This window comes from Planococcus citri, chromosome 1 (genome assembly GCF_950023065.1).
Source record: "Planococcus citri chromosome 1, ihPlaCitr1.1, whole genome shotgun sequence".
Taxonomy (NCBI): domain Eukaryota; kingdom Metazoa; phylum Arthropoda; class Insecta; order Hemiptera; family Pseudococcidae; genus Planococcus; species Planococcus citri.
Window position 1 is genome coordinate 20,618,973 of NC_088677.1, and position 72,089 is coordinate 20,691,061.

The 72,089-nt window shown below is 32.9% G+C and overlaps 1 protein-coding gene across 1 annotated transcript; it reads right to left on the reverse strand.

Moving 5' to 3' along the window:
• Positions 1-1,888: 1,888 nt before the first annotated feature.
• Positions 1,889-37,367, reverse strand: LOC135849793 (X-linked interleukin-1 receptor accessory protein-like 2). Its single transcript, XM_065370381.1, has 9 exons — positions 36,635-37,367; positions 16,120-16,304; positions 9,324-9,425; positions 9,030-9,144; positions 8,757-8,890; positions 8,491-8,628; positions 7,873-8,007; positions 7,599-7,753; positions 1,889-2,568 (listed from the first exon to the last, which is right to left on the reverse strand). Exons 1-9 carry the CDS (start codon positions 36,856-36,858, stop codon positions 2,350-2,352), a joined length of 1,407 nt encoding a protein of 468 aa, XP_065226453.1. The 5' UTR covers positions 36,859-37,367; the 3' UTR covers positions 1,889-2,349.
• Between the last annotated feature and the right edge of the window lie 34,722 nt (positions 37,368-72,089).

Consider the following 72,089-nt stretch of genomic DNA (forward strand, 5'->3'; position numbering starts at 1 on the left):
TACGAACAAATAATGAAATATTTGAATAAAATTACTTTCATCGCATTCCAATTTTTTTCGTTTTTAGTAGGGATCTATCTTTTTTTTTTTTTTTTGACGAATTACCTAATTCATCTGATATTTGATTACCTACGAGTTGTTCCTATAATAGCAAAAGTAAACGTAGCATTTTCAAAAATTATGCCATTCATCGTTAGTAGGTACAATAAAATTGGATTTTTCAACACCTTTTGCAGGTTTACCTATAGGTATTGTTGAAGAATACCAAAATATAACCCTTTCTTTCCTCCTCTTGAAAAACTTTCAAATTGAAAAAAAAATACATAGGTAAGGTAGTTTGAAAAAGGCCGCCATTCAATATAATTTTCATACACGAGTATTCGTCTCAGCGTTTTTCTCAACGTTCCTAGCTTGTTGGACAAACATTCCGATCATTTTTTCTAAATTAACATCTCTTTTGGAATTCAAAAACAACATTTTCCCATAAATCATCACCGCTTGGCCCATAAAATCGTCGATTACAGGTTTGTACGACTCGTGTAAGGCTGGTATCACGACTGATAAATTTTCGCTGATCACGTTGCTGGCTTCCGAGTCCTCCATGAGATTATCTATTTTAACATTGACGCTGCCTAAGGTTTGATTCCAAGCTATTTTACTAGGTACGGTGTATCCTTGATTGGTTTTCTCCAACGTGACGTTGAGACGAACTTTAAAATCGTTCAACTGAACGGCGAAGCTGCCATTGCCGTAGACGCTGAAGGAGTGACGATCGAAATGTAAAGTCATATTGTATAATCCTGCGATGGATAAAGAAGGAAATGTTATGCCCAGTTCGACGTACGAATCGTCATTCGAAGTAAAAACGTGATTCAAGGTGGCGTTTTTCAAATTCGATACGCTCAGTGTTTCGATAAATCCTTCGGTTCTGCAAATAACAATAATTTCATCGGTGATTCGATTCCAAAATATGAAAGAGTTTCGTTCATTAAATCGTAGGCTTACTCGTACCTTACGATATCTGGTATGTTGTAGTTCATGGTTGATCGTTTGATCAGCATAGGATCGTCGACGATTTGTACAAAACCATTGAAAGCCGAAACGATCGCATCTTTGCTCAATTTACGATACGTTTCGGTTTCTTCGTTCGCGACATTATTCGTCGAATTGTGAATGAATTCTGTATTTAAAATGAGCGAAATTAGCGTCTAAAAAAGAACATTTTTCAAATGGAATTTAGTAGGTACTTACTTCCTAAATTTGTGTCCAAAACAAAAGCTTCGCAAATAAAATTCGTTTGAAATATTACGCTAATAAACGCGAACAAATAGGTATTTAAGATGTTCATTGTAACTTGCATAACTTATAGCTAGAATAAATAATACGAGCGAAACGTTTCAACTTTCGAACCGGAACTTTGGAACACACAAGCAATAGCCAGCAGTAAAATCACCAACTGATAGATTGTACGAATGAAAAAATGACTAATTAACTTACGAGAAAAAACAATATTTTTGTAGCGACGACGTTTGAACAGCTATATCGTCACGTTGCATCGTTTGCGTACCTAATTACGATATGATAATTTACTCGCGTAAAAATTCAACACTTTATAGGTACGATAAGCAAAATGTTTATACCAGATGTCTTAATCTGGTAAATGCAACACATTTTTCCGAGCATTTAGATTATTGAAAGATTATCAGAGCTTAACAGTTGATGAAAAATACCCCGAAGAAAATAAACTCGCCACAGATTTTTGCAACTCTTAAAATTCCATAATGTTTTACTCGTTGTTAGAAAGATATTTCAACTTGTGATGAAATTTTTAAACCGGAACAATCAATCCTAATAGGTAAATAATACCACAAAATACAACATTAGAAAGTAGTATTGACAAATTTTAATGTAGGCACATGAACAGAACAAAAAATATCACAATTTTAATCGCGTAGAAAGAATAATTTTAAAATAATAGGTAATTACTTACGTAAGTACACATATAGAAGAAAAAAAAATCAGTCTCAATGTGAAATATTTAAGTATGCTTTTTAAAATACTCACACAAATAAAAAATAATATACAATAGACTGGCTAAAATAACAGCCTTTGTACTTACATGTAGGTATAACAAACATATACAACACAGGTAATAAGTCTAGGTATGTAGGTACAAAGGAGACTACAAAAGTTTTGTACCAGACTCACTATGACCAATCGAATACATATTATAATAAATGCATCACAAGTAACATTGTAAGGACGAATAAGTAAATAAAAATAAGATACATATTAAGGTAAGTATAAGTAACTCAGTAAGTATACAACACTACAGAGGAGTACAAAATTTCACAGCATGTATACGCTCGCTGCGTTTTTATCATTTACGGTAGAGTAACGTTTAGAATTAATGGTACTGAAAATTTTCTTATTCGTAGACAAATGCAGCCTTAAGAAATGCCACAGTCTGCTCCAGTCTTCTTTTTTGGCCGAAACTTGTACAAAAGTCAGTCGTTTCGCGAATTTGGTCAATTCCGCTTGGTATAATTTTTCATCGGTATCGTTTTCCTGTAAATTACGATACAAAGTTGGTGAACAACAGTTTGAAAAAGCAAGAAATGAAAACAACTTTAACACATCGCATAAAATTTACAAAGGGTATTCCCATGTAAGATAGGTGAAATGGTCCTGTTCCCAGAGACATTGAGTTGGAAAATTATGATAGATTATTGTTGAGTATCTCCAAAAAAAAAAAAAAAAAAAAAAAACATTCAAGCGGAATTAAACCTTTGGGCAGAATAGCCAAAAAACATGTTTTTTGCCATTGTAATCATGAGTTCTGCGAATAAAAAAATTCCAAAAAAATTCTAATCGAGATCAGAGCAATTCAGTTACAATTCTCACATTCTTTTCAATTTTAACAAGTTTCCACACTGCTCGGTGAAAAAAAATCCTTCAAAATTAAAATATCGCAAGTCAAACCTACAAAAAGTTACCAAGAATGGGCAAATTACCCAAAAATTGGTTCAAAAGCCCAACTCAAAATCAGTAACTGCAGAAAGTACAGATTCTATTTCAATTAATTTCAATTTTCAAAAACTTTAACAAAATCTTTCTCAAATGCAAAAAGTACCATAAACACGTGCCCTACAAACCTTATCACAATTCAAAAACTTTGAAAAAAATCCCAAAAATGTACTAACAAATCATCTAAAATTCGTTCTAGATCATCACATTATTGTCCCAAAATCGAGATGTAATTTACGCGATTATAAAAAATCAGCTCAACATCTCATGAAAGTGAATGAAAAAAAGTGATTCCAAAAACTGCCGAATGATAAATTATACAATTTATATTTTTCAATGGAAATTAATAATCATAAAAAATGTCGACCAAAATTAACCCATCAAGAGGGACAAATCGTTTGAAAAATTAATTTTTTAGCATTTTTGAAGGTCTTTTACCCATACTAAATACTTATTCTTTAAGAAAAATGTACGTTGTATATTTTATCTATAGTTGTGATAAACATAGGTATCATTTTTTATTTACAAGTATAATAGCACATTTTTTTCAAGTCAGAATTTTTCTATTTTTAAAGAGAACTAGAAAAAATGATAAAACAGGAAATCGAGAGGAAAAAATGTACAAAATTACAAAGATTGATTTTAAAAAAAAAATAGATTTTTTAGACAAATTCTGACAAATGTTAGGACTTTTTGACAATTTTTGCAAAAGCTGTACTTTCAGAGTATTTTGGCTAAAAACAAGATTTTTTTGACCAATTCGACATAAAACAGAATTCCTTGGATAACTTGTCAAAAAATGGTCTTCATTGCCAACAATATTTCGTCAAAAAAGTAGAATTTGTTGACAATTTTGACAAAAAGCAGGAGTTTTGAAATTTTGGCTAAAAGCAGCAAATTAAATTTTTTACAATAATTTATTCATTTTGACCAAAAAAGGTTTTTTTTTTAATAACTACGAAAAAAAATTGACAATGATTTGGCAAAAAACAGGACTTTGTAGGATAATTTTGGCAACAGGATTGTTTGAACATATTGGAAAAAAGCAGGAGTTTTTTTTGACAATTTTTACAAAAATTTGGAATTTTTTATAATTTTTACAAAAAAAGGACCTTCTTTACAATTTTGACATAAACGAGATTTTTTTTGACAATTTAGGCAAAAACAGAATTTTGTCAAAAAAGTAGAACTTGCTGACAATTTTGACAAAAAGCAGGAGATTTGAAAATTTTGGTCAAAAAACATAAGTTTTTTTTACAGCAATTTATTTTTTTTGAAAAAAAATAATTTTTTTTTGATAATTACGAAATGACTAAATTATCAATTATGACAATGATTTGGCAAAAAAAAGGACTTTTTAGCATAATTTCGGCAAAAGCAAGAATTTTTTTGCTAATTTTGGCAACAGGATTTTTTGAATATTTTGGCAAAAAGCAAGAGTTTTTTTTGGCAATTTTTACAAAAGTTTGAAATTTCTTATATGTAATATTTTTACAAAAGTTCAGAAATTTTCACAATTTTATTGACCCAAATGGGGTTTTTTCACAATTTAGGCAAAAACAGAACTTTGCACACAATTCTGGCAAAAAACATGACAAGGACTTTTAAGGGATAATTTTGGCAAAATCAGGAATTTTCAAAATTTTGGCAACTAACAAAGTTTTTTGGTCATTTCTACACAAAATATTCGGACTTTTTTGATAAAGTCAAAAACAAAAAAAAAGGTAAGTATTTTTTGACAATTTTGGCAAAAAACAGGACTTTTTTGACAATTTTTACAAAAGTTGGGAAATTTTCATAATTTTGACATAAAAGAGAATTTTTTAAAAAAATTTAGGCAAAAACAGTACTTTGCAGATAATTCTGGCAAAAAACATAACAAGGACGTCCAAGGATAATTTTGGCAAAATCAGGAATTTTCAAAATTTTGGCAACTAAAAAAGTTTTTTGGTCATTTTTGCACAAAATATTCGGATTTTTTTGATAAAGTCAAAAACAAAAAAAGGTATTATTTGATAATTTTGGCAAAAAACGGGGCTTTTTTTGACAATTTTTACAAAAGTTGGGAAATTTTCATCATTTTGACATAAACGAGTTTTTTTTAACAATTCAGGCAAAAACAGAAATTAGCAGACAATTCTGGAAAAAAACAACAAGGACTTCTAAGGATAATTTTGGAAAAATCAGGAATTTTCGAAATTTTGATACCTAAAAAAGTTTTTTGGGTAATTTTTGGAAAAAATATTCGAACTTTTTTAATAAAGTCAAAAACAAAAAAAAAGGTATTTGTTGGGTCATTCCACGTCAATCGGACCAAGAAGTGGTAGGTGGGTTCGCCGATTTTCTTGAAATTTTTCCTGTGGAAAGACCTTCCAAAGGGATGACCAATGGCGCAAATCGCAGCCCTCTAGCCCATTTTTAACGGCAGCCAGGGGGTGTCAAAGTTTTCAGTGATCCTAAAATACCATCCATTTCAGCAGCGGATTACTCGATAACCGCGATACCTATCAAAATGGAACTTTTTCCGATAGTTAGGGGTTTTGAAAGGCTTTTTGGTGATATCATAAAAATCAGTGTTGCCACTTTTTTTCGTACAAAAAATTAGCTGAAAAAGTTTCAAAACGTAGTTTTTATATCGTTCCGACTCTCAAAAATTCTGAAAAAAATATATTATGGACAAGTGTTCATGCTGAACAACATATTAAAAAATTGGGATGGTAACTTGGCACAAAGTCGATTTAATAAAATTTAAAGTTTGCGAAAAAATGCGATTTTTTTATTTAAAACATGAAAACAAGTTTTGATAGGTAAAGTTGACCCATTTGACCCCTATTTTTACGTATCTGTTGAAAAAGTTGAAAAAACCCTTTCACTCGATGAAATAAACTCCTCACAAGAAAATCAAAATTCGAAAAAATTCAATTTTCAATTTAAAACATCAAAAAAAGTTTAAATTTATTCAGTTGTCTTATTTTGACCTCTTTCTGACGTATTTCATGAAAAAGTTGATAAAAATTACACTCACAACAAAAAAATAAAAATTCGTTCATTTTTTGAATCATTTCGAATTTTGATTTTTTTGTGAGGAGTTCATTTCATCGAGTGAAAGGGTTTTTTCAACTTTTTCAACAGATACGTAAAAATAGGGGTCAAATGGGTCAACTTCACCTATCAAAACTTGTTTTCATGTTTTAAATACAAAAATCGCATTTTTTCGCAAACTTTAAATTTTATTAAATCGACTTTGTGCCAAGTTACCATCCCAATTTTTTAATATGTTGTTCAGCATGAACACTTGTCCATAATATATTTTTTTCAAAATTTTTGAGAGTCGGAACGATATGAAAACTACGTTTTGAAACTTTTTTAGCTGATTTTTTGTACGAAAAAAAGTGGCAACACTGATTTTTATGATATCACCAAAAAGCCTTTCAAAACCCCTAACTATCGGAAAAAGTTCCATTTTGATAGGTATCGCGGTTATCGAGTAATCCACTGCTGAAATGGATGGTATTTTAGGATCACTGAAAACTTTGACACCCCCTGGCTGCCGTTAAAAATGGGCTAGAGAGCTGAGATTTGCGCCATTGGTCATCCCTTTGGAAGGTCTTTCCACAGGAAAACTTTCAAAAAAATCGGCGAACCCACCTACCACTTCTTGGTCCGATTGACGTGGAATGACCCTGTTGACAATTTTGGCAAGAAAAAAGACTTTTTTTGACAATTTTTACAAAAGTTGGGATTCTTTTAGGTATAATTTTTTCAAAAAAGAAACTTCTGTATAATTTTGGTAAAAATGAGACTTTTTTTTGACAATTATTCTGGCGATAAGATTTTTTGAACATTTTGTCAAAAACACATGTGTTTTTTGGCCATTTTTATAAAAAATTGGAATTTTTCAATATTTTTGGCAAACATGGGAATTTTTGAAATTTTGGCCAACAACAGTGCTTTTTTGACTATTTCGACCAAAAGTTGAGATTTTTCAATAATATTGACAAAAACGAGACTTTTGTGATAATTTTGGCAATAGCAGGTTTTTTTTTTGGCAAGATGAGCGTTTTGACATCCTTTCGAAAACGTTTTATAGGATACGCGTATTTTTTAGGATTTTTGCAAATATGAGCCTTTTGCAGACAAAATTTTAATTTTATGGATTGGTAGGAACTTCGGAAGAAAGTACCTTACTTATAAAAAGACATATTTCGGCGAAAATAGTTTTAGTGCCCAATCCTTCAATCCAGAGCTGTGGCGGTTCAAAGTTTTCTTTTGTTAATTTTACCCCCACCACTATGATAAAATTTTTTGAAAAAAAAATCGTGTTGAAAGGCCCAGGCTTTCCTTACACATTCCGCGTGATACCAGAATTTTCTCCCCACTACTCATGGATACAGAATTTTTATAAAAAACACGTTGTGGCTTCACTGTTCGAGGAGGGATGGGGGGGGGGTCGAGGGTCGGAAATTCCGCTCGAAAATTTTTTTTGGAGGTACCCATACCCAACAATAATACATCATAATTTTCATATAAGTTTGGATTTTTGAGGAATTTAAAAACACCCAATTTCGTACCTGCACAATTAGACAAATCACTTTGTTATGCAAATTGGAAGCTGTAAGCAAGTTCTGAGAAAATTGTTCTCTATCTTGGTTGTGACGCGGACTGGGTAGCACCAGTAGAAGACATCTGCTCGCTGCGATCCTCGTTCGGCATTCCATATCTATAGCTAAATGCAGTGAAAAATATTTTTTTAAAAATGCTCGAGTTCTTAGAATCTAAACCACCAATATAGTTACTATACATATAGTAGTTATTATTTTAATTATTATCAAAGTAGGAACTCACCGACATCATTTCGCAAAAGTTGCGAACTCAACGCGTAGTCGTGCACATTATTTAGAGCAGGTATCAAAACATCGCTCACGAACTGTACTTCTTGCATTTCGTATAAAATAAAAACATCGTAATCTTTGTTGTCGTCTGCAAAAAAAAAAGAAAAAAAGAACCCGATTAAAATAAAAATCAAAAAATCATATCAATTGATATACTGTATAGTAGAGTTAGAGTAGGTCAACCTATAACTCAGATGTACCCTGTACTTATGTTAAACCTCATACAGAAAATATAAATAAGCAAGCTCCAGAAGTCCTGTAGAATGTGCACAAATTTTAGACCATTGACCGCACGAACCAGTTGTTCTTGAAAGCCGTATGTAGGCGTAGTTACTTATTTTGAGAAAGATATTGAGTAATCTAATCTCACCTTTTTGATAGAGGTACGACGTACGATGACTGGGCGCATTCTTATGTAAGTACAGAGTTCTTAGGCGCACTCGAGACTAATCGATAGGTACTCTACAGGACGTCTGGATAAGTGCCCATACGCACACGTACATTTTATTGCATTAATTCTCAACATATCACATGCGAAAAATATATAGTTGCACGCTAAAGTCGTACTTACCGTATTTCTCAAAAGTCGTGTACTGTCGCATACACGCTCGAATATCGTAGACATATTTGCGACAAAATAAATAAATAACAGCGCCCAATACCACGAATGATACGCAAATCGCCAAATACACAACTAATCTGCCTGAGTCTGCAAAAAAAAAAAAAGAATAGAAGATAATTGATGGACGGGTGACCGTTAAGTACTTACAGCACCATAATGTACTCGTATTATAAATTAGCAATCACAAAGGTATTTGAAATTGAATGACTACTCACCAGTGTCAATAAGTTTGGTGCGTACTTGAGTAATTTGATCGGCAGCATTACTAACTGAGCACACATACTCGCCCAAATCAGTATCTTTCACGTTGTCAGTAACCAAATACAATCCCAAAGTTAGGCCATCGTCTCTGCAAAGTGCAAAGTAAATAATATAGGTAAGTGTAATACGTAAACCACCGTTAGTTTTTTTTATTTGAAATTCTTAGGTATTTCAAGCCTCTCCTCTCTCATTCAGTATTTCGTTTTGATAAATACTCGACAACTTACTTCACGATTTTATCGAGCTGCCATTGAGAATTATTCGACATAGATGAGAACGTGTCATTCACTCCTACTTTGAACCAATTAATCTTGTTCTGGGCATCGGGTAAATCAATTTTTCCTAATACAGGACATAACGCATCGTGATTATTGATGAAAAATAAAATCGTCTATTCTCTAAAGTAGATAGATAGGTGTAAGCTCATAGACATGAAAATGCTGACAGAGAATAGCTACTATTTTTGTCATTACTCAGCAATTAACGTAGGTATTTTATCCAAACAGGAGAATGATACTTACCAACGAAAGCTTCGCAGTACAATCGGAGGCCAGAACCAGTATGAACGGCCAAATTGCGAGGTTCGATAAACGTATGCATTGGCATTCCAGAGTATCCGCTATCTACATAAACGCAAAAAATAAGGGAAAAAAACATGAGATATCGATCAAATTTTTAATAGCAACGAGTAGAAATATTTAGCTAGTCGAGAGAAACAATTTTAGGCCAAAAGCGAAACTTCAACAATTGTAGTAAAACGAAGAGCCTTTTGGAATTTCTGACAAAAAAGCAAAACTTTTGACAATTTTTAGAAAAAATTTAGATTTTTCGGTTTTTTACGAAAAAAATCACAATTTATAGCCATTTTAATGAAACTCAAAAAATGTTGTCAATTTTCAAAGTGCGAGAATTTTTGACAGGTAATGGATAAGTAAGGGAAAAAAAAGAAAAAACCACACAAACGTGATTTTTCGGGAATTATTGGAATGTTTGTAAAATACACTCAATGAAAATTCAAGTCAAAAAGCAAGACTTTGAAAACTGATGCAAAAATCAGCCCATCTAATAAAAAGTAACTATATGTGCCAAAAAAACATTTTCCCCCAATTTTTGAAGTTGTGCCAGACATTACAATGCCTCTTTTTTTTTTTAGAAAAAGTAACTTTAGTGACTTTCAGCAGTGAAAAAAGTGACCAATTTTTTTATTCCAGCGAATGAGGAGGACAAAAAATCGAAATTTTTTTACTTTTGAAATTTTATAATTTGAATGATGTTTTTTTGAAGGAAGTTGATTTTGAAAATGAACACAGAAAAGGCCAAAGCGAGGGCGAAATCTCTTGAAAATTTATATCTTGAGAGGCATAAAAACAATGTTATTTGTGAGGAGTTGATTTTTTGGATTTAAAGCTTGATTTAAAAAAAAATTTCCATTTTGATTTCGAAAAAGTAAAGAAAACAAGCCCGAGCGAAGCGAGGGCAAAAGCTTTCGAAAATTGGTGTTTCGTTGAAAAGTACTTTGTGTTTTTAAAATTTATAAATTGTTTAGTGAAAAAAATTCGCATAAAATCCTTTGGAAATGAGCAAAAAAATAATAATTTGGATAAAAAATGATTTGTCTCATTAAAAAAAAAAATCAAAAAAGTGACTTATTTGGAAGAAAAGTAACCAAAAGTGACATTTTGTGAAAAAAGTTACAGAGTTACATTAAAAGTGACCCGCTACAATGTCTGAGTTATGCGAGACTTTTTGGAATTTTATACAAACTTTGAGAAGTTTTTGGCGAAGGAAGGCTTTTTAACCCAATTTATGATGAAACAGTGAAATTTTTTTTTAATTTTTGAAAAAAGTTACACTTTTGAAAGTTGTGAAATTTTCAACAAATTGAGCTAAAATAGCGAGAGTTTTTGACAATTTCAGCAAAAAACTGGAAATAATAGTAAGTAGATACAATGTATTGTCAAAAAAATATTATTTTTCGTAATTTTTGTGAAAAAAGTGAAACTTTTGAACAATTTGTGGAAAAAAATGAGAATTTTTGGAATTTTCTGCAAGAAACGGCAATCTTTGGCCATTTTTTTACAAAAGCGAATATTTTTGTCAATTTTTGAAAAAGGTGGAGTTTTTGAAAATTGTTGTCAAAAAACAAGATATTGACAATTTTAGCAAAACGCAAGACTTTTTAGTACCTAATTATACTTGGAGGAAGAACCCGATATGTTTTTTGCAATTATCTGAAAAAAATGATTTTTGAAATCATGTACTCATCACCTGAATTAATGCAATGAGTACTGTACAATGCGGTATATTGCGCTGTCATGTAATGGTCCAAGTTACTTGCAGAAGAAGTGCATTGTTTCATGTAGTGAGTACTTGATGGTAATGTATAGATTCCCCCCTTAGAAATTCATGCAGTCATTACTGCAAATGACTGCAGTGGTTGTTGGTTAAAAGAAATGGCATGTATTAGATACATGATTTCTCATTAATGCAGTCAACATTACATATGAGAATGGAAAATATACTGGGTGCTATTGCTAGTCAGGCATTGGGTACATTATCATTTTAGATACAGGGCTTAGTACATTAAAAAAATGTACAAAATGCATTATCTGGGACTCAGTACATTTCGTAATGTACTGAGTCCCAGATAATGTGCATTTCCAGCTTCCAACAACATAGTCTACAAGTTAATCTTGGGTGCTCTTTGGTGCAAAGTTAACGTTTTCAACATTACATATGGTGTTACTTATTGAAAATACATAGTACTTTCCTCTGTTTTCGTTGATTTTCAATCAAATTAGTGATTTTTAATGCATATTCGAGTATATTTTTTGTTGATTTTCATCATAATGTAAATTTTTCAAGTGTCTTGGTCAATTTTCTGTGAATTTTTCAAATGTATTGGTCAATTTTCTATGAGCTTTTCAAGTGTTGTGGTCAATTTTCAAAATGTAGAATGTAGTGTGAATTTTTCAAGTGTTGTAGACAATTTTCAAAATGTGGTACGGCAAAGTGAATTTTTCAAGTGTCTTGGTCAATTTACTGTGAATTTTTCAAGAGTGTTGTGGTCAATTTTCAACTTAACGCGAATGTTTCAAGTGTTTAGGTCAATTTTCTGTGAATTTTTCAAGAGTGTTGGTCAATTTTCTGTGAATTCTTCAAGAGTCTTGGTCAATTTTCTTTGTATTTTTCAAGTGTTGTGGTCAATTTTCAAAGTGTGGTACCTCGCTATGCTCGAGCTTGTTTGCTTGTCTTTCATTTAAAAATTGAAATTTTCATTTTTTTAATTACCTACCGACCAAGAATTCAAATTATAAAATTGTGAAGTCAAAAAAACATGGCTCATCACAATTTACTTCTCAAAATACAAATTTTTGAAAGCTTTTCTCAAGCTTGGCTTGGATTTCTGTATTTTTTTTTTCAAAATTAAACTTTGAGAAAAACATATCATTCCCTCACTTAAAAAATAATCGGGTACTAAGTACCTATAAAAAACGGTAGTGAATATCAGGAATCCGGGAAAATTGGGATATAACGCCATATCCGATAACTATTACCATCTCATCTGGTAACTGGACAATTTCTGATGGAATGTAACCATTGCTGCATCTGTAATGCATTCATTACATGCTTCAGGTATCCGTTGTAATGTAATAGACACCTGAAGCATGCAATGAATGCATTACCGGTTGGAAGTACTCTACTGATATTTCAATGTAATGAGTACATGATAAAGTGTGACTACGTCATCGTATACAGCAATGGTTACATTCCATCAGAAATTGCCCAGTTACCAGACAAGAAGGTAATAGTTATCGGATATGGCGTTATATCCCGATTTTCCCGGATTCCTGGTATTCACTACCGTTTTTTACACGTACTGGGTACCCGATATTTTTTTCAGTGATACATATTGTAGATTTTGCAAACTTTTTTGTTTAGGTAAAAAACAGAGACTTTTGGGTAATTTTTTGAAAAAAGTACACTTTTTTTCAGCAATGTTTTCAAAAAAGCGAGAATTTTTATGAATTTTCTGGCAAAAAGCAAGAATTTGACTATTTAACCTAAAAGCAGGACTTCCTGGTAAATTATTGGAAAAAAATTATATTTGTTCCCAATTTCTGTCGAACAAGCGAGAATTTTGGAGAAATTTGGGAAAAAATGGGGCCTGTTTGGAATTTTCTGCAAAAAAGGGCAATCTTCTGCCATTATTCTAAAAATCGTAAATTTTCCACAATTTTTGAGAAAGCGAAAATGTTTGACAATTTTTGGTCAAAAAAGCGAGACATTGAGACGATTTTTGGAAAAAAGTAAAATTTTTTTAAAGCTTTTTGCAAACGAAAAATTTTAAGCATTTTTCTAAAAAGCAAAAATTTTTGACAATTTTGGCACAAGGCCACACTTGAGAATTTAACAAAACGCGTGACTTCTTAGTTCTTGGGCACTATTCGCAAAATAGTGATACTTTTGACAATTTTAGTCAAAAAAGAGAAACATTTCAGTTATTTTTCGAAAACAAAAGAGAGCCGCTTTTTAGTAGCAAAACAGCAAAAATTTTAATTAAAAAACAAGGTTTTGAAAATTTTAACAAAAAAAAAGACTTTTTGATAATTATTGATTTAAAGAAATGACACTTTGTCGCTTCTGTATTTGCCACCCTCGTTAATATGTCTAGAAGAGCTGTTGTATAATCAGAAAATTCTGTGAGACTTGAGACTGTATCCAAAATAAGGCGATTAATCGTTTTTCACAATTCGGACAAGGTGGTCCTTAAATATGTAAATGAACAAGAAAATCGCGATTTCTTCTACTCCCAACCCTCAAAATAGTGGCCGCTGGTTAGAGATGTGCAGTCTGAAAAGTGAAAAGTACTTTTCTTTCAATGAAAAGTTGAAAAGAAAAGTTCCTACTTTTCATTTCACTTTTCAGTTTTCACTAAAAAAAGTGAGTGGCCAATCAATTTACCCATCAGAGAACAGTGACCTCATTGATGAAGTCAAATATCAAGTTTCACTCTCTCCACTCCTCCACCTTCGCAATTAAGCACCCATATATAGACACTGAATTGCATTTTGATAGATATTTTTTACAACATTTTTTTCAAAACAGAAAAACCCAAAAATGTTAGAGGCTCTAGACAGGCTAAAAACTACCACTTTTCGATCAAGTAGGTGAAAAAATATGATTTTGTTTTTTTGTGTGTTTTAGATAGGCAAAAAATCAATGTGAAGCTTTTACAGAGAGCTTTAAAATAAGACTCACGCGATTTACTTTTCACAACTTTTCACACTTTTCAATGAACTTTTCACTTTTCATTTCACTAAAATTACTTTTCTGAAAAGTGCACATCTCTACCTCTGGTGAGGAAATAATTCCCTATTTCTTATTTTGTCCATTTTTGAAAAACTCAGACTGCGCTGGGCGTCCCAATTTTTAAATTCAAATTCAATGCAAAATTCTCAAAATTCAAAAATTTCAAGTTTCAACACTTCGAAAAAGTCTTATTTTGAGTAAAATGAACTCTCATGAGGATATTAACCCCATCCTTAGAATAGCTGAAATTTGTATTTTTCATTAAATTTTAGCTATTTTAGGGGGTCTGCTTGGTTTTCAATGGAGGGGAGGGGGGGCTAAAATCGTCATGAGAGTTTATTTCACTCAAAAGAGACTTTTTAGAAAGTTTTTCGAAAATGAAAAAAATAAAAAATTAGAAATCATTTTCTCACCAGAAGTCATCACGGAGGGGGGAAGGGGGTTAGGGAGGGAGGAAAATTTCAACATCAAAAATAAGGACCACCCTAATTTGGACTCCATCAGACAAGTAGCTTTTGACCCAATCTGATAGTACTCCTCTAACACCACATCCCTCCAATTTTTCTAGCAGAATTTTGTGGTCAACCCTGTCAAAAGACTTGGACAAATCACAAAGAATTTTCAATGGACTTTTCTTATGCTGGAGACCATTCAATATCTCGTGAACAAATTTATAGATTGCACCAAATTCAAAGTATATAGGAGTCGGGGGATGTTAATTAGGTATTTCATACATATTATGTAAAAAACGAATGCCCAATGAAAATTGTAGATAGACCAAATAGTACCTACGCAGGTACATGCATAATAATGTTTGAAAACAAAAATCACATTTACGTCAATATTTTATTCTATTCAATGAAAGAAAATAAAAACCAAAGAGATGAAAGCAACGCAATCGTTCACGACAGTAGGTCTCGTAGTTGAATAGTTTGAGGTACTCGTACCTAGTGGCAGACCGTGATAGCTAATTACTTCACTGAGCCAGTAAACGACTATAAGCGGTACATCAAATACTTTACCAATACCACGCCTTAGGCTTTCGCTTATACTTCTTCGCAATCGCAATTAAACTTTGATTAGGGAAAACGACAAAACGTTCGACAGTTTGAGATTTTTGACTTTTGAACGATGACTGTGTAGCTTTAGAATTGGTATTTAAATATCTACCCAAAAGAATACGAGTACAATACAGATAAGTTTTGTGAATACAGGCTGCGTGAGCGGAGACCGCAGCGTGCAGCATCGTCATCAATCATCTTCAACTGACAGGGAATGCCTACACCTAGAAATATGGCATGGCATCACGATGTGGTATGGCTTGATGTGACGCAGCATCACGCTCTTTTTATCTAACCTAAGCGGATGAATCGCTTAATCTGGACTTGGACGTTGAGTAATGGCAGGTGGGCTTCGATATTCACACAGGTACCTAACTAAAATATGTGCATGTACAGTAGGTGAGCTAGGTAGTACATTGCACTTGTATATATTCGTTCAACGTGGGTACTATGTAATACCCACCTGCATAAGGCACTCAATTTACTCATAAAAAATGAAATCGGAAACAGGCCAAAGGTCTTGTTGAAATGTAGGTACCTACTACCTATCACGAAGGAAAGTCACCTAAAACTAGGAAGGTATCGGTAGCTTCCACGTAGCCTTGGTAAATCATTATCAAAATATCACTCGATCGTTTTAATCGTTCAAAAGGACAAAAAACTGCTACGAAAAACTTGTTCGAAATGAAGCAAAATAATTGGCTAAAAAATAGGAATGAAATTGCGTAAAATGCTTTTGATGAGTTCAATTAGGTTTAAAATCAATAACTTAGTTAGGTTTTGGAATTTCAAACAATAGGGCACAAATTGTCGAAGCTAAGCGTCTAATCTTTTGACAAGATGAGACCATTATTGGCAGTAACTGTACTAATCAATCATCATTATTCGATTTACCGAGTACTGATCAGTTAATTTATTGTAAGGGGTACGTAGAGGTACTAACCAAAAACCTTCAACGAGATTTGGTGAGTGACGCGTTGAGAATCAGCTGAAATGATAACGCAGGAATATATTCCACCATCTTCTCTGGATAAGCTTTGTACTTTGATACTTTGGTTATTGCTTTTCGCGTCGATAATAAAGTTTGAGGTTTCTTCTTTCCACGGATATGGTTTGCCTTCCTTGAACCTGATAAAAATTAGAAAAATTCGGTTACTATAATTCTTCTCAGGTCTTATTACCTACATAAGAAGTTCTATGTACTACCGTAAGCTAGGTATATTATATGCAATACACCAACACACATAAAAAATTATCCCTATTCTATTACTCAACAAGTAAAAGTTATATCATTGCATCTCTGATTAACTTATTTCTTAAAGCTGGCCAAATTCTTCTATTCAATCCTGAAGAGATTGTCGGATTTAATTAGTTGGTTCAGGAGATTAAACCCCCTTCTCAGGAAACAAAAAATGCTTACAAACTATTCTGCTCTACCAGATACAGATTTGGAACCAGCATTGCCACATTGTGCTGCTCCTCCACTTTCTCCAGAATTACAATTTAATACATTAGATTCTGCAGATTCTGAGACAAATGATAATGCTGGTAGGTAAGTAAGTATAAAATGTACTAATGTATTGTCTAGTTACAGTATACAATTTCAATGTGTGATTGTGATGAGTGATGATATAGCTTCACAGAAGCAACACAGCAACAAATTGAAAAAAGAAGATGTACCCTTTTTAATTCGCTGTACAAGGAGCACAAAAGTTTATTTGACAGCACAGTCATGAAAAACGATGCTATTTGGGGAAAAAAATAGCTGCTCATTTTCCAACACGTACTATCAACTAAGTAAAGGATCAATTCAATTTTGGCAACACTTCGTTTAATTTTTTGACACGGGTAACACTGCGTTTCTTTTTTTTCCTCAATCTAACACTTCTTACATCATGATGTAGTTTTTTTTAATAAGTATTTTATAAATTAGGTATAGTTTTTTCAAATTAAAAATTGTTTAAAAAATGAACTTTTTATTTTATTGAAATAACATGTTATGGGTCTAGCCCTAACAGCCAAATGCGCGAATTCGTTAAATGTTGATCTTTGAACTCGTTTTTTGTTTTAGAACTTTGAACTAGTGAAACACGCGGTGACTGTTAATTTTAAACTTGAACTATGGAATCCAACCTGAACTCAAATAAGCATATCATGCTGAAGCTGCAGGGTACATCAAACTATCCAGAGTGGAGATTTCAAATTAAAATCGCAGAAAGACGAATAACATCTGGTCAGAACAAGAGAAAATTGTCTGATGATATTGAGCCAAAGTTACAGACACTCGTCATTGACTCGTTATCTGATAAAACTGTCGACCATACCTATTATCCATTGTCAAACAAGCTCAACAATGTTGGAATAGCTCAAATCTATGTATGGTCCTAAAGAAGAAGATTTAGACAAGTTGCAAGCAGATTCCATGTACTTTAAAATATGATAACAGTTAAAGTATGCAAGATAATGTGAGTCGTTTCGAGTCTTTACACCAAAAAATTATCAATTTTGGTGACCACATCTCCAATGCAGCTATTTAAACCAGGTTGCAGTCAGTTTTGCTGAAACTGTTTAGCCCTATTGTGTCTGCAACATGAGTGAGCGTTCCTTTTATTGCAGGTATTCAGTGGTCAACAAGAATGGTATAGATAGTAAAGCACTTGAAGTTGGCCCATCCTTAGAATTTTCCAAGGAGCGTGTGAAGTGCAAAAAGTTTGATGATGAGGAAAAGAAAGACAAAAGAAAACTAGCTGCGGAGTGTGAAAAACCTGGCCACAGAGCAGTCAATTGTATGTCCTCATGCTCAACTGTACAAAAGGTAAAGAACTAAAGACAGTCAGAAATCAGAATTTGTTGTTGTCCTATTAGGAAATTTGATTTATGTATTATTTGCGTTAGGTAATATAAAATTAATTGTGTAATGAATCACTTTTGGTCTGTCATTCACATAGCTGAAGAAGCAGAAAAACATGGCATCACTATTTACTGCCTGCCAAGTAATACGATGCATGAGCTTCAACCCTTAGATAAACCTGTTTATCATCCTTTAGACCAGGCCCGGGATGATGAAAATGGGTAGCCATAGCCAAATACTTTCAGATAAACAGTTAAGTACAACAACTGTTTGACGACAATGACGGGGATGTCGACAAAGTAATCAATGCGTTAGGGATCGCATCTGGTAGTGAAGACGAAAATTGTGATTCTAGTGATAATGAAGGTGAAGGTAAGTAAGTGATGAAAAAAAAGTGAAAGTGTTACAAGTGTTTCTCTTTGTGCTAACAAATTTTTAAATTTTATCATTTGCAATCTACCATGCAGATGATGAGTACCTGCGGTATTATGGTATAGATTACAATTTTGACGACGATAGAATGGAAGAATTGGAGCTGATTTTTGACCAAGTTGTTGACCTTCTACTGGTTCTACCAGAGTAAGCTTTATTCCAACCGGTTTCACCAGTGCCTGAGCCTGGTATTTTGCCAGTGTGTGCTCAACGTAATGCTCAAATATCATCAGAAACTCCACCGCCAAAAATGACACAAATTTCGCCAAAAACACCACAAATTTCACCTCTTGCTCGAACCGCTACTCAAGTACACACTGTAACTACACCCCCCCTTGAACTAACTCGAAAAAGGCTGCCGATTTCCAAAGAAAATAATCTAGAAACACAACCAAAATTACCAAAGGTGGCAGCAAAGAAGGTAGAAATGAATTGGCGAAAAGATACCTATGCACAAAATGAGGAGACAACGAGTTTTAGTGGTCAATCAGCAGAGCCACCTGAAGATATTGCGAGGTTACAAACCCCATTGCAAATTTTTACGTATTTCTTTTCTAAAGAACTTATGGATCACATTGTTTTTGAAACAAACCTGTACAGCTGTCAATCTACAGGTAAACTTATATCGGCAGTGCTCCTATTGCTACAGTTCAACGATACAATAAAAAAGGGGAAAAAAAGAAGATGTGCCTTATCCAGCTATAGTTCGCGAGTATAACAAGCATATGGGTGGGGTGGATTTGATTGATTCCTTTATTGGCCGCCATAAGATAATTCAGAGATCGAAAAAATGGTACTTGAAATTTTTTTTTCATCTAGATGACGTTACAATTGTTAATTTGTGGATTATTGCTAAACGTTTGAAAGACACTGAAATGTCAAAAATTACAATTTGGCAATTCAGGGAGGATTTAGTGTGATCGTTATGTGCCACTGGCATCAAAAAGAGAACCAGTCGTCCAACTAATACCAAACAACTCGCTGAAGATCTTGAATATCTTGCCAAATTCGCGAATAATAAAACCACTCCACTGCCCACAGCTGATCAGTGAATGGACAGTGTTGCGCATTGGCACATTTATGTAAATGATCGCCGAATGTGCCAAATGAAATCTTGTAAAAATAAGTCAAATGTGCAGTGTTCAAAATGCAATGTTTATCTATGTTTTACGCGAAATCGAAATTGTTTTTTATCGTTTCATTGTGTATGATCTTTTAACGATTTTCTAACTTTTGTTTACTTATTTTAAATTTTTGTTCCTTTGTGTTTTTTTTATCAATTTAAAAAAATTTTGAATTTTTGTTCCTTTGTGTTTTTTTATCAATTTAAAAAAATAAAAGTATCTATTTAGTGTTTTGATAAAGAATTTCTCAATTTTTAGGGTAATTTTCGGAGGAGTGGTCATAAATGACCGCTAAATTTTTCGAAGTTTTCTACATAAATGGTCACATATGACCACTCCTTTATTCACATCATAACTTAGGTGTGTGGTTGATGGGATTTTCCCCCTTATTTTTCCAGTGATACTGAACAATAGAACAACCCAAAAAATTACCCCCCCCCCAACTGAAATCATGTGGTGTAGGGTTAATGCATGGAAACAAAGTGCTACTCGAGAAAATATGGCCACTGTTTTTGTTGCCACTGGTATCTGTCCATTTACTCCTTCTGCAATACCAGAAGTTGCTTTTGCACCAAGTTCCTCAACACATTTTTGTCAGAGGCGGTATTGGTAAGGACTTGTAAGCAATCTTCAAAGTGGTGGCATTAATACCCGCACTTACCTGACTACTAATGTTGAATGTTATGTATTTGATGTGTTATGTTTGTAATGTTTAATAACAATTCTTCATTTCTTTATACTGTTCATTGAATCTTATTCTATGTTTCAGACTTGTTAATCTTAATTTTGCTTTCCCAGTCAAGAAAAAAATGAAGTTAGTAGTTTTCACTGTTTCTTTCTGGCGTTTAATTTTTTTTTTATGGTTTGTTGAATCTTATTTGATGTTATGTTTGTAATGTTCAATTCTTTATTTCTTTATACCATTCACTGAATCTTATTCTATGTTTCAAACTTGTTAAACTTAATTTTGCCTTTTGTAGCAAAGAAAAAAAATTAAGTTCTTGGTTTTTGATGTTTTTTTCTAGCATTCAATTTTTTTTACCATTTTGTTGAATCTTAAGCCTTGTCCACACGAGGCCAGTTTAGTGGCTGGACAGAAACTGTCTCACAACTGGCTTCATTTATGGACAGGCAAGAAAGAAAACTTTCTCACTGTCCTGGACAGAAGAATCACAAGCCAGAAACTTTTTCATGCCAAGTTTTTCTGTCTTCTGCCCAGGCCACTTTCTCGTCACATGACCACATATTCTGTTCTGATTGGTTGATGATAAAAAATGAGAAGATGAAATATATTGATAGCATTTTTGCGAATAACTGCTTGTTGAATTTTTTAGAGCTGTGAATTTTTCATTTGGTTTGATTATATAATTAAAATGGCAAAGAATACAAAACCAACGAAACCAGTGAGGAAAACCACCTATCCGAGGTGGAGCACCTCAACGATTGAGAATTTTCTCCATGTTTTAGCTGGGTTTGAGGTTCTATGGAATCATCACATGGAAGTCAACAATTTCAACTGTTTAGCCTGTAAACTGGCCTCTTGTAAGTATTCCACTTAGATAAGTGATTATATCCTAAAAAAAAGTACAACTATAAATGACAACAATGTTGCCTTAGTTGCAAAGTAGTGTATGTCCATAATTTTTATTTTTTGTGATAGAGAAAAGGCTGCAAAATTGATGAAGAATCGCCAGTTCAATAATGCTAATTAATAATGAAACCAAGAAGGTAGTAAGTAGCCTTTCGTCTTGGAGCAACAATTTTGCTGTCATTTACAAATGAAAGTTCGGCATATTATAAAAGTAAACTTAATGTTTATAATTTTACTATTTACGATGATTTTGCTACATTATATACTCAGTTTTACAACATGACAAAATTGGCATGAAGTTCAGTGGCTTAAACTGAAGTGCATCCAAGTAAACAAAAATTCGGAGTATGTATGTCAACTATGTCAACTAAGTATACCTATACTGTATAGTGTACACTCGTATAAAGAAGAAGAAAGCGTTCTTCAGTTCAAATTCAATGAAAAAGCGTATAAACAAAGGCTTAGAAACGCGAAAACGATCGATCTTAATGAGATTGGTAAACTGCAACTTTTCAAGTTACCTACATCTGTTTCAGCCTGCAATTTCAACTAAAAAGAAGCGAGATTTATTATCTTTAATTAAAGATTGTGTGATATGTCCGGATTACAAAGAATTTTACATTAATTTGCCTGCTAAAGAAGCTGTAGACCTCAAATAGGTATATTCATCTGAGAATGAAGTTGAAGAAGAAACTCTCGAACAGGATTGGGAAATATAGATTACAAGTTATTCTATTATGTTTTATTAATGTTAAAGACAGTTTTTTGTAATTCAGTGTGTTTTTTACAGTTTTAATTTGTTTTAATCCAATAAAGTGTATGTCCAATGGGTGTTTTATTACACATTTACTTGAAAAAACATAAGTTTTTGTAAATTGTGGTATGTCCAAAATTTATGTTTTTTGGTGTGCAAATGTAGTATGTCCATCTGATTTGTAATTAACCTAAGAAAAAAAGGACACACCTTTCAAAATTATTATTCTTTTTTCTAAACCTGTTTTGGTAATATTTCAGGTAATCTAAAAAATCCATTGACATCCTCACTTGTTCATTTTTTATATGTATCTTTGAAGTTTATTATGCTACCCTGTAAAATTTGGGTTTTTGGACATACGCTACTTTGCAACTAAGGTTGCATGAAAAAGGATTTAAATGAACGTTCGTTCAAGATTTGCAGTATAACAGGGTGGGGTTTATGAATATGCGCTTCCAATCGGCCACCCTCTCAAAGTAGTATCCTCTGGTGAGAAAGTAATTCCCCAATTTTTCCCCATTTTTGAAAAACTCAGCCTGTGATGAGCCTCTTAATTTTCAAAAATTTGAAAAAATTCAACGTCAAAGCAAAATTTTTAAGATTCAAAAATGTCAAATTCCAACACTTTCAAAAAGTCTCTTTTGATTAAAATGAACTCTAATAAAGATATTAACCCCATCCCTGGAAAACCAAGTCGGTCCCCTAGAATAGCTGAAATTTGTATTTTACATTAAATTTCAGCCATTTTCAGGGGTCAGCTTGGTTCTCAATGGAGGGGGCTAAAATCTTCATAAGAGTTTATTTCTCTCAAACAAGACTTTTTAGAGATAACAGAACTTGAAATTTAAAAAATTTTACAATGAATTTGAATTTTATAAAATTTTTGAAAATTGAGGGGCCCACCTGCATTGCAGCAGAGTTTTTTGAAAGTGAAAAAAATGAAAAAAGGGAATTATGTACTTTCTTACCAGAGGTTACCACTTCTAGAGTTGAGAAGAGGGGTGTCCTTAAAATGACAGCGGTCGTTCAACAAATTCGTGTTTTTGCCTTGTTGCCACCTCCACACATGCACAAAATACCTCAAACATTCTCTAATGATAACTTTAACTTGATATTTTTTTCAGTTTTTAATCATTTTCCCTCCTTTTACTCGTAATTGCTTAAAACTTTTGAAATAAATTGTATTGGAGTTTTTATCTTCTTTTAAAGATGTTCTAAGTATTTGATGTCAAAGAAAACGACAACCAAATTACAGGATATTACATAGAACATCAATGTTCTATCAATGGGTTTTTGTACAAAGCGACTAAATACGCATTGCCGTTATTTTTTGTAGTTGTTAAAATTAATGTTAATTACATGGTCGTCGCTATGTTCATAATTCAACATGAAAACGCGGAATGTATTGCGGAGGCATTGAATATTTTGAAGGAGTGGAACCCCAACTGGGCTCTTGACTATTTCATGATCGATTATTGTCTCCCTGAAGTTAATGCCATACAAAATACCTTCAATTGTCCTACATATATCTGCGATTTCCACCGTGAACAAGCATGGAAAAGATGGTTAAAAAAGACAATGTTCCAGTAAAAGAAGATGGCGATCGTTTCTTTTTTCCCTCAATCCAGCGATTTTCAAGTGATCATCTTTGAGTACCTATATACGAGTAATACTCAAAGGTAATCAAACAGAGGTCATTACAACAAAAGCAGAACGCAAATCTACTCTCAATATTCTTCTTTACGTCTTCCATTTCGTACGTAGGATAATCATGAAGTTTTTTTGTAAGTATTTTATAATCGCGGTTTTTTCAATTAAAAATCGTTTAAATGAACTTTTTATTTTATTTTATTTACTGAAATAACACTATATATGTACTAATCTAATTCATCGTAGCTTAGTCGAAAAGAGAATACTAGACAATATGGCACAGGCACGCGATGGGAGCAGACGCGAGGTGCAAAAAATAGATAAAACAGGTAGGTACATAGACATACATATATGGACCTACGATACATGTAATAATTGTACCATTGTACATGGCAAATAAGTACAAAAATGCGATCAAAATGAGTGACGTAGAAATAAAAAACACAGATATTCGTTTTCTCGGAAAAGGAAAGCGATAATTTTCGCGTAAACTGTAAACCGTGAATCGAGCGTAATTGGCGAATTCTCAGAACAGATACATACCTACCTACGTATAAGGCCAAATACCCAGCACCTAATCACCTATTAATGCAGTCGTGAACAACACAGCGGGCAGAGGGGGTGCTCCGATAGGATGATACTGCGTGGGATAATACCAAATACAACGTTCGTTTAAAAATAATGTTACCCCGCACTTCGTACTTCATGTTAGGAACTTCGGAACTTCACTTCCCGTCCTGTCAAGTTCATGAATGGAATGAAGACCATCAGATGAAGGAGTAATACCTTGTACGTTGATGCTAAAACTGATCTGATCTGTTCTCGAGCGAATAAAAGTTTAAAGTTTCATTTGAAATTGAATTTTGAAGCGATATGATAGGTACATACTACCTACGAGTAATTCAGAAATATGTTAGCACGAATTTCTAGAGAGTTGCAAGAGAGCAATACCTTATAGACTGTTACGTATGCAAACGAAACACGAGTTTATAGGTAATCTAAATATCTACAATGTACATACTAACATAGTGAATACAGATACGAGTAAGATAAACTATCGCTCATCAATCTTGAATCTATAAAATACGAGTAAGTACAGCGTGGAGTGGCCAGGAGCAGTGTGAGACGAAGACGATTCTGCGAATAATGGAAGGATAAATAGCCAGTTGGCGAATTCGCGGAAAATCTACGAATAGTGAATTACTCCGAAAAATACCTAAACGAATGCGAAATAAAGCGAACAAGAGGCGTTCGCGTAAGGCGTACCTAACTAACGTGCCAGCGATGACACACGACGTGATGGTTACCTGGAATTATGTACGATGTACTAGACGACTACATGCCCGATAACATAATTATAGTGCTCTACAGTCTATTTTACCTACTGTTAGGGATACTTACATTTATTTGTGCGAAACTGGGTGCTTGCATCACACACATACTCACCGATCTAGATGAAAAATTGGGCCGGACACAAAAAAGTTTTCTATGGGTATTTTCTATGGGTATAGGTATGTCTCGGTGGAAAAAGGGTATTGGGTATTTCCAGGTAACATAGACGAAATGGCCCTGTTCCAGATTCGGAAAATTATGATGGATTATTGTTGGGTATCTCCAAAAAAAATTTTCGAGCGGAATTTCCGCCCCCCACCCGCGTGTAGTGAACAAGGGCGTATTCAGGGGGGCTGGTGATTTGGGGTATAATCACCCCCCCCCCAGGAGCAAAAAAAATGAAAAGAAAACCATGAATAAAGTACCCACGCAACGAGCTCCCTCCGAGTCAGTGTCATAAAGGGCATACGTCATTTCCAAATGTTCGTTATCTTTTCAAGAATTTAGCCAATTTACCTGTTTCAAATGCCACCAATGAGAGATCATTCAGCACCCTAAAAAGATTGATAACGTATTTACGCAACACAATAGGAGAAAGCATGATTACAAAAACGGAGTAGCCTCCCTAAATAGATATTCGTCGCGAAATTGATGTAACCCCAGAAAATGTCATTCGTGAATTTTCAAAAAAAAACCAAGGCGTTTGGTTTTCGATGACGAATAATTATTCTGACTTGTTTTATAAAAAATTATGTTATACTTCTGAAGTTAAGATTAATAAATGTGTGATAAGGAAATTTGCCTACCTCTTTTCAGTAGCCCTAAAATGTAGGTAGAATACATATAGGTACTTACTAGGGCACTACATACTTACATATGTGTAACAGGGGATGTGCTGGCCGCAATTTTCTTCCTTCAAAACGCCCGAGCATTGAAACTCGTTCCACAACTCTATGTGGGAAGGGAACTCAAACATGAAATGTTGGACTTTCCGCGTATCTTCGCGAAATGAATTTCAACGTAAAGTCATTTTAAAGAGAAAAAATGGTGGCCCGGCATAACCCCCCTCCCCCTACAGATATAGTCGACACATTCATCACTCCCCCCCCCAAGGAGAAAATCTTGGATACGGGCTTGGTAGTGAAAGGCTGGGCCGTTCTATACAATCCATAAAAATTAAATTTTGTCTGCAAAAGGCTCATATCTGCAAAAAACCCTAAAAAAATACGTTTTTCGCATTTTTTTTTTGCAAAATTGAGCGAAATATGCGAAAAATGTCTGCAACTAAAAATATTGAACGTCAAAAGTGTTCAAAAGGTTGTCAAGTACTTTCTTCCAACCAATCCATAAAATTACAATTTTGTCCGCAAAAAGTCATATTTGCAAAAAATTAGGCAAAATATGGAAAAAATTGTAGAGAACAAGAAATGTTGAGCGTCAAATTTTACCCTTGAAAACGTGTTCAAAAAGGTTGTCAAAACACTCGTCCCACCAAAAATTACTGCTTTTGCCAAAAGTATCAAAAAAGTCTCATTTTTTTCAAAATTATAAAAAAATCTTAACTCTTGTCTAAATTGTCAAAAAAGCGATATTGTTGATCGAAATTTCAAAAATTCCTATTTTTGTCAAAATTATCAAAAATCTTAACTTTTTGCAAAAATTGCCTAAAAAAGATCTTTTTTTTTCTTGCCAAAATGTTCAAAAAATCTCATCGTCAGAATAATTGTCAAAAAAGTCATGTTTTTTACCAAAATTGTCAAAAAGTACCTTTTTCTTCGGTATCTTTAAAATGACCAAAAAACTTTGTTACTTGTAGTTGCCACAATTTTAGTAATTCCTGATTTTGCCAAAATTATCCTTAGAAGTCCTTGTTATGTTTTTTGCCTGAATTGGAAAAGAAAAAAAAAAAAAAAAAAAAAAAGTCTGCAAAGTGCAAAGTTTGGTTTTTGCCTAAATTATCAAAAAAACTAGTTTTTGTCAAAATTGTAAAGAAGTTCCTTTTTTGTAAAAATTATAAAAAATTCCCAACTTTTAATTGCCAAAAAAACCCCTGCTTTTTGCCAAAATGTTCAAAAAATAAATTGGCAAAAATTCTTGTTTCTGCCAAAATTATCGTAAAAAGTCCTGTTTTTTGCCAAATCATTGTCAAAATTAATTTTTTTCGTACTTAAAAAATTGTTTTCGTCAAAATAAATAATTATTCTAAAAATAAGACTTCTGCTTTTATAGCCAAACTTTTCAAAACTCCTGCTTTTTGTGAAAATTGTCAGCAATTAGTTCTACTTTTTAGACGAAATATTGTAGGCAAAGACGTTTTTTTGACAAGTTATCCAAAAAATTATATTTTTATGTCGAAAAGGTCAATAAAATATTGTTGTTAGCCGAAATAGTCTGAAAGTACAGCTTTTGCAAAAATAGTCAAAAAGACCTAACGATTGTCAGAATTTGTCTAAAAAGTGCTACCTTTTTCATTTTTAAAACCAACGAATTTTTTTCAGGCTATTTATTATGGGAAAAGGACCTTCAAAAATTCTAAAAAATTGATTTTTCAAATGATTTGTCCCTCTTGATGGGTCCATTTTGGTCGAAAATTTTTTACAATTTTGTGATTTTTTCAACGTTTTAGAATTTCGGTAACTCAAGATTTGTTGAACACGTGTGTATGGTACCTTTTGGATTTGAAAAAGATTTTGTTGAAATTTTCAAAAATTGAAATCGTAATCGAAATTTGTACCTTCTGCAATTAGGTACTGATTTTGAGTTGGACTTCTGCACAATTTTTGGGTAATTTGCCCATTCTTGGTAACTTTCTGTAAGTTTGACTTGCGATATTTTCATTTTGAAGGATTTTCTTTCACAACGCATTGTGGAAACGTGTTTAAATTGAAAAGAATGTGCAAATTGTAACTGAATTGCTCTGACCTCATTTTGAATTTTTTTGGTACCAATTTTTTTATATTAACAGAGCTCATGATTACAATCCTTGTTAACTTCAGTAGATGAGCGTTTTAACAACTTTTTAAACACGTTTCCTAGAGTGAAATTTGACGCTCAACTAATTTTATCCGTCCAAAATTGTTTACCATAAAAAATCAAAATTTTTCAAAAATTTTTAGTGTAATTTTTGTTTCAACAAAAAACATTAAGTTTTTGGTAAATAGCCAGTAACTTTTGATAATTTTTTTTTGGCGAATAATAGTAATTTTTAGTAAATAAAATGATCAGTTATTTTTGGTGAATTACTCGTAATTAAAGTTGGTCGAAAATTTTGGTAAATTGCTTGGGTAATTTTTGTTTTGGTAAATAAATTGCGTAATTTTTGGTAAATTGGTATTCCAATTGGTAAATTTTCATAAATTGCTGGGGTAATTTTCAGTTTTTCAATAAAGTTGGTCGAAAATGTTGGTAAATTACTGGGGTAATTTTTGGTAAATTGGTAAATTGGTAAATTTTAGTAAATTACTGTGGTAATTTTTGGTATTGTTAAATTAGTGGGGTAATTTATTTTGTTGAATTGGTGTCAACCTTTGGAAGTAACTTACTGGGGTAATAAAAAATTGGTAAATTAGTGGGGTAATGTCTGGTAAATTACTGCGGTAAATGTTGGTAAATTGTTGGGGTTATTTTTGGTAAATTGGTGAAAAAACCTTTGGCAGTAAATTACTGGGGTAATTAAAAAAAAGTAGGTAAAAAATTGGTAAATTAGTGAGAAAATGTCTGGTAAATTATTGAAGTAAATGTTGGTAAATTGGTAAATTTTGGTGTATTGGTAAATTTTGGAAAATTGGTAAATTGGTGAATTTTAGTATATTGGTAAATTTTGGTAAATTGGTAAATTATGGCAAATTGGTAAATTTTGGTAAATTGGTAAATTTTGGTGTATTGGTAAATTTTGAAAAATTGGTAAATTGGTGAATTTTAGTAAATTGGTAAATTTTGGTAAATTGGTAAATTATGGTGTATTGGTAAATTTTGGTAAATAGGTAAATTTTGGTAAATTTGTAAATTTTGGTCAATTGGTCAATTTTGAGGTAATGTCTGGTAAATTACTGAGGTAAATGTTATAAATTGCTGGGGTTATTTTTGGTAAATTGGTGAAAAAACCTTTGGCAGTAAATTACTGGGGTAATTTAAAAAAAGTCGGTAAAAAATTGGTAAATTAGTGAGAAAATGTCTGGTAAATTATTGAAGTAAATGCTGGTAAATTGCTGGGGTAATTTTTGGTAAATTGGTGGGTAATGTCTGGTAAATTACTGAGGTAAATGTTGGTAAATTGCTGGAGTTTTTTGGTAAATTTGTAAATTTTTGTAAATTGGTAAATGTTGGTAAATTGGTAAATTTTGGTGTATTGGTAAATTTTGGCAAATTTTGGAAAATTGGTAAATTTTAGTAAATTGGTGAATTTTAGTAAATTGGTAAATTTTGGTAAATTGGTAAATTTTGGTAAATTGGTAAATTTTGGTGTATTGGTAAATTTTGGAAAATTGGTAAATTGGTGAATTTTAGTAGATTGGTAAATTTTGGTAAATTGGTAAATTTTGGTGTATTGGTAAATTTTGGAAAATTGGTAAATTGGTGAATTTTAGTAAATTGGTAAATTTTGGTAAATTGGTAAATTATGGCAAATTGGTAAATTTTGGTAAATTGGTAAATTTTGGTAAATTGATAAATTTTGGTATATTGGTAAATTTGTAAATTTTGGTCAATTGGTCAATTTTGAGGTAATGTCTGGTAAATTACTGAGGTAAATGTTATAAATTGCTGGGGTTATTTTTGGTAAATTGGTAAATTTTTGTAGCAAAATCGGTTAATCTTGCGAACTGCGCAAGATGTTTTTTGTTTTACACATTTTTTGCATACACACAAAAAACGCGTATTTTTCAGTTTTTTAAAGCAAATATGAGCCTTTTGCAAACAAAATTTCAATTTTATGGATTGATAGGAAGAAAGTACTTGTAAAAAGACACATTTTGGCAAAAACTGTTTTTGGATTCAATCCTTCAATCTGGATTTATGGCTATTCGAAGTTTTCTTTTGTCAATTTTACCCCCACCACTGTGATGAAAAATTTTGAAAAAAATCGTGTTGAAAGGACCACGTTTCCCCTAACCATTCCGCGTGGCACCAGAATTTTCTCCCCACCACTCATAGATGCCGAATTTTTTTTTCAAAAACGCGTTTTTTGGCTATACTGACATTACTGACCCAGGGTGATGTGTTGGTGAGGGGGGGGGGGGGGAATTCCGCTCGACATTTTTTTTGTAGGCACCCAACATTAATCCATCCTAATTTTCGTAATTTGGGAACAGGGCCATATTTTCGTCTATCTTACCTGAGAATGCCCTTTATTGGACACTCAAGCTTCCTGTGATAGCTGTATGATTATACCCATATAAAGTAGGTGATGGCTCCTAGTAGATCTAGCATAGTGTTGAGGTAAGTAAGTATGTGCTGTTGTTTGTAATTCTTAGAAAAAACGTCCCCGTCATTAAGACGTTGAAGCACACTGATAGCAACGATGTTATAAATGAATTTATAAACGGAAAAAAGCACACAATGCGTTCCTCTAACGTAAGCGTAAGACAAACAATGCGAAAGAAAACAAAAGGTGGGAAAGAGAATAGAAAACAACGAAGACTATTCGACAGGGCAGACTTACTCATTTCCTTTATTGATGGACAAGGGACACCTTCAAAAAGAATGTACGACTACGCGAGTACGAGCATGTAAGTAAATGTATATTGTATAGACAAAGGTACAAGTATATACTCGTATCAACATACCTGACCGCGTATTCATTCTTTTTTGTACCAATCAGCGTATTATTATCTATTCCTGGAAAATTGGAAGGCAAGAGAAAGAAAAATGATGGGTTATAGGCTGCAATGCAGGTCCAGGTATGTCGTTCGTGTTCGTGAGCAAATGGTGTATTGTGCAACGAATGCATAAAGGTAATATTATGGCCTCACATTCTACGTAGTTCGAATGGAGAAAATTTTCAGAAATTAAAATTGGAGGGTGAACTTCGCAGGATGATATTTTCGTCCATATTTAATAAACACGAATGCAGTACTAGAAGTATGTATATGTATAAGTACCAGATGCATTACACTTTACGCATCATGGCATGGCCAATTGCAATGTGGATGGCTGGATGCGCACCAATTTCAAGACACGTTCGCGCCACTGACCCATTGTTTAGAAGGTTGTCAGTTGTTACGCCGCACTATACCTCACCAACACCTACTTTAACTACATACAAATAAAAGGCACTTCACTGCCTAGCTGCCTGCCTACAGTACTTTGTGCAAATGTAAGCCACGGTCACGGTCCCGCAAAAAGAGAATTATCAACGCTAACGAGTAAGTATTTTATAAAGCCAGCATTAGTCACAGCAACTTTCAAGAATTTTCCCCAGAAATGGCAATTTTACTTGGTGACGCGACTGCGTCTATGGCTATAGGGTATTGGTAGGTGATCCGATAGTTGGCATTGCGTAAACGCGGAAAAAAAATGAACTAAAAAGTAGACGGATGCTCGTGCATTATGAAATTTATTCGAGCCTAGTGTGGTATCGTATAATAGTCACCTAAATTTCTCCAACCAATAATGATATAGGCAACTGCAACATTTTTTTTTGCCAACATTAGTGCATACCATATGTACACATGACGCATACAGTGCAGGCGGGTTTTCTTGAAATGAGTCAAACACTATAATTAATTACGTAGGTAGGTGCACAGTACACAGGAGAGCGGAGGATACCGGTTCCGGGAATCGCTACGTACCATAGTTAGGTAGCACCAATATACTTATACTTCGCATGCCAGATTCCGTATTACGACTTACGAATGTACGTATTACGTACGAGTACAATCGTATAATATATTGTATGGAGGAGAAGACGTACCTATATAATCTACATTTATATTGACACTTCCTTCGCGATCATCTGCAATCTACGAACACGAGCAAGTCAATGAACTCAAGCCCTCGTTCGAGTGTGAAAATAGGTAAGGATTGTGTAATGTGTAACTCACAATCAGTCGTGAATTTCTGCAACTGACGTCACCAGTCACCACATCAAATCTATACACAAATTTACATCACTGAAAACATGAAACATCGACCACATTTATGATGTGAGAATACACCAAGTGGTTCGATCTTTCATTAAACGAAATTGAAATGTACCTCTACCTAGACCTACATAATTCACGACGAAAGGTGTGATTCGATATTTGCTACGAATGCTATACCTTACCTACCCAGTGGGGGATTCAGGAAAAAGTTCTATACATATGTCTTAAGTACGAGTATGTACATGCCAAAAAATTTTTGCGAATTCTTCTGTTCCCAACCCTCAAAATGGTGACCCCTGGTGAGAAAATACTTGATTCCTTATTTTTCCAGGTTTTCCAGACCAATTTTCTATTTTCTATACTTATCCCATACTTTAATCAAGGAAGAAGCTTTTGGGGGGAGGGGGGATTTTTTTCATAAATTTCTCTTCAAACTGGATTCTTCTTCGGATTAAAAAAAAACGCTATAGGTACTACAATCAACTGTTTTCATAAAAAAAAAAAAAAAAAAAAAAAAAGGAAACGCTGAATGAAAAACTAAAAATGGAGAATAATTTTAACTGACAGAACTAAAAAAAATAGCAGAGCTGATGCGAACCAGGGACAGATATCATGTTGAGCCCATTTCTAAAATAGAAGCTATTTTTAGGTTTTTGAGAGGGGGTATGTTGAATGAAAATTTGTGGATTGATGTGGTAGAAAATCATCAATTTTGGCAAATTGATACAATATTCATATGACTTATGAATTTTTTTTTTTTTTGAATTTTTGGAGACCTCAAAGTGTGAAATTTGTTTATTTGAAAACGAGAAACAAATTGCCACGAGCGAAGCGAGGGCGACAGCTTTTGAAAATTTCAATTTCGAGATGCCCAAAAACAAGTTTTTTTTTAAATAAGAGGAGTTTATTTTTTGGTTTTTCAAATTTTAGAATTGGAATGATGTTTTTTTGAAGGAAAAGTTACTTTTGAAAAAAAAGAACAGGCTCGAGTGAAGCGAGGGCGAAAGTTTCTGAAAATTTGCATTTCGAGAGGTATAAAAACGAGGTGTTTTAATCCGAGGACTAGTAAGAAGTGTTATTTTTTGGCTTTTAAAATTTTAGAATTTGAATGATGTTCTTTTTTAAGGAAGCTGATTTTGAAAACAAAAACAGAACAGGCCCAAGGGAGGGGGGCGAAAGCTCTTGTAAACTTGTATTTCGAGATGCATAAAAACGATCGTATTTTTTGGCTTTAAAACTCGATTTTTATTATCTAGAAATTTTCATTTTGTCATCGTAAAAGAAAAGAAAACAAACCCGAGCGATGCGAGGGCAAAAGCTTTTGAAAATTTGTGTTTCGAGAAGTAAAAAATAATGTTTTCTTTCATCACAGGTGTTTATCCAAAATTTGCAATTGATCGTGTTTTCAAAATTCCGGAGATTTTCAGTGAAAATTGCGAAATTCCTTGACTTTTCCAGATTTTCCAGGCTTGTGGACATCCATTTTTTATTCTTTCCATTTTCGAAAAATGTGGGCTACAACGGGCCCCTCAATTTTCAATAATTTAAAAAAATATGAATTCACTGTAAAATTTCAAAATTTCAAGTATAGACATTGTCTATAATTTTAAGTTCCATTATCACTAAAAAGTCCCTATCGAGTAAAATAAACTCTCATGACAATTTTAAACCCCTCCCTAGTAAACTAAGCTGGCCCCCTAGAATAGCTGAAATATGTATTTCACAATAGGGTCATTCCATGTCAATTCGACCAAGAAGGGGTAAGGGGGGTTGGCGATTTTTTTGAAATTTTCTCTTTGTGGAAAGACCTTCCGAAGAGATGACCAATGGCGCAAATCGCATCCCTCTAGCCCTTTTTTAAAGGCGGCTAGGGGGTGTCAAAGTTTTCAGTGAACTTGAAATATCATCCATTTCAGCAGTGGATTACTCGATAACCATGATACCTACCAAAATGGAACTTTTTCCAATAGTTAGGGGTTGTGAAAGGCTTTTTGATATCATAAAAATCAGCGTAGCCACTTTTTTTCATACAAAAAATCAACTCGAAAAGTTTCAAAACGTAGTTTTCATATCGTTCCGACTCTCAAAAATTCTGAAAAAAATATATTATGGACAACTTCTTATGCTGAACAATCATATTAAAAAATTGAGATGGCATTATTTCGTAAAGTCGATTTTAAAAAATTAAAAAAATCAAAATTCGAAAAAATTCAATTTTCAATTCCAAGCATCAAAAAAAGTTTAAATTTATTCAGTTGCCTTATTTTTGCCATTTTCTGACGTATTCATGAAAATGTTGATAAAAAACACACTCATGGCAAAAAATTGAAATTCGTTTATTTTTTGAATTTTTATTTTTTTTTTGTGATGAGTTTATTTCATCGAGTGAAGAGGTTTTTTCCAACTTTTTCAACCGGTACGTAAAAATAGGGGTCAAATGGGTCAACTTCACCAGTCAAAACTTTTTTTCGTGTTTCAAATCAAAAAATCCCATTTTTTCGAAAACTTTTAATTTTTTTAAACCGACTTTACGACATAATGCCATCTCAATTTTTCAATATGTTGTTCAGCATGAAAAGTTGTCCTTAAGATATTTTTTTCAGAATTTTTGAGAGCTGGAACGATATAAAAACTACATTTTGAAACTTTTCGAGCTAATTTTTCGTACGAAAAAAAGTGGCAACGCTGATTTTTATGATATCATCAAAAAGCCTTTCAAAACCCCTAACTATTGGAAAAAGTTCCATTTTGGTAGGCATCGCGATTATCGAGTAATCCACTGTTGAAATTGATGATATTTCAAGTTCACTGAAAACTTTGAAACCCCCTAGCAGGCTAGAGGGATGCGATTTGCGCCATTGGTGATCTCTTCGGAAGGTCTTTCCACTAAAAAAATTTCAAAAAAATCGACGACCCCCCCCACACCACTTATTGGTTGAATTGACATGAAATGACCTTCATGTTGTGTATTTGGGTAGCTCAACTGCTTGAATTATAATGCACGAAAAATTGGGTGATTTTTCGATGAATTACAGAACTGGTTGGTGAACTATAAATTATGTTATGTCGTTGAAAAATTTCAATCTAAATTGGAAAATTTTTGCGTCGGACCAGTTAAAATTGCAAGATTTATACTCGACAAATTGGCAAACTGGCAAAGAGACCACGTTTCTTGGAACTTGAATTACGCATTTTTGAAAGCTGTTGCCCTCGCTTCGACCGTGTATAATTGTAAATGCAAGTACGCAGTTGTCTAATTCTCAATTTCTGCATAAAGAACATAGCCCTATCAGCTGTTTTAACTTTTGAATGTATCAAAAGCAGAAAAATTGACCTTGATTCCTGATAAATAAAACTTTTAAAAACTTCAGCCCTCGCTCGCTCTGTTCGGGCCTTTCTGTTTTTCTTTTTCAAAATTGAACTTTCAAAATATTCATAAAACATATGTACATTAAACCAATAATAAACTCATCTCATAAAAAAACATTTTTTTCCTCTAAACACAAATTTTTGAAAGCTTTTGCCTCAGAAATTTCTAGAAAAAAGTTATTAAAATTTTAAAATTTCAAATTGCCCTCCCAAAAAAGCTACTTGCTTTAAAAACATCGCTTTGAACATTGTTTTTTCCCGTCCTCAAAATACAAATTTTCGAAAGATTTAGCCCTCACATCAATCAAACCTGTTTATTCTGTCTTTTTGAAAATAAAAATTTATAAAAAAATCATTTTAAAGCTTCCGAAAATTCGAAAATTTGAAAAAAAAATTTTTGAAAGTGGGAAAAGTGTGAATTTTTAATCCTAAAAAATGACTTTATCGCTTATTTCGCTTTCAAAATTCGCCATATTATTTCACAAAGTCAGTACCCCCCTCTCCTCCTCCTCCTTCTACACCCCCAAAAAATCAACTTGAGATTTTTTCAGCTAAGCTCGTGATGCTTAGTTGGGATTGGGAATTTCTGGTCCTCTGCGCCCCTCCTCCTCCAATAAGGAAGCATTCTCTGCGACTCTGAGATATAAGTAAAATCTAAAATACGTCCCCATAAGCTACTGAATTTTAAATAAAAGCAGATTCAATCTGCTCATCATTTTTATATTTTTTAAAAATTCAACTTGCGCTGATAATCATTTAGAAAAAACGCTATTAAAATGACCATTAAATCATTAAGGGGGAGAGGGGGCTCGTGCGTTGTTATGATTCGTTGCAAGTGCGCGAGCGAGCAAATTTGCGTCAACATATCGCAGTAATGACTCATAAACAACTAATTTTAAGATTTCCCACATAAAATACAAATTTCAGCTATTCAAGACGGCCAGCTTAGTTTTCAAGGGAGGGGTCAAAAATCGTCATGAGAGTTTTTTTTTACTCAAAAGGTACTTTCTAGTGATAATAGAACTTGAAAGTTTAAAACTTTGAAATCTTACAAATCTTACAATGAATTTGTATTTTTTATTATTTTCAAAAATTGACGTAGAAGGTTTCTTAGAGAATTGTTAAACCAACAAAATTTCGATTTCTCAGACAATTCTGCCATAAAAATGGTAAAATGTGTCAAAAAAAGTAAAATAGTGATCCTCACATGAGTCACAACATCTATCTAAATATTATACGTAGATAGGTACATTACATAACTTGATCAACTTACCATAAAATGGATTGATAATTTTTGGCACAGCACTGCAATCTTTTCATATGACGACCGATACCAAATTCCTGTCTGCTGATCGGTTGATCAGTCTGCAAATGTGATTCGTAGTTCAACGTATTATCATCGGTGCAAAAATCCACTGCGCAAATTACTTGGGTAAATTTGCAGCTAAATAGCAGCGCCACGATGGGTACCAAAACGAGTACGCTGCCGTTGCACATTTTTAACAAAATAGTTTAGTCAGCAGAATTTCAAATTTGGTTTCGAAAAAGGCACAATGCACACACAAATCACTGCACTACACTTCACTACCTTACAATATGTACCGAAGTGCTAAAAGAGTACGATAAATTGTACTCGTTGACACCACGATCAACGACGAGCACAAAATAATTGAGAAAAAGAAATTCGAAAAGACGTACGAAGCATCGAAGAAGAAGAAGACGACGATCCGGCGACAAAAGCACAAGCGAGCTGATTCATCTCTGATCTCATCGAAACTGAACTGAACTGACGAGGAGTGACGATGAGAAGTAACCCAACACACCGTTCGTAAATACAGTACGTTTACTCTTTACTATATGGCACCATGAGCCGGTGAGATGGTGTGATTACACATACTTCGCTTTCGAGTTCGACAAGACGAAAACGACACAGACACAATTGTTGCACATTGTACGACCACGACCACTCAGCATGACTCAGACAGTCAGACTGACGGGTGACGGCGACGGCAGTCGGCAACTGGCAAGTCCAGTCGCAGACCTATGGCGGAATTCTTCAATTCCTTCGATTTTCGTTTTTTTTTTCGCGGTTCACGTTCGCATTAACTTCGGTCGCGTGTGCCCCTGAACGGCCTCCACCTACTTCCTTTTACTCTATCCATATTCAGGGTCGATCTCCCGCTTTGCTTCGCACTCTCAGCTGTTACTTTACACCTTACACCATTGACCATACCGTACACCTTAGTTAACATTTTACTCATTCACAATTCACTCGTAGAGATAGGTATAGGACTGCGACAGTAACAGGAAGTGCAAGCAACCACGTCTCTAGAGTTTTACCATACGAATTTACGTTTTGGTACAGCTTATTCCTCAAGTTTTCACTTTCCCATCCTTTACTTTTTCTCTTCATTTTGCGCACAGGCAACTCTCGAGCTCTAATCTACTCATCTTTATAACCTTATCAATCAAATTATATAATGATGAATTTGATAAACAAATCGTCTATACAGATTTGGCAATGATATTGACCAGTGATTCATAATTCAATTAGGAGTAAATTTATGCCCACATAATATTATGTACTTTACCTATCTATCCAAGTGATGATATTTTGTCTCATTTTGCAACAGCAGCAGTGACCTTATCTCGTACTTTTAATCCATATTTTACATTCCTATTAGACACCTTCTTGCATAAATATGGGATTTATATTGTGGGCAATGAGCATACTAGGTAGGTAGGTACGTACGTACAAAAATAAATTGAGATTTCTTCGAAATAATTGTCTGTACTACGTAATATGTTATAAGATTCTAATTCAAACTTTCGCGGAATCGATTAAACTCTATCAGCAGATAAACAGAAAATTATCGCGATAACATTCCTATACGCCGAATGGATTCCTCTTATTTGTATAGCAGATATTTTCTTTTTCTTCTTCTTCTTTCCGTCACTCCTCACTCCAAACGATACTCTCATTGTGAAAATTACTTAGTGCTTTATGAAAATAAATACGAGAAAATTTCTCATCTTGGCGAGTAAAAATTGTGAAAAAATTCTCACTTTCAGTCCTTTTTATGTAGAATAACATATCAAAAAATTGGACTGGCACTTATTGCAAAAATACCATCAGAAACCTAAAAAATGAAAATTTTGAACATGTGAAAAAATCCCCCTCCACCCAATTTGTCAACGAATTGACGAGAAATACCATTTTTCGTGGTATATATAATTTTAAGAGTGAAACATATTGAAAAAATTTCGCCACCCTTTTAAACAAAAGCAGGAAAAGACCATGTTTAAAAATCTCAATTATGACAAAAGATGCAAGAGGTAAATACAAAATACAATGAATAGTTGAATAAGCTTCCGAAGTTCTGAATAATGTTGTACATGCAAGCTTTTCTTGACCTACGTACGAGTAGATAATACTGCCAAACACATTTTTGATTTTGTCAAAATGGACTTTCTCGTCAATTCATTGCCACATTGGAGAGGGGGCCGGGCAGATTTTTTCACATGTCCGTTTGCATATTGGTGAAATATTTACAGAGTGCAAAAATAATTATTTTTTAGGTTCCTGCATTTGTTTAAAATGGTGGCGAAATTTTTTCAATATGTTTCACTCTTAAAATTATACCACGAAAAATGGTATTTCTCGTCAATTCGTTGACAAACGAGGGGGGGGGGGGGATTTTTTATCGTATGTTCGTCAACACATTGGTAAATAAATATCTCGAAAATGCAAAAATTTTCATTTTTTAGGTTTCTGATGATATTTTTGCAATAAGTGCCAAACTTGTATTTTTTTTTCTCAAAAATGAAAAAAAAATCCTAGTCCAATTTTTTGATATGTTATTTTAAGTACATTAAAAGGACTAAAACTGAAAAAAAATGTTTAGAATTTTACTCAGTTTTTAAATCGATTTTTTTTTAGGTTTTTGAAAATGGCAACACTGATTTTGACATCATTTGTCGATTACCCTCTCAAAGTAGATAGGTACTACAATTTGAAAAAAAAGTTCAAAATTCTATATCACGTACAACCGCAGCAATTCGTAACTGAAATTCTACCTCTCTCCTTGTAAATTCATATTGCTATACGGAAGTAAAAGAAAATGTTTTAAAAAGATCGAAGCTTGTTATGCAAGCAAGAACTGAAATCCGCTCTGGTAATGGACAAAAAAACCATTGACGATTTCAAAAAAAAATAAAAGAAACGGAGAAATCTTCATGTGAACACGTCAAAAAACCAATGAAAACTTCCAATTTAAAAGAAACTGAGGATCCTCCGTCTATTTTATTTCAAGAGCTGGTAGAACATATCAGAAATCTTGAAAAAGAAAATGAGAGATATCGCACCACTCTTTCAGTAAGTATGCTGAAGGTTTATGTAGCAACTAAGATTATGTTTAAAATTTTATACTCGCCATCTCTGGTACAAAGTGTCCGTCGGCCTAAGTGCAATTCCTCGTAAGTGTCATAGTAAACAAAAATTGAGTTATTTGTATTTTTAGAAAGGCAACACTGAACTACATCACCTGACATTTAAAAAAATAAGGAGTAAAAAATTGCCGCCAAAAAATCGTAAGTCTTGAAAATCACACAAGTCCAGAGTAGGTATCTAAAATGTTTACAGATTTTGGACTTAATCATGAAAATTTCCTGTCAGTTCTTCTGTTCATTTTTTAAAATTATTAGGCTTTTCGCCAGTTCTTGGAAAGAAAGATGATACTTTTTCGCAATTTTTATTGAAAAATAGGACATTATTTTGATTTGTGATAAGAGTGATTGAATTAAAATTTTTAGTTAAAATGAATATGTTGAATATAATACTAATTTTCATTTATTACATAGAATTAATATAATTAAATTATTAAATTTTATATTTATAAATTATAAAATTTTTTTAAATTGATTAGAAATTTATTTTTTTTAGATATTTTTTAAATTAACTTTTTTAATTAATTTATTAAAGTTTATTTATTATTTTTCATATTAATTTTAAAAACGGATAAATTCAATGAACTGATTACCTATTGAAGATTTCGACTTGGTAAGTTTACTTATACCTATATTATTTCAGTTTCAACATGATTTTGAAGTATAAAATGGTGGTAATAGAGTTTGGTCTTACAGGTGGAGACAGAGTAAGTGTTGAAACGACTGAAGGAGCTGTAGAAGATGTAAATATTATTGTTCAGATTCAGATAACCAATTTTCTCCAAAAAATACCAGTCTCAATGTCAGTGACCCTTGGAGCAGCAGTGCCACTGAGACTGCATCCGAAAATGAAGAAACCGGAATTGAAGTTGTGTTGTCAAAAAAAATAAGTATGTTAAAATTTTCAAACACCACATTGATAATTATTCTGTACCGATACTGTATCTATTTCTTCTGTTGTATTTTAATTTTTAAACGGAAACGAAGAAAAAATTATGCAAATAGCCAGTCTTGGAAAAGAACAGCTAATGCTATCAATAGGGAGCAGGGCAAGGACTACGTTGGGTTACGTAAAAGAATCGAAATGTCAAAGAAGAAAGTAATGAATATGAAGATGTCCTCCGTGGAGAAAAATTTCTGCAATCTCGTTGTGAATGCAAGTCCAAAAATGTGCAGAGTGAAAAATTGACGGAACAAATGACGAGGGAATCGATTTTTCAAAAATTTTGGAACCTATCATGGGAATGCAAGCGATTTTCCATCTGCCAAGGAATTGAAGCCAGTTTCATGGACTTGTGTAAAAACTGTACAAATAGTATTCGCTGCGCCGTACATCCCTGTCAAATAACGAAACACATTTCTTTTCGATTTTGGATTAAAATTTTAAACGAATGCCAGAAAAAGCCTCGAGATAATGTTAGAAAGATTGTTCGTTTGTTCCTCAGAAGTCAGAAACGACTCTATTCTACTTACTAGAAAGAAACAAACCAAAAAACCAAATATGGAAAGACTTAAACCTTGAGAAAAAGACGATGTTCAGTCAGATATGTTATGTACAGTATGAATATTATTGTTCAAGATGAGGAAGATTAATTGCTTGAATACATCCTTTAAAACATACCACTTGATATATCAATCACAACAAGTTTTGTAGGTATGTAGATAAAATTAGAACGGTCGTAAAGAAAATGAAAAACAAGAGTTTAATTGCTCAGTTCCAGTTAAAACCAATTTTGGATTGCCCTACTCGGTAAATAATGCAATTTATACTCCTTTACTTTTTTTAAAAATATCAAATGTTGGCTCTTGATGTCTCTGGTGTAAGTGATTTGGTCAATTTTTTTCAAAAAAGCAAGACAAATGATCCATTTTCAAAACAGAGGTTCATTTTAAAACTTTATACCAAAAAATGACAAATTTTAGCAATTTTTCTAAAAATTTTCGACAAGTTTTGTCTGAAGAAGCGCAAATTTTTGATGATTTTTAGTAAGAAGCAAAAAACATTGTAGAACTTGATTTGCAAAAAATGATCATTTTTCTCAATTTTTATCAAAGAAACGAAATTTTTTGCAACTTTTGTTTTATATTTTTAAAAACGAGATGTTAGGATTATTTGAGGGGGAAGGGGAAGAAATGAGCTTCATGAGCGATTTTTCAAAAAATCAAGTGATTCGTGTCAATTTTTCTCAAAAAACAGCAAGACTTATGGTCAATTTTAGAAAAAAAAATCAATAACAATAAGCCTTGTTGTTTTGAGAAAAATTGACACGAATCACTCGATTTTTCAAATAATTGCTGCTGAAGTCCCCCCCCCCTCAAAAAAATCATCCAACCATCTCGTTTTTATCTGAAACAAGAGTTGCGAAAAATTTCGTTTTTTTGGTAAAAATTGAAATCAATAAAGTTTTTTTACATTTTTTGCTTTTCATCAAAAATTATCAAAATTTGAAATTCTTGCTTCTTTAAAATAGAAATTGGCAAAAATTTTTGGTTTTTAGAAAAACAGATAAAATTTGTCATTTTTTGGTAGAAAATTTCAAAATGACGATTTCTCTTCCAAAATTTACCATAAGCCTTGGTTTTCTCATTAAGAAACTTTTTTCCCCCCAAAAAAAAACAAACATTTCGTTTTCTTTTCTTAAACAAAAATTGCAAAAAGTTTCTTTACATTGATTTTTTGACAAAATTTCATCCTCCTCATTCTCTCTCCATAGCCGCTCCTTTCCCATCAATTTTTTTTACTATCATTATTTCTAATCATTTTTTTATATTATAATTTTGTGTCTCATATTATATTATATTAAATATTTTTTTTTTGCTGTTAAACTTACTTAATTTGAATGGATTTTTTCAATACTTATTTCTTATACTTATTTTAAATCGCATTTTTTAAAAGATCTCATCATAATTGTACTGGAGAAACTGAATCTTCAGATCTGGCGGTCGAATCTACAGTTATAAATGCAACTGCCAAATCTACAAATCCGGCGGCCAAATTCGCCAGTCAAGCAGCCAAATCTACGCCTCCAACTGAAAGTATTACTCTAGACTTTACTCTGCATAACTATTCGGCATCTGTGCTTAGTTACCAGCAGGGCTCGGATATTCTTTCTCTAAAAAACCCAAAATATGCGCTTAAATATTCCCTAAAAAATGCCAAAATATGCTCTAAAAAGTAAAAATATTCCCTAACGATATGGGTATTGTTTTACAGAAAAAATCAATTCCTATACGATTTTAGTAATATTGTTGTGTAATACCAAGAATTCACAAACAAAAATGCAAAACAGAGCATTTTAAAATCACGAAAAGGTAATTCTGGTTCCACTATTAAAGGAATAAAAAACAAATAAAATGAATTAAAAAATAAGTAGGTACGAGTGAGCTATTGCCAGTTTCACAAAAATATAGTAATTTGATGCAAAAATTTGAAATTGGGCAAAATATTCCCTAAAAACCGCTAAAAAACGTACAATATGCTCTAAAAACGCAAAATATTCCCTAAAAAAAGCCAAAATATGCTTTTATATGCTTTTATGGTGAAATATGCCAAAATATGCTCTAACAAATTAGGCTCATTTGACTTGAAATTTCATGAATCGTGGAGATAATTGAAAAATTCCCTATCCCCTATGCATACAAAAAATATGCTCCAGCATAAAAATCCGAGCCCTGGTTACCAGTCTTGCAATCATGTGCTGGAAAATGAACAGGTCAATCCAGATGTTACTGATGAAAGGGCCTGAAAAACCTGCAACAACTTCAAGAAATACTGATTTAATTTCAGAACAAGAAAATCCCGTTGTGAGAGAATTATCCTCAAAATTAAGGACACATTCGATATCTCTAATTGACCTCATAGCAACTGAGAAATCGCTCAATTCATGCACAGGAATTTCAACCTTTGAGAAAATTCGAGTCTCTGTGTGAAGCAGTAAAGAAATTATTGATGATTTGCTTAAATATTGTCAACAAAATATGAAATGGACGTTGCCAGTATGGTGTTCCTTACTCTGTTCAAACTCAAATTGAACCCTCCTTTTCAGTTTCATTGCCGGAGCATTCAATATTGCGAATTCCACAGCAAAGAAATATTTTGTTGTAATGATAGCTTAAGCTACATTGAAAAACAGTCATCAGGTCGCTTAGTACATTCAGTGCGACAGGCAGCCTACAACTCATAACCAGGACAGTGTGAATTTACGGCGAACCAGTTAGGCAATTTCATTTACATGTACGCAGACAAGCAGCCTACAACGCTTACGCAGGCAGTGTGTAATTCACATAGCTACCAAAATATATACATGCTTTTTGAAAATCTATGCCACTAACTATAAGAGAGGATTTTACATCAAGTCATAAAAGTCCTGTCTACGTAAAATCGGACCGAAATAATTTATGCTTTGTTATACTTACTTATATTTTTTTTACAGATTAAACACCACGAAATACGAATGATTCAGGCTACGATTCCGGAATAGAAGTGATCTCAATTTCGTCAGATTCCATAATTACCATATCAGACTCAGAAAACGACATCAAAATCGAGCAGCAGCCAGTGATGCAAGTTCAATTTTTTTTACATTTTTTTCATTTTTTCATTCATTTCATTTAATTCAATTTATTTTTTTTTTCAGGAACGAGCCTGAGCCTTTCCAAGTATATGAGGATGAAGAGGATGAACCGGTGGCAGCAGCGGCGGCGGCGGAGGAGCAACCAGCAGTGATTGCTGGACCGTCCGGGATTGGTGGCCTCAATTATTCACCAGATTTTGACCAGGAAAATTTATACCGAGTGCCATACAATCCCGGTATGGTATCAACGCCGCTGGTGAATGCGTAAGTGTACTTTAATTGTTCTTTTTTTCTTTTTTTTTAAAATGACTTTTCAATTTTGTTTCTTTTTGTTTCTTTTGTTACAGGACAGATTCGGTGAACGTAGCTCGTCGTCGGAGGCGACTCCCTCTCCGTCCTATCGATATTGACGCAGATGATGAGGGAGAGTCGGATGACTCGCCTCCCCGTTCTCGCCGTCGTCGTCGTGAGCAGGACTAAGCAGGTTTTGATTTTTTGATGTGTTTTTCGTTTTTTTCATTTTTTAATGATTTTTTAACTCGTTTTTTGATGTGCATTTATAGATTTTATAGCACGTTTTTTAATGTGTATTTATCGATTTTTTAAGTCGTTGTTTTAATGTGCATTTATCGATTTTTTTTAAATTCGTTGTTTTAATGTGCATTTGTTTTTAAAAGTTTTATCGATTTTTTTAATTCGTTGTTTTTTCTGTTTATTTTGGGACTGGCAGGGTGCAGGGTGCGGGGTGTCAGGTCTGTGTAAAAATTCTCGAATTCGCGGGTCACTTTGGTCCAGGTCGTTAGGTTGAAACAGGGTCGCCGAATTCGAGATCGTTAGGTTAGGTTACCCTAGAGAATTTTTCCAACGTTAGGTTAAAAACACCGCCTTGAATTCGCCTCCGTTAAGTTAGGGAAACGTCTACAGTGGGTGCTTTGGTCCGAGGCCCGAGCCACCGGCATTTCCCACGGTCCCAGCGTGGGAAATCCGGACTCGACCCACAAGTGGACCAAAGTGACCCATATCTACAAATAAGATCTTATCACAACTGATTGAATAATGCTTTCAGAGTGATCCTATAGATGACAGTCTCGTGCTTTAAAAAAGTCTTGGGATGTTTGAAGACATTGGAAAAGTAAAAAAGTTTAATTTGACATTTTCATGCACCTCCTCCTGAAGAACCACTTCGGTACAGCCTTGAATAAGGTGCACGGGGGAAGTCAGAACGTTTTTTCACAATTTCAACTTTGATCAGCTGTTACTCTCGTACTAATGAACCAATATGCCTGAAATTTGGTATGTAGGTTCCCATAAGGGTTCTTAACCTATGGTAAAAATTTCAGCGCGATTGTCGCAGTAGCTTTCGCACAATCGAATAAAATGTAACTTGTTCTGACTTACCCCACTTTGGGGTAAGTCAGAAAATCTACAAAATGAATTGGTATTATTAGGATTCGACCCTGATCGCTGCGCAATATGTCGAATAACATGTTTTCGAGGTCGTAGAATCCAAATCTGGAGTTATTTTTTTTGTAGGAGTGGGGGGTGAGGCGTGGGGAGGGGGCAATTCCAAATTTTTCGTGCATTATTGTGTAATATGTCGATTGATATGTTTTCAAGGTCGTAGAATCCGAATCTGCAGTTATTTTTTTTGTAGGAGTGGGGAGTGAGGCGTGGGGAGAGGGAAAATTTCGAATTTTTCGTACATTATTGTGTAATATGTCGAATAATATGTTTTCGAAATCGTAGAATCCGAATTTGGAGTAATTTTTTTTGTAGGAGTGGGGGGTGAGGCGTGGGGAAAGGGAAAATTTCAAATTTCTCCTACATTATCGTGTTATATGTCGAATAATATATTTTCTAGGTCGTAGAATTCGAATCTGGAGTTATTTTTTTTGTAGGAGAGGGAAGCGAGGCGTGGGGAGAGGTAATATATCAAATTTTTCCTACACTATCGTGTAATATGTTGAATAATATGTTCTCGAGGTCGTAGAATTCGAATCTGGAGATATTTCTTTGTAGGGGTGGGATGTGAGTCAAGGGGAGAGAGAGTAAATTACAAATTTTGCCTATATTAATGTGTAATATGTCGATTGATATGTTTTTGAGGTCGTATAATTCGAATCTGGGGTTATTTCTTCGCAGGGGTATGAGGCGAGGCAAGAGGAGAGGAGAAATTTCAAATTTTGCCTATAATATTGTGTAACATGTTGGTTGATATGTGTTCAAGGTCGCAGAATTCGAATCTTGAGCTAGTTTTTAAGGTCTAGTGCTATTCAAGTATCACCGTTTGGGGAGAGGGCCCCACCCATGCGAACCTACGACTCACCTTCCACCTTCACCATAAAAAATGACTCCGGATTCGAATTCTACGACCTCGAAAATATATTATTCGACATGTAACACGATAATGTAGGAGAAATTTGAAATTTTCCCTTTCCCCACGCCTCACCCTCCACTCCTACAAAAAAAATTACTCCAAATTCGGATTCTACGATTTCGAAAACATATTATTCGACATATTACACAATAATGTACGAAAAATTCGAAATTTTCCCTCTCCCCACGCCTCACCCCCCACTCCTACAAAAAAAATAACTGCAGATTCGGATTCTACGACCTCGAAAACATATCAATCGACATATTACACAATAATGTGCGAAAAATTTAGAATTGCCCCCTCCTCACGCCTCACCCCCCACTCCTACAAAAAAAAATAACTCCAGATTTGGATTCTACGACCTCGAAAACATATTATTCTACGTATTACACATCGATGAAGTCGAATCCTAATTATCAATGTTCACTTTTCTGACTTACCCCATAGCACTAATTTAGGGGGTAAGTCAGAAAAAGCGATATAAATAATGAATAATTGAAAATTAACAAAAATTGAACACTTGGGGTTTTACATTATTGCTTTAGGAATACTTTCACTTATAATATCACTTTTACTGATCATTTCTTCTGAGGTAAAAAGCAGTTTGAAAAACCCTGATTACAATTTGAAATCAAATTCAAAACAGCAACTAAAAATGAACCAATGAAAAGCCTGTAAAATGAAACTGGGTCGCGAAATTTTTTATGCTGTGATGAAGTAGGGGTAGTACCCTCAAGTTACCCCTGGGTAGCGCTTCGGTAGATATAAGCCTCTAAGAGCTAGAGCAGTTTTTCTGACTTACCCCGAATTCGGACTTCCCCCGGTGCACCTTAGGTATATAAAATGAAGATAGATTTTTCTTTTTTGTTAAGTAACACATAATATTGTTCATTTTGTTTTAGAATGCGTGCTTTTCAATTAGGATGTAATAAGATCAAAAAGAAAAATAAAAGACTGGGAAGAGTTAAATAAAGAGACAAAATAGAAGACTACTGTCAACAACTGGATTCCACAATGCCACAAGGATAATAATAAAATTATAGGGACTACATTTACCAATGGTGGCGGAGGTAGTTCTAAATATCCACTACTTTTTTAATACAATTTTCACATGTTTGTGTTGCGTACTCACAAGCATTTATCATGATTTCAGATTTGTCATAGATTTCAGATGACCAAGACAGTTTATTAAACCAGTGCTGAAAGAACCGTAAAAGAACGTAGGTACCTAGGTAATTGTATTTTCCCAAAAGAATTATTAAAACTACACCACACCGCTCAAATGTCATCTACACTCAGGTTGTGTTTGAGTAGGTGTACTCATACTAAGTATGATAATGAAACATGTGGGTAAAAATTTCATATCAACGTCCCTTCCCTTTGTAGTTTGTATAACTAAGTATGCTCACATTAGCACAGCTCCATTTTATTGTTGTTTCTTAATACATTGCAGATATATTGCGGATGTTTGCACTTATCCGCTCGGATAGCTTGCGGAAAATTGTAGCTCGGGAAGCTAAATGAGATGTATACTTCACCCGGTGTTACTGAATGCATTATCAATGATTTAGCCAGTATTATTCATAAACTAGTTCACAGTCACATTAGAGCATATGAAGAGAACATGAATGATGAAGAGAAAAAATTCTTCAATGCGACTAAAATAGCTCAAATAATTCATCAAATATCAGACCAATCCCAATCTAGATGTTGGAAAACCGAATGACAGGTTAATGATCTGTAATTGTACCATATATAAAATAAATTTGTACACATTTTCAAACCTAACATAAAGATATGGAAACGTGCTGGTGAAATTTTAGATGTTCAAGAGTTGAGCATATATCTTCTCGAGATGGATAAAAACCCTATATTTATCGAAGAGAAGAAAGCAAAACAATATTTTGAGAGTACTTGGTTGCCTCATATAGAAAACTGGAGAGCTGCGTATTTTAATCGAGAATTTTCATTTAAAATTCTTACGAATAATGGAATTGAGGCTCAAAATCATTTGCTGAAGCATCACTTTCTGACGAATCAAACAGGTAAAACCTTACTCCTATATCAGCAGAAGGAAAACTGACTGAGTTTCTCTCTTGCAGATTCGAGAAACCATTTCAGTAACTTTAAACCAACCAATATGAAATATGGGATTGAAAATGAAGCAGAAGCAAAACAAAATCATGGTGAAGCAAACCCTTGTGGTTTAGTAATTCTTCCTGCGACTTTCATCAGATGGTTTCCATACTGATGCAGATGTCAGAAAGTTGGAAGGGAAATTCCTGCTGGAATTGTACAGTGCAAGCGGATCAAAGAGCTGGAAGTAAACACAACTAGCAACGTCGTTTCTTTTCCAAAAAAAAATTGTTTTATGCCCAGATCCAATTTGGATTACATACTATGGGATGGAGGTCTTGAGACTTAATCTTTTACAGTTCTGCTCTAAATGAAAATGGAACTACCGGATCTATCTGTGTAGTACGTACGTTCCATATGATAAAACCAGGTTCGATCAGATATTTTCAATATTATTTCTTGCCAATGAAAATCATCTCATAGTAAATAATTCTTTTATTTGTTTGAAGTCCTTAATGAAAATATTGAAAATCATCTCATTGTAAAAATATTCAGTTATTTTTTTTCTTTACTGTCAACAATTCTCGAAGATTTTTAAGCGATTTTATGCAATATCAACGTCTCATTTACAATTTTTTTAATAATCTCTCACACATTCTTGTTTTTCTGTTTTAATTATTTACATAATTTCAGCATGTTTTCAATTTTTATGAATGCTTTTCAGTAATGAATACCCATTGTGTGTAGTGTAATTATAAAAAATGTGTGTGAATTTTATTTGTTGTACATAAATAATGTACTTTATTATCTTGATTTTCCTTAGAATAAATGGAAAAATAAGACCCATTTTTAAGAAACACTCATCTTACAATTGAATCAAACATGATATTAAGAATACAGCATTGATCAATTAAAAAGATTTTGAAAAGACAGCCTGAAGTAAACGAATTTGTCGTTGATGTTCAGGGTTTTCGAGATAACAATGGTCAATTTATACCAAAAGAAATTGACAGGAAAACTGATCACTGAAAAAAGTACATAATGCTCTGCCATCTTTTCACTTGACAGAAAATTTTGGTGTCGATGCAATGCATGATATCCTGGAAGGCATCTGTTAATATGATCTTGCTTCAATTTTTCATGTTTTGTTTTCTGTGAAAAGCTTATAGCCTACTTACATATGTCGTTTTCGTTAATCATCTACTAGGATGCAATTACCTACTTAATAGTAAGTTATTTGTTGTTCTTTCCATATTTTATTTCATCATCAGATTCAGCTCAAAAATTATGTTAGTTTTACTGCTTAGAAATTAGAGGTTACGCGACAAAATCATTATTAATGTCAAAAGTTCGCTCTTGTATAGAAGAACTGTCATCACTGTTTTTATCATATCATCTTAGAAGAACTAGCCGGGAGTGAAGTGGACAAAGAGAAAGTCTACCATCTATTCCGAAGTTCCTCAATTCACAATTGACGAAATGAGCGAAGTACTAATCGTGAATAAAGCAAGGTACTATGTAATGTAGTATATCTGTATTTATCTAAATTGTATTACAACTTACTACTTAGTGATGTGAATTCCTTTTTACAGTTCTGAAGTGCGTATTTCACCAGTGCGCCAGCCATGGCAATGGCTTCGTCAACCATTCCAGCATCAACTGGAACTCAAATCTACTACTAACCAGTAATAAAAAATTGAGTAAGTACAATAAATAATAGCAACCCACCTACTTACTTGAAATTCTGATATTATGTTATGTATTGTAATTTGTAATAATTATTTGTTTTAAAATTTGACAAGAAGCATTACACCAAATAATCGACCAAACGAATTATTTTTATGGCGACTTGAACAAAAAATGATTCTTGAAAAGTTGGATTATGATTTGGGATTTTTGAAGAGGTGACATGCAACCTAGGCTACCAAAGTGGGTTGAAACTTCGCAAAAATTACTAATAGTTTGACGGAAATGTTTACAAGTATTTTCTTAGGTAGGTATCTTTTGTTCAAATATTGCAATAAAAATATTTTTTGAAACATTTCTGAAGAGCTTGAAGCCCAAATGCCCATGGTTTCTAGGATTTTAGGAAATGTTTTGCAATGCTGTCAGAAATCAGAATGGGTTGAAATTTCGCGATTATTTCAAGTGTTTTGATGTAAGAAACAATTCGAATCACTTTTTTCGATCATTGGTGACTCAAAAAATCTACTAATTTGTGATTAAAATTTCAATTTCCCAGAAAATTCAACCTAAGTCGAAGTGAGATAGACTTGATCGTTGTTTTTCTTTGTATTTTGTGCGTTTTTACTGTAGGTAGTATGTGTGTTTTTTTTTGGGGGGGGGGGGGGTTCACTTTTTTTTGAAAATGGCCATTAGTCAAAGTAAAATAGGACTAACAGTCATTTGTTTCATAATCATATTTTTCAAGTTGTAATGTTGTAAACCAAGGTATTTTTTTTATTGACTCTCTAGTAAGTGACTTTTTCAGTTTTTCGTCTTTGGCAAAATGTACATGTAAATGGAAATCTCGTGAACTTTAAATTTGCCAGATGAAATTTATTTTAAAAAACGAAGCGTTAATCCGGAGATTATCATCAACCGGAAAGGAACAAAAGTACCGCCGATTCCATTTGTAAAAGAGAATCAGTAAGTTGTATTCTAATCATTTATTCACAGTCCTTTGTCTCAAATTGAATTTTTCATGTGTAAAATCATAAATTTTTTTTGAATTTGTCATGTTTTTCTCAATAATGTTACGTTTTTCTCGATTATATCGTGTTTTCATTGTATTTGTTTTTATATTTTCAAATTTGTTGATAAATTGAAATTTTTGTATTTTTTTCCCTCATGAATTTGAAGTTATTTACATGCATTTTTGTTTCCATTTAAACTTTAATTTTTACCTAAGAATACATTTAAAAGACTTATGCGAAAACATACTATCAACAGTATTGTAATCTAATCTCATTGTGAATTGAATCTGTCTCAAATGTGGAAGTGAGAGGATGTGTATGAGAAGTTTTTGTTGGTGTTTTTCCTGTTCAAATTGTTTTCTTTACGATGAAACCTTTTTTACAAAGCGTTTACTAAAACTTAGGTAAGTAAGTTGCATTTTTTTTTTGACACTAATAAGATAATAATTGGTAAATAATTTTGCATAGATACTGATATTTCTTAACAACACGGCTAATGTATTGAGACAACAAAATCATCCAGCCATCAATATTGTGTATTGAATAATAATCAAGATGACCAATAATATCGAAGTGGAACCATCCGTACAGTAACACCAGCGTAAACAAACATGTTTGTTCACCCGGAATTACCTGAAAGTAAGTTCATTTTGATAAATTTTATTGAGTAATTGGTGTTTGAATTTTGAAAAACTTTTTTCAAGTGTAACAGCATTGCTTCTTGCTCATTGAAAAATTTCTAACTGTTTGAAGAGCAACTGAACCTTTTGTTTTGTTTGAATACCTATACTTTTATTTGTAGGAATGAGAATAAAATAAAATATAGCTGTTTCAAACGGCCAACATCGGAGTAACTATGTGCAAGAAGCATTTAATGGGAATATAAATGCTTCAATGGGAGATACTCGAACGGTATCTCACCCAAATGTTTAGAGTTTAATGGGTAATATTACTCATTTGCTAACTAATCCTGAAAATTTTCCTACTGAACTGAAGCTTTACAGCTTTGAAAAATCAATCTGATTTTCACCCACTCTGTTTTCTTCTTCTGTTTCAGAGGTGATCAAGACTAATGAGCATGATTCTGCTGGAAACTGTAAGAGCTGCCAAAAACAATACACATATAAACATAAATTTTCCAAAGCCGAGAAAATTCAGGCAACTTGATGAAAACATTCGAGAAGCTCAAATTGAATTAGCCACAATCTATGGAATAGAAGTTGATGACTTCTTAGAGCGAGTGGCCCCATTATAGGGATTTCAATCTCATAAGTAAGCAGGGCAGATGATGATAACCGTGACGATTATTTCTTTCAATTCAATTTTCCAAATGTTTGCTGCACTGATCGAAACTGAACTGATCAGAAAATGTGTGAATCTGAGCAAGTCTGACCATTATTCTAGTATTGAGATCTGGATTCAAGTCAGCTTCAAATAGGTCTTCCCTAATGGATCTTTTTAGTCTGATAAGATCTGGTTAGGTCAAATTGGATCCATTTAAAAAATTTTACCCTGCACCTTGCAGACCTTGCACCCATTGATTTACACAATCCTGACGACCTTGATGAACTTGTGGAAGTTGTGGATGACGATAATGTAGATGTATATGTTTTAAATTCAAGTTATAAGTTTATATTTAATAGGAGTGAGGAGGGGGTGTATTTCAATTTTTTTTTCTTTGAAATTTGAGGGAACGTGGTAAAAAGTTATTATCCAATAACCATTGACTGCATGTACCAAGACCAACAGCCGGATAAAGAATAGGCCTACAATTGATCAATACAACTGATGTAAATAATCAATCAAAGTTTCAATAATGATAACGGGAATGATTACATCAAAGATTCTAAATGGAGATGTTAATTTCAATAATAAAAGTAAATAATAACTGTAAGCATATGTTCCCTATTCTGGATCATGAATATAAAAGGTTTGAGGTATCCTGAATTCATCTCCCAATCAATATCACAGACCAAAGAGTCATGACATCAAAATTGAAGTAGAGCACTACCTATCCCTCCTATTCGAGACAATTCACAAGTTTATATTTTATTATGAACAATAGTTTACAAAGATTTTTTCAATTGAACACAAAATCCAATGATTTGCTGCGGTACCTACGTTATTCCTAATTGAAAATTTCTTTATGCAAGTAAGTATAATAAACAGTAATTTCACAATTTTAGGCTTTTGTTGACTTGAATCAAGTTGTGCATGGCAGAGAAACTTTTTAAGCTGCGAGTTTCAAAAAAACTAGACAGTTAAGCAAAGCTTAGCTGCAAAGTGTGCGTAGCTATAGCTGCCTTTTCTACAGCTATAACCGCTATTACATAGCTAAGTAGTGCATGCCTCTAATTTTTCAGAATTCTCATTATCTTCATATATATTACATACAATAATTGAAGAGCTCTATTCCGAAGTGGGATGGATTTTTCAAAGTAAATTTTTATACAAGTGATTGTTCTATGTCCAAAGAAAGGAAAGGTGCACCGACCTTTGGAAACAGAACAAATTTCAGTATCAAAAACTTTAAACGCATTTTTTGGAGGAAAAAATGACCTAACCCACTTTGGAATAGAGCTCTTCAATTATTCATATCATTTTCAAGTTCACATTATCTACAACTTATAGAACTTTTAATCAATTTTTGGAATTCTCAGTGTCCCTAAATGACAAATTTTCATATTTTTTTTAGAATTTCCATTGTCTTCAAATTTATAAAATTTCAAACCAATTTTCAGAATTTGCCTTTGATTCTAAAATTATTAAATCATATAAAATATGTTAAGAATTCGCATTGCCTCTAAATAACACGAAAAAAATATGGGTAATTTTTACAAAAAATGTTGACTACATATTTAGCACAATAACCAGATCCCATACAAAAATACATAATATAAGTATGATAAAATTTGTTTTGAAAATCAGCAATTTTCAACTGTTCAGTTAGGTACAATAATAATTTTTACTGTAATCTTATAGTAAAAATCATCATTTTAATAAATTTTGCTATAACATTAGTAAAAATCATTTTGTTTTAATAATTTTTTCTAAAGCATGATAATAAAAATTACATTAACCAAGTTGTGTAAAAATTACTCATTTTAAAGTAATTTTTATATCATAAAAAGTAAAAATTACTCATCTCAAGGTAATTTTTACTGTACTTACGGCGCTATAGGTATAGTAAAAAGTATTTGAATAAGTGAAATGAAAATTCATTTAGCAAAATGATATCATCATATTTCATAACTTTGTTTTTATAAATCAAAATGAGGGGGCTACAGGGTTCAAAATTCGTTTTTTTTTTCACCAGCATCATGTACTCACTCCACAGCATTTACCTATCCAATATTTCCAACGAAAAATCCGTCACCTATACCTACCTACCTGATGGGGATTCGAACCTGGGACCCTACAATTCCTATTCCTACCTACATGCCCTAACCATTCGACTACGAGTTCACATGGTGGGTTAGGGCATTAAAAGAATATATTTGTTGGGTAAACGCCCCACCAAACCACTCCCACTTGGAACATACAGCTAACAGATGAGGGGTGTAACAGGGTACAATGAGACAGCTGATTTGAAAAGCGGAGATGGAATAGACTGGGGGTATAGCAGGGTACAATGAGCGGCAGGTGTTTTGCAAGTCCCCTTTTCCCTTTTTTAGGATTTAATGCATTAAAATAATGAGCTAAAATTGCAATTACTCAGCAATTACCCATCCGAATTGAATGAAAAATAATCTATTCCCTCCGCCTTAATGATTCTCAAATGGTGTCCAATAGGTACAAAAAACGGTTGGATAGTTTAAGAGAACATTCATGTATAATGAAATTTCATTTCTCAAAGCGAAACCAATAGTGTGCTACGCACACTAAAAAGATGAGATCCGTGGCATGTTGAGCAAGGTTCATTTCACAGATCTAGCTAACCTCATGAAGTTTCCTCCTGGGGATTTGAATGGAAAAGCTCTCGGCCCAAGTAAGTACATAGTACATACCACGTCCATTATTAAAATTTTAGCAGCCAGTTTTGAGTTTAGCTCCCACAGTGAAATTTTGAATTTTAAAATCTATCCCGATGATCAAGTTTTTCTCACAGTATTTTAGTGGGAAAATCTTGACCTGCGCGTTTCACCAAAGATCAAGTTCTTTTTTATTTTCGACAAAATTTTTCATATTAAGGTATTTTTTTTAATTAATGAAAATTTCAATAATCCTTGAAAGACATGATATGACAAATTTAGCTGAATGAGAAAATGAAAAAAGTCCGTTGTAAAAGCGCGTGGGTCAGAATTTTTCCACCACAACACCATGGGAAAAACCTGAGCATCAGGGTAGGGGTTTTTGAAATCAAAATTCAAAATTTTACAGTGGGAGCTAAACTCAGACCTGGCAGCCAAAATTTTAATGGTATAGTACTAGGGGTAAGGCTAGGTACCATAGATCGTGAAACCACTTTCCATGTAAATCACTGGGCAGGGGGGGGGGCACTTAAAGTTCAAGAGGTTCTCTAGTGAAGCAGTGCAGCGAGAAATGTTGCAGATAATGCAAAATCTGAAGCCATGAAACTGAACAAGCTCTATCTGTTCAAGGACGCACATTACATCCACAAAAAATTCAACATTATGCAATTATGCATCTTGGTAAAGTTGATCTAGAACAGGTCTTATATTTTGGCATAATCAACATTTTGAGTTGCCCAAGAATGAATTTCAACTACAAGATCAACTTTGAATATGGATGAAGTGCCGATTTTTAAAAGCAGCAAATGTCAATGTGTGGCCAATATTGGGTGCAATAGAGCATTATCCAGTCTTCATAATTGAAGTATACGGCGGCCCTAAGAAACCTCTCTGCAGTAATAAAGAGTATCTGCAGCTCTTGGGAGCGAAAGGACCTCACTTCAGCAACAATTCTCAAATTAACAGTTTTTAAACATTATTCTTTGAGAAGGTCATTTTTTCTCTCCTGATCTTGATCTTCCCTGTTATGTTTTGCCATGTTTTGATGCGTTTTTCTGGCGAATTTGAGATTTTCGTTTTCCTTTTGGAAGCATGATTTTCACAAATCATCATTTTCTCAAATTTGGATGATTTTAATAAGTTTCCCGTGCTAAAATGATTTTTCTTATTTATGGAATTTTTTACAATTATGTACCTACCTATTGTTTATTCTTTCTCAACACTTGAACAAATTTTTTCATCAAATGTTCGTTCGTGTCAAAATTTCTGCAATTTTACAATCAGTATTTTTGTGTTACTTTATTTGAGAAAAATTTTAGTACAATATCCCTGAACACCCATGAAGCAAAGATCTATTGTTATAAGATGGTGAAGGGTTCATCAGATTTTTAATATTACAATTTTATTGATGTAATTTGTATTTAAAAATTTGTAATTTTGTATCCAACAACAGATACTTGATTTATTTTGCATACTTTCAGATTTCTTGTGAAAGGATAATTTTTTAATTACTTATTATTGAGGGTAAATGTCGAGTTTTTAGTCATCTATTCTACTTCACGTACGTCGGATGTGACACAAAATTTCATTATTCTTATACTAAACCTAACATAATATGGCAAAAAGTGTGCCTAAACGTACACCATACTACCGTGGGAAAAAAACTTCATACTCCTTAGCGAAACGTTTGAAAAATCGCTCTGTGAGGGAAGCACAACAAAAGTTTGAAAATTCATTCTTTAGCTCTGCTGATTACGAACCCATTAAGTTCTCCCCAGTGCATAATAATTCGCAATGTATGGTGATTATGAATGAATTATTTCGCTGGACATTTTACAAACATTTTAGAGACGTCCATTTTTGTTGAAAATGAAAAAATATGACCAATTATGCAAAAATATTGAAATTTATGCAGTAGAACCTGAAAATACTGCAAAAAAATTAAAAATGAAATTCGATTGTTTGTTTTTACCTTTTTTTTAAAAAAAAAAAAAGATTTCACAGGTTCTAAGACAGCATGTACCTAATTTCAAGATTTTGGAACCTTTGGTCACATTTTTTCATTTTTTACAAAAATGAAGGGACTCTTGTAAAATGTTTGTTGAAAAAGGGGGCAATAAGCTCGCTGTCCACTGGGACTCTGGTGAATTTTATTCTCAATATGACACGATTAATTTGCATTTCTGCATCAAGTGTTAATTCAGTGTTTCTACTTTGATTTCTTAGAGTGATACAGACATTTAGTCTGCAATGTACATACAAAACGCCAAGAAAAAAAAATGTAAAACCACCTATCAACCTATAGCGTTGTTTCTTGGACACCTCGGCAAATTGGGACGTTTCTGGATAACCTTTGACAGAGTCAAGTTCCCATTTGAATCAGCTGAAGAAACTTTGGTCAACTTATATACAATTTTTACAATGCCTTGGATGCCAAATACCCACTGGAACTTGAGCAAATTTGGGGATTACTTCAAATAACTCGCTTGAAGGGTAGTTGTCCCAATTATGGTACCAGTGTCTACTTGATTACTACCTAATTTCCTTCTTTCCCCAAAGCTATTTAAAATTGGCGCCCAACGTAGAGCTCGACGGCTATTCTACCCAGTTGATTGCGTGTGTTCGAAATCAAGTAAGTAATCCTTTGATTTTTTTTAAGCCAATTTTTTCAAAGTTACTTTTATTATAATAGGATAATACATATCTTGTGAAATTCTTTGTGTTTAATAAGGAATGTGTTTGGTGAAGCTGTGGAAGCTGATCAATGTGGTTTCTATTCTACAAAGGGTTTTATTGTACAGAGAATTTTTTAATTATTAAAAGATCGCGATCTAATTATTTTAAACAAATTCTTGAATGATTGGACTCATTTTCAAGTTTTTCTGAATCCTTCCAAGCTACATACCCGTATCATTTTTGCCTACCTAATTCAATTTCAACAACTTCAAAATTTCACTTCTGAAGATGACTCAACTTTAAAAGATGAGCAATTATAATGAACATGTTCAGAATATCGATTCTAATGGTAATTCTTTCAATATCGTTGAGGAGAGCGTTTTTCACAAGTTTTCATATTTTCTAGGGTGGTCCTTATTTTTGAAGTTGGGATTTTCCTCCCTCCTAATCCTCGAAGTGGCGACCTCTGGTGGAAAAATAATTCGCTATTTTTCATTTTTTTTTCATTTTCTAAAAACTTGGGCTGAGGTCAGTCCCTCAATTTTCAAAAATTTTATAAAATACAAATTCACTGTGAAATTTTAAATTTTCAAGTTCTGTTATCTCTAAAAAGTCTTTTCTGAGTAAAATAAACTCTCATGACGATTTTAGCCCCCTCCATTGAAAATGAAAACCAAGCTGACCCCCTACAATGACTGAAATTTAATGTAAAGTACAAATTTCAGTTCTTCTAAGATACCAACTTGATTTTCTATGGATGGGGCTAATATCCTCACGAGAGCCCATTTTACTCAAAAGAGACTTTTTAAGAGAGTTGAAACTTGAAATTGTTGAATTTTGAATATTTTGCTTTGAAGTTGGATTTTTATAATTTTTGAAAATTAAGAGACCTCACTGCAGGCTTTCAGAAACAGAAAAAATAAAAAATAGGGAATTATTTTCTCACCAGAGGTAACCACTTTGAAGGTCGGAAGCAGAAGAAACTGATTTGGTTTTGTCATGTATTTAAGGACCACCCTAATGTTCATAATAGTAGAGTTAAGTAAGATTTTCAGCTACATAGTAATACCTTGATCATTTTTATGCATTTTCATATCGTGTGATTTAATTACTAAAACTAACTATAAAGAGCAAACTACAATGCTGCAGGTGCAGAAGATGATATGCACTAAGCAAGTGGTGATATATTCTTAACACTCGAATTTGATGCACTAGGCAACGTCGTGCACAACTGTGACTCTGTTCCCAATTTCAATTTTCTTGTTTCTGCTTTTTATGCAAATCCCATGGCACTTTGTCAAGTTAACGCCTCTCTTTTTCATACAGATCATCCACCACTTTCGTTGAATCAATAGCTCTCCTTTTGATAAAATTCCTCAGCCAGTTGGTGAAGTGAATCAGATGATGGTGTCAATGTCATTGACCAAAGTGGATGTGCAAAAATGGTTAATTTCGCTGGAGACCAAGATGGAACAGGTGGTTAATGCAGTTGAGAGCCTGAGAGCTGAAATCAGAAAACTTTTCGCATGCTCACAGTAAAAAAAAAACTGCTCTGAGCAAAATAAAGCGTTCTTTCCAAAAATAATTTCACACCTTTAACTTTGTGCTGACGTTCTATTCGTCAGTTCCGAGTAAAAAGAAAATATTGTTTATTTTACTCCATCTGAAAAGCAGGAGTAAAAGAGTAGAGTAGAATAGCAACAGAAGACTTTTGTTTGGTTAAAGTGGATTTTTTAATGACAATTTGCTGATAAGATTCTGCGAATTGTGTTTAAAATGATGTTATGTATAGGTAGGTAGTTGTGTTTTAAAATTTTATAATGGCTGAAAAAATTACAGAATGGGTCAGTATAATGACACCGAAAAAGTGATTATTAGACAATAGATGACAATGTATTTCATTAATTTTATTTAAATGAGATCTGAGATCTCCTTCTTAATTTGAGGTTTGTGTTTTGTCTTCAACCAGAATTCAGAGAATATATTCTGGAATCAGTCATTCGATATCTGTCTATGATGGTAAAAAAAAAATGATCGCCCTAAAGCCCATGTACCCTGTGTTTTAATCAGCGAGAAGTGGATCGAGTTGGAAACAGCAAAAGAACAAGAAAAACAAAGAGCAGAAAGAAAACATGAAGACAGACGAAGTATCAGAAAATATAAATAACAACGATTTAGGAAAACAATGAATCCAGTTTTACGAATTGTAGTAAGTAATTTGTTTGCTGATCCCTGGCTTAGAGGCAGAAACTGATCAGAAATGGTGATCGTTAATCTTTTTTAAAAGATAGTGAAAATGGTGATTTTTGTTCAACAAATTCCTGTAACCACTCGGTTAAATTTGATTCAAGTAGCCATGCTTTGTTTTGAAATGGAAACAAATCTCAATAAGAATCGTTTTGATGCAGTATTGAGGTAATAATGAAACAGTTTCCCAAAGATAGTATCAAAACTGTTTCTGCACAGTATCAAAACTGGTTCAATCATGATACAGTTTCATGCTGTATTGAAGCTACAATAATGACAGTAGAACTGATTCAAAACTGTTCCCATTATGGTATCAGAACTGTATCGTAGTTGAAACAATTTTGATATTTGTATCTTTGTGAAATTCTTTCATTATTGCCTCAATACTGCATCAAAACGATTCTTATAAAAATTTGTTTCCGATTCAAAATAGTAGCATCGATATCAATTACGGAGATCAGGCTGCCTCAGCCTTCATCCAGTGCTTCTATATTTCTGAGAATATTACCAAATCTCAAGAATTCTTGGAAAAAATCGAATCGAAGCTACCAAATTATAATACCTATGTATTCTGATTGAATTTCTTGTAATTTTACAACGAAGTGAGCATACACACCAGGAAGAGTAGGTACCTTGAGTTATTTAAGATTTGGAAAGAGGAACGGCTCTTGATTTAGAGTGAAAATTGGGTTTATGAGATTAAGTAGGTAATAAAAAAAATTTACATTTTATCTAATTTAAGTAATCATAATAATAATTAAGTATAATAAGATTAAATTAATAAATCAAAATGTGCTATCGATCAGTATAAATTTGCAAAATCTTTTCTTTGCATAAGTAAATAATTTTTTTTTTTTTGAAAGCATTCAAGTAAGAGAACGTTTTTTTTTTTCATTTTTTGAAAGCATTCATTTGGCTTGGCTTCACTCAGCTATGAGTGGTAGAAAAAATCATAAGAATCGGCGGTTGCGCCGCAAGGCTCTACTCTGTACTTCGAGTATGATAATTATAATGTACGCGTATGTGTGCTTCATTGCTTTGGTTTACATAATAATTTTGTCAAATTTCTAAACTATGGTAATTTAATGTTCCTACGACTGCGCAAGCGTATGCTGTGGTAATTACGGAGAAAAGTGACCGGCTGTATGCTGTTGTAAGTACCTTTAACGAGAAGGAAAAAACTATAGAAGTTGATGTCATCGCGTCGAATTGGCTGGTGCACGATGAATTAATTTCTGAGGGGAAATATTGTTTTTTTTTAGTTGGTAAAATCGATCGAAAAACATAACTATTTCCGACAGAAAAACGTTGGTAGATCATTTTCTTATAATAAAAATACCAATTCAAAATATTCTTTGTACTTAACCCAATAATTTTCTCAACATAGGTATAGGTATCTGAAATCAAGTTTTTCAAATGATAAAAATGAAATTAAAAAATTGAAAAAATTCAATTCTAATTAAAAGTTTGTTGTTTTTTTCATTTATTTGAAAAATTCATAACGTTAATCATAAGTATATAATGTAGATCGTTTATTAAATTGATATTTTTTTTGAATACCAATAAGTCTGTAGAAAATAGAGAATTATGTTGTACCTATGTATAGTGTTCTGTTTTTTACCAAATAAAAAATTCTCCATTTGTAGAATAGTTACAATGATATCAGTTACACTGTAAATGAAGACACGTCAAAATGCGAGTAGGTATGTCACCGAATTTCATCTGCAGTGTCGATGCATTTGTTAAGGCCGGAAAGTCTGAGACAAATGAAAGCTGAGAATTTTTAGGGTCATGTAATCTCCTTGATTGATCATTATTCAGAATTTTTCACAACAGACCTCAAGAAACATGAATTGACCATTTTCACGTCAATCTACTTCGCTGAAAAACGAGACTATTCCAATGATATCATTTTTTACATGGGCCTGTTGTATGAAAACTGGATTAATGGACTCTTGCCCTCAGCTCACAGCTTCGATTCCATCTCACATTACCAGTAAGCACAGCAAGTGCAGAAAGGTTAAATGAGTTGCCTAAAAATTGAGAAAACGTGCCCGCTCATCATTGAATAATATTTACGTAGGTATGTATTATCTAAGCGTAGAATTATTGTTAATTATTTTCTTTGTTACACCATCACTGTCTATTAAATGTAAGTTGATATTTCTTTGTAATGCGAATGCGATCACTGCAAAACCGCTGAACAGAAATTCGTGAAAAATCACTCAAAATGTTCGGCGTAGTGCGCAGATGGTTTTTGATAGTTTACCCTAACTCAGCACTGCAGTGGGAGCGAAAAATAATTCCCGAACACTTAACAGTTGAAGGATCTAATATATATATATATAAATAATTTGGTACCAGAATTTTTGAGCTAATTTGGTCCCACAGGAGTTGAAATATACTCCAAAATTTTTCCTCTAATGAGCTTTCGAAACACAAATTCGAATTCTCATCAATTGACTTGGGATCGCCTGGTGAGCTGAACAATAGAATCAACCCTGCAAAATCGAATTTTTCACTTGTGAATTTTCACCTTATAATAGTAGGGGTAACGAGTCGATTTTTTTATCACCCCAAGAACACTTTCTTATTTTATTTTTCTTTTTTTTGTAAATTCATATTTTTTCCCTTTTTTTGTATATTTTTTCGTAAGTATGTACCTAAAGTAAATCTCACTTTTTTTTGTAAAGCATTTTTTTTTATAATTAATTTTGCTTCTTTTTTGGAATCCACAATGCATACGAATTACACACTACTTGTTTCTTTTGCCCTTGCTCACAGTTACCAACCCGTGTTTTTCGGGGGGGGGGGGGGGGGGATTGTCTCACCACCACAAAAAAACCTTTTTTCCCCTTTTAATATTTTTTTTGTTTGTTTGTAAATTGTTCTCTCTTTTTTTTTGGTACTTAAACTTATCCTTTTTCGTACGTAAATCTCTTTTTTTTGTATGTAAATTTCTTACTCTTTTTTTAAAAAAGAAACCATGATATACACGAAGTATCTCTTTTTTTGTAAGGTGGTCAAATTGTCGCCTGATAGCCAATCGTTTCGTTAATTGGATGCGTTTTTGTAGCACAAAAATTCGTTTCTTCGAAAAATTTTAATTAAACGAGAATTTTTTTTGTAATTTTTTTTGTTTTTTGGAAACCACGATGCACAAAAAGTACATTAGGCTACATACTACTCGTTTTTTCCCATGTTCACAATTACCAAGTTTTTTTCTTTTAATATAATATATTATAATACATATTGTCAAATATTGGGGTACACCACCATTAACGTGCCACAAGGATATAAATATCAACGTCACAAGGATACAAATATCAACGTAAGTCCAGTAGACAAAAACGAGATTTTTTTTTGCAATTAGGTAAGTAATTTTTTTTTTTGGAAACCAAGATGAATAATGTTCACAATTACGAACACATGTTCTTTCCATTTTTTCAATTTTTTTCTGTAAACATATTTTCTCGTACGTAAATTTCTTACAGTTTTTTGACCATCATCGACACAATTACCACCCCAAGTATTTCTATTTCGGGAACAATTTAGAAACCTCACTGTTTTTTTTTGCAAATTTTTCTCTTCTTTCTTTTCTTTTGTATTATTTTTTTGGAAATTTACCACCAAAAAAAGACTTGTTCTTCCCATTTAGTCTTCTTTTTTGGCAAATTTTTCTCTTTTTTCTTTCTTTTTTTTTGGTAAACCTATTTTTTTAAAAAAATATGTATATGACTTTTTAATTGTAATTTTGCTTGATTTTGTTGAGAGCTGTGAGATATTTTTCATTGAAATGTAAAAAGCCAAATTATCGCAGATGATTCATTCACTTCTTCAATGTACTATGTATGTAGTTACATAAGTAGGTAGGTACTTTGTTTTTAATATGTAAAATCAAAAAATATGTAGGAAATCAACATAAACAACAGTGTTGCCATTTCAAGGAATTGGAAAAATACCTCAAGTACACATCAATTTTTTTTGTTGGAATATCGCTCTAGCTCTAAAATAATTTGAAAATCGAATCGTAGTTCATATGAATTGGTTGCAGAAATTTTCATTTTAAAAAAGGCCCATGAGATGAGCAAGTTTTTTTTTTTTACAAGATACCTACTATTTTTTTTTTGGAGATTTTTCACCAACAAAAAGATTGAAAATTAACTAATGAAATATACTGTTTTCAAGCCATTGCCGAATAAGTATAAACATCCGATAGTTCAATTTTCACTTTTTTTTACTAGTATTAAGTATTGATTTCTGTGCATTAAAAAACCTGTACTTAATGGCGAGGTACTATTTTTTTTTTAAATTTTCAATCATGAATTTTTTAGACGAATTTCAAAATTGATGCATATTACATTCTGAAAAGTGATTATTGAAAGGTATGTATTGTTTTACATCAGTGTTCGTGGCTAAACCCTATTGACAATTTTTACAATGCAGCATAAATGCTAGCATGTTAGTAACATTTACGTCGTAATACGAATAACAAAATACTAGCAAGGCACTATAGCGTCAGATAAACCAGCAGATTTAAGTTCTAGCGTCGTGCTAGCTTTTCTAACTAGCCGACTTTTTTTTGAAAAAAATTCATCCTAGCAAAATACTGGCATGGTACTGACGACATAAGGTGATCTAGCAAAGGTTGCGCTGGTAACATTGAACTTGCGCTAGCGCAGTTCTAATCTACATATAAGTAAAGCTAGCGTACTCTTCATTAGACAATAATAATTCATGTTGGCCAAACACTGGCACAACACTACATAGTATGAGTTCAATCATACAATCGTAAAATGGACTAGCAAATTACGGATTGACAAAGTGCTAGTATTTAGCTGGCAGGTTTTTTAAACCAAGGCATTCATGCAAACCAGCAAAGTACTTAGTATCTAGCTTAATGCTAGTCCGAAGCTAGCTATACAATTGATACAATTTTCACTTTTGCTAGCTAGCACTTTATGCGAGCACGAGCATGCCAGTATTTTGCAAGCTAGTTAATTTTATTTTAGAGTAATGCCAGTAACTAGTAAGTATCCGCTGGCACCTTACTAGAGCATATGCTAGTATTTTGCTATTCTCTCTTTTCTTTTTTTTTCTTATTTTTTCTATTCTCATTTTTTTCTTTTTTGAGTTTTCAAATTGTCAATAGGTACATGTCCCTTTATTTTGCTTTTCCCCCCTTTTTCCTCCTTATTTTTCATTTCTTTTTTAAATTTTCAAATTGTCAATAGGGTATGTATCCCTTTTTTTGCCATTTTTTCCATTTCCCCTTATTTTTCATTTCTTTTTTAAATTCAAATTGTCAACAGGGTACGTATCCTTTTTTTTTTGCTAATTTTTCCTTTTTCCCCATTATTTTTATTTCTTTTTACATTTTTTCTTTTTTAAATTTTCAAATTGTCAATAGGGTACGTATCCCTTTTTTTGCTATTTTTTTCTTTTTTCGCTTTTTTTCTTTTTTCTTTTTTTAAAATTTCAAATTGTCAATAGGGAAGTATCCCGCATGAAAAAAGTACACAAAGACATCTCACCTTTGAATATTCATCAAAGAAACCAAAAATATTGAAAATAAATGGTAACAAAATAGCGAACCAACGAAAATGAATACGCGATTTTCCATTTTTTCAAAATTCACCCTAGTCAAAAAAATGAATAATATGGGGCGTGAATAGTTCCCTGTTTCTCTCCCCCTCCCCCTTCTACAATTTCCACAAAACAGATTCAGTGAAAAATGATCTGCTCGTTTTTTTTTTTTTAGAACAAAAAGTGTATCTTTTTGACAATTTTGCCCTAAAAAGTGAGGCCTCTAGGGAAATTTTCGCAAAAAAAACAACATTTCTTTTTTTGTAATTTTGGTAAAAAAGCAGATCTTTTAGAACTTTTTACCTACAGAACAGAAATTTTTTATACATTCTGACAAAAAAAGTAGACAATTTTCTCAGAAAAAAAAAACAAGACTTTCCCTTCCATTTTGGCAAATAGGCTTCTGAGAGGAAGTAAGAGGGGAGAGAGTCGTCGATTTTTAAAGAATTTTTTTATTCGTGAATTATCTATATCTTGCTGTTCCTACACAAGCATAATAATAATAGGTATCATGATTCTGGAGCTTCAGAAAAGTAACGAATATTTTTAAAAATCAAAATTTATTATAAGTACCTAATATTTATTTTGTTTTAAATCTTTTTTTTTTTTTTAGCATATTTTGAAGTACGTTTTTTTGTACTGTACGTGTTCTGTTTTTTCTTAGTTTTTTTCTTTCTGTTTTACTTTTTTATTATCAATTTGTTTTCAAAACAATTCAAGGTAGGTATTTTCTACGTGCAGCTTATGCTTATATGTAGTTCGGTCACCTCGATTGAATAAAAGTATTTATTTTTTATTTGTGTTTTAAACGATAAAACGTGGAGGAAAATTCATAAAAACTCTATTATTGTATTGCCACTTTTGGCAAATTTTGATTCAAAAAGTGTAATCAAAATACGGCTATACCACGTTTTTCCTTTGTTCCAAGGGATAATTTCATCGACCTCGACCCTAACCATGCAGTGCTAACCAGTTTGTAACCCCTGAAGCAACTGCAGTAGGGGAACCCTCAGTATGAGCAGCCGCAGCATACCGCAGGAACTTCAAAAACTCCAATCTAAAGAACATTCTGATCACACTTCGTCAGTCAGTGGTAAGTTTTCTTTCCTTCGTTACTTCGTTCATTTCATGTTTTCAAGTTTCTCGTTTTTGGAATCGTATTACTAGTGTATTAGCATTAAAGTCAAATTTTGAGACCAATAGGTAAGTACATATTGCATGAATTTTATCTATTTTGTGTATTGTTTTGTTGTATTTTCATTCAATATTATTTTTAAGGTAAAAATGTACAATCAATTGATTTTCAAAAATGTGTCACGATACTCATCTAAATATTTCTCTGAGAGAACTTTTTTTTAATTCTTTCATCATACTCAAGAACTAATAATAACTTTGGGTTGGATTGTGTGGTGAGCCCATTATAAGTAATTGAGTTTTTGCTACGACTAATAAATTTCACTACGCATGTGGTTAGTTTGATTTTTATGATCATACAGTACCTATGTTTGAAGTTTCGTTAATTAGTAAATATTTTCAATATATTAGTCTATCAAGTACAAAGAAACAAGCTTGAAATTCAATTTTGATTTTAGAGTAAGTGGGTAATATTTTGCATTTTTTCAGCTTTTTAATTGGATTCTATAAATTTCAAATATTTTGAGGTATTGTTTTACTGAAGCCCTCTTCTTTTAGCATACCTACCTACGTTAAAATGTAGAACAGACAATGAGTTACAACAAATTTCTTAAACGGTATTTCTTGCATTGAATAGGTATGCCCAACATAATGTGAGCGAACTTGTATAATACTGTTGATATTCCAGAGAACTGATCAGCCAACAATTTTATTGGAGAAAATCAAGTGGCCTCTCTCGCCAAAAACTTCTAAAAATCCCACACTCTCCAGTCGTGCTGTCCCAAGTCTTCTCCCCTTAAACTGTGCTTCCTGAAGTGGACCTAAAACTCAAAGCAAGACTATAATTCGCCCGACTTTGCCAATGCGTCAGCAGATGTCATCCGTTGATACTTCACTGGACTGTGAGATTTCACCGCTTGAAATCGAGTCAACCACCAAAATATCAACAACATGTCCAATTTCACCTAATATTTCACGATCTCATCCAGTTTCTCCAATCCTAAATCCATCAACCAATTTTCTACCTCATCCTTGTGAAATTGCGTTTGAAGAACAAAATAACATTCAAGCTGTCGATTTTAATGTGAATGCTTTTGACCACTTTCTCACCGACATACCAGACACCTATGAAATATTTAATGATTTGAATGTTGAAGCGTTAGTATCAAGATTTACAAGATGACTTGCGGTCGTTCTTCAGTACATTCAAATAGGTATATGCTGCATCAAAAATAAAAATTAATGAACAAAGGTACCTATGGAAATTCTAAAAAGGTACAGAATTCATTTTTTTTTTTTCACTAGATGAAGGAAACAGTTGTTTTTTTTTGCATTGTGAAAGTACATAACTTAGGCTTGTTATTTAGTATTTCTACCAGGTCATAGGGTGTCCCTTATTTTTATTATTATTGTTAACAAATGAGTTTATGCTAGGTACCTATATTTGTAATTTACTATTTTAAATATTTCAATTGTTTTATATTATTATTATTATTATTATTATTATTATTTTAAACATGAACATAGCATAGCTCAATTACCTAATGACCCCCAAATTGGATTCGATCATTTCGATATTGATACCCGAATTCGCATTCTACGTTGGGAAAATTGTCATTTACTCAGACATGTTTCAAAGCATTGTTGAAATCAACGTTCAACTCTCGAAGAGATCAAATCTGCCGATCATAAAAAAGGTAAAGAATAAGGGCGACTGTTTTCAATCTTTGAATCTCCTTTTTTTTGGGTAAAGAAGTTTGACATAACGTTTTGAAAAATTTTATTCAATCAAATTGTGTAAACCCATTTACTCTTGAAAGTGCTGACTTGACGAACATTATTTCTGGCGTTGAAGCTTCAAATAACGGCTGGAGGTATGGATGTGAAATTTTGAATACGATATTGCTTGTCGACAGTGCCAAAGTTCCAAAATTACAGCCATTCAAGACTGCGAAGAAAAAAGAACCCAAAAGTGTAGTTTTGAAAGAAATTTATCAAAATGTTGAAAAACTTATCTTTTGTTGAAAATAACACAACCGAAAAAGAAAAAGCTTTTGGACACGAATGGTGTGCTTATACTCCATCATTATTTGAGCCATCTTCAAATAATACATTTGTCCCAAGAAAGAGTTTGAAATCCAACTTTTTAAATGTTACCTCTATAAGTGCAAGTTGCTGTGAACGTTTCATCTCTATAAGTGCAAAATTACGTAGGCAATAGAAATTGCAGGAGAATTAAACCCTTGTGAATTGTTTACCTCGATAAGTGCAAATTGTGGAAAAATAACCTTGCTAAGTGCAAACCTTTTCAAGTGAAAAACTCGATAAGTGCAATAATTTTTCCTGTCCCTTGAGTTTGCACTTATTAAGGTTTTACTGTAATATAATCTATGCAATTTTGTATGTCATATCGATATACTATACCACATGGTGTATTACATCGATATACTGTATATTCATATAAGTGCAATGTACATATGTACTATTTGGTATACAGTTTGGTATATACCAGCAACGTAGTAATACCACAGATTTACGTGTTTCAATCATATGAATGGTAAACAGTACAGATACCTCATGATTTACTCCCCTGCATTTACTATAGTTAACTTTACCTCAATTTGATAAACGGTATACATCTGATTTTTCCTACGCGGGTCATTAGTAAGTATTTTTTTTAACTTCATTTTCTGGTAAAATAGACGTAACTATTGATTTTTTTCAAGCGATTCTGAATCATTTCGAGCCCTACAATTTGATTAATATTTTCTTTCAACAGTTTTGAAAAATTTTGAGGCAAAATGAGATCACGACTTTCCGGATTTTTGAAAGCGTCATGTGACCTATCAAAATGATCAAAATCAACCAAATTCAAAGCTACAATTTTTCAAAATTGTAACTTTGAATTTGGTTGATTTTTGGAAACAAAAAAAAACCATCGAAAAAATGACACGAGGTTTATCGAAGTAGGATTTCTTTATCAAAAATTCTAAAAATCGTAACATTATGGCTTCAGAAAAACCGATTGAGGAAAATATATGTGATGGAAATTTTCGATTTCCTGTCGAAATGTTAACCTATTTTGATTGGTCGCATGTGTCGTTTTCACAAAAATTGTCGATAACAATGACTCAATGTTGGTCACAAAATTTTTCTAAAAACTTTCAAAAAAGTGTTTCATTGAAATTTTCCAATTTTTCTCATAAATTTTCAAATCATTTTGATACGTTGTCCAACACTTTCAATAATCATGCCCCAATTTGGACTTGAAAATCGTTCAAAATGCCCAAAATACATTTTCATCTTATGTTTATGTCATATTTATTTAGTTTTTTAAATATTTTTTTCAGCATTTTTTGAAAACTATTGCGAGTGTGTTTGTTGTGTATTCGTGTAATTATGCTAAAAATGAATGGTCTGTACGTTTTATAGTATGTTTTTTGTTTTTTATTTGTGTTTTACGTATTTTTGATTGATTTTGATTAAGTATTTTTGAAATAATTTCTTCATTAAATATTAAATTTTTTTAATGAATAATATTCATTTTTTTATATGGATCATAACTATTCTTGAAGTGTGGGCATTTGCCCCCCCCCCCATTAATTCAAATGCGGCTAAAATTGAAGTTATTTTTTTTGCGGAAATGAAAATAAAAAGTTCAATTCAACTATGTACCTAGTTTATGAGTTGATATTTTTAATAGGTAAGCTATGCTCAATACATATTTTGTTGAAATATCAGGTGTTTTTGTTTTGTTCTTTAAAGGGATTTTTCAAATTTGAAGTAATTTTTCATTGTAATGAAACAGTTTTTGATTTCTGAAATGCAAACACAACCGTTTGACGTTGCATTTTTTAAATCGATAAAGTTACATTGGCGTTCCGTTCTGGATGACTGGAAAAATCAAAAAGGCGTTTTTCCGAAATCACTTTCCGACGTATTTTCCACACTTGGCTTGTTAACAAAAAGGTCACCGGATCGAAAGAGATTGGTGAAATGTAATGTTAGAGAAGATGAAGATATAGTAGAGGAATGAAAAATGCTGTTGCTGGCTTTGCAGCATGTGGGATCGTTCCTCTCAATCCCTGTATAATTTCAAAGAAATCAGAAAAGCGACAACCTCTGATAATAAATGGCAACAAGCAATCGAATGAAGGCAAAGACCTTGCAGAATCATGGATATCTTATTTGGATTCTCGAAGGAATTCTGAGACAGCAAATCTCCGTACTAGACGAAGAAGACGTCTTCATCTCTCGCCTGGAAAAGTAATTACTTTCATGTATTTTCAAAAATTAATTTTTTAAATGAATGATACTTATTCACTTTTATTTGAATCATAATAAACATGATACCTCAATATTTTCAACACATTTGTAAAATTTCAATTCAATTTTGATTTCTGAGTAAGTAATCCTGCATTTTTCCATCTTTTCAATTCGATTCTGCAAATTTCAAGTTGAAAAAATTGACATTCAGGCTCATCAAAAAACTAACAAGTTTTATAAGAATACACTCGTACATGGGCGCAAAAAAATCAAAATTAACTGGTGGTAAATCTGATGTGGAAAAAGTCAAAAAAATCTAGAAATTATGTTTTGGAAAATGGGGTCCTAAAATTCAAGTTTCAGAGTGCCCATGGTCTGAAACCATTTTTGAAAACTATCACGATAAAGTCCATAGGGGAGCGATTTCCGAAGTTATAAAACCACGAACGGGATAAAAGAAAATTATTTTTTGGGAAGGTATGAGATTTGACGTAGAAAAAATATGTTAAAACTTGCGATATTTGTCAGAGAAATAAGTCTATTAAAGGAAACCAACCAGGCTTACTACACCCCATCACCATAGAGGACCCATAACAATGTCTCATGTGGAAACTGATTTTGTTGGCTCACTACTAAAAGTAAATCAAAACAATACATTTTGAAGGTACTTGTAGATCCA

Excerpts from the sequence above, each read along its gene's own strand:
- LOC135849793 (XM_065370381.1), bottom strand. The coding sequence starts at position 36,858 with ATGTGCAACGGCAGCGTACTCGTTTTGGTACCCATCGTGGCGCTGCTA. Across the intron at positions 9,145-9,323 it reads GTACTGCGAAGCTTTCGTTG|GAAAAATTGATTTACCCGAT; the intron begins GTAAGTATCATT and ends GTCCTGTATTAG. Across the intron at positions 2,569-7,598 it reads TGATTTGTCTAATTGTGCAG|GAAAACGATACCGATGAAAA; the intron begins GTACGAAATTGG and ends CGTAATTTACAG.